The 72,089-nt window shown below is 46.1% G+C and overlaps 4 protein-coding genes and 1 long non-coding RNA gene across 9 annotated transcripts in view; 4 read left to right on the top strand and 1 right to left on the bottom strand.

Annotated features, from left to right (window-relative positions):
• Positions 1-3,222, bottom strand: part of LOC124657889 — a 3,651-nt gene extending 429 nt beyond the window's left edge. Inside the window, exons 1-6 of one of the 5 annotated variants that reach the window (XR_006988916.1) lie at positions 3,122-3,222; positions 2,826-2,922; positions 2,549-2,677; positions 2,006-2,470; positions 823-1,903; positions 1-102 (exon numbers count right to left, since the gene is read on the bottom strand). The exon at positions 1-102 is cut by the window's left edge and continues 429 nt beyond it. This is a non-coding gene — a long non-coding RNA (uncharacterized LOC124657889). Of the gene's footprint in view, positions 103-822; positions 2,471-2,548; positions 2,678-2,825; positions 2,923-3,121 lie in introns of all 5 variants that reach the window. The other 4 variants (XR_006988914.1, XR_006988917.1, XR_006988913.1 and 1 more) reach the window with 4 other exon arrangements.
• The window catches only part of LOC124657888 (peroxidase 2-like), a 13,424-nt gene extending 1,098 nt beyond the window's left edge, over positions 1-12,326 (top strand). Inside the window, exon 2 of the mRNA XM_047196363.1 lies at positions 11,577-12,326. Within this exon, the coding sequence (XP_047052319.1) occupies positions 11,577-12,326 (750 nt within the window). The remainder of the gene's footprint in view (positions 1-11,576) is intronic.
• Positions 12,327-19,346: 7,020 nt separating this feature from the next.
• LOC124656347 (peroxidase 2-like) lies at positions 19,347-43,646 on the top strand. The gene is made up of 3 exons (XM_047195108.1): positions 19,347-19,535; positions 42,484-42,771; positions 42,897-43,646. The coding sequence occupies exons 1-3, from the start codon at positions 19,347-19,349 to the stop codon at positions 43,644-43,646; spliced, it is 1,227 nt and encodes a 408-aa protein (XP_047051064.1).
• Positions 43,647-53,093: 9,447 nt separating this feature from the next.
• LOC124656345 (peroxidase 2-like) lies at positions 53,094-54,252 on the top strand. The gene is made up of 2 exons (XM_047195107.1): positions 53,094-53,366; positions 53,503-54,252. Exons 1-2 carry the CDS (start codon positions 53,094-53,096, stop codon positions 54,250-54,252), a joined length of 1,023 nt encoding a protein of 340 aa, XP_047051063.1.
• Positions 54,253-66,285: 12,033 nt separating this feature from the next.
• On the top strand, positions 66,286-66,882 carry LOC124654203 (peroxidase 2-like; the record flags this gene model as incomplete). The annotated part of the gene is made up of 1 exon (XM_047193223.1): positions 66,286-66,882. A coding segment is annotated over one exon (597 nt), but the record flags the coding sequence as incomplete, so codon positions are not given.
• Between the last annotated feature and the right edge of the window lie 5,207 nt (positions 66,883-72,089).

Below are 72,089 nucleotides of genomic sequence, written 5' to 3'. Positions count from 1 at the left end.
GATGGCTTCTTTGTCATTGTTGGGCACAGGAAGAGATAAGTGCACTGCTACACCTATTTGTTGAGGTAGAATTTTCAGGCATGTTGTTATCAAGATTCTTGACTGCAGGAGAAACCATTATTTCATATGAAATAATTAAGACCAAATGATGGCGTTAAGTAAAGCAAGAGACCAACATTACTGAATTAAAAATGAGCAAGATAAACAGGCGGCCAATTCAGTAGTTGACAATATATTATTGAACCAAACTGATGTGTTTAGGCTAGAACACTGTATTTGAAAGAGGGCAGCATCATTCATACAGGAAGAACATCATCGTTCATAGAGAACGCATGATCACAAAGACTTGAGGATAAACTGTCCACAATACGCTGTGGGGCAACACACTGAGTTTTGTACCCCCGCGGCAAGGAGACTGAGAACAGGAACTTAAATTGCGAGAAATGAATATTGGAGACTCACTTTTCTATGATACCTAGAAAAAACATCCATCATTTGGTCTGAGGGGGTTTTATAGACTTTGTTGGATCTAAATGGAGTAAATTAAATAGCGCTGATTAAAGGATTAAGAAGTAACGCGGTGTATACTTGTTTCGAAAGGTTGCATAGAATTTGCTAACTGAAGAAAGAAAAAATAAAGAAGTATATCTTTTATGAATGGTGTCCTAACTCAATTACTGTTGAATGCATCACCCTTCAGGTGCTGCTGTCTACAAACTGCTCTTGGATTAAAGGAATGAAGACACACACCATACTTGAGGATAGATTGACCTAGGCCAGGTTGATCTCTTAACGTACATTATATGTCTTCAGTGTTTTTACCTCTGAACTTCTTGTTGATCTCTCGAGCTCCAAAATATTCAGTTCCTGAGGTAAAACATACAACCTAAAATATTTAATTCTTGAGCTACAGCCAGAAAGAGCCCATTAGAAAATCTGGAACAGAAGAAACGTTGGATATTCCATGCAATCAAGGACATGAACCAACCACATCAAAAAAGAATATTGGTCAGTCTTAATCGGCTATGTAATTAAGTTGCCTAATCTAGACAAAGATGAACCATCCAACACACTTACCTTGCTCCATAAGAGCGAATATTTGAAGAAGATCTGCACCACCGTAAGTAGTGGTTTTATCTGAACATTCCAAGGGAAGAGCAATTCCTGGTTATTAATTTAACTAACTACCAATTTCTTGATTACCAACTCGAAACAGCAGAAGCATGTTTTTCCTATTTCTGGTTTTCTTCTCTCAAAACACGATCACAAAACATAGAGAATTAAAAATAGCATAAGCATTACCCCTTTGAATCTGTATACAAAAGCTATTAATTGATTAGCACTCCCCAGGTGATCATTTGTTAAGACCTCTCACGGCCACATAAATCCCTACCATTTGTTATACTGTGGATGGCTCGTAATGGTAGACAAACATATTTTTTTTGAAGCAACAAGGTTATAAAATTGTCAGCGAACATAAAAATAAACATGGAAGCCATAAAATAGGTTCTAAGAATGGCGCATTTTCAACAACCAAGAAAAGAATTCTGACATGTGGTCTGTAGTTCCCACATAAGTTTAAAACAGAGTGCGTCAAAATATATGCTTCTGCCTTGCACACACAAGAAAAATTCTTTCAAACAGAGAACCAAAACTAACTGCAAGTTGTGGAACTCTCGTACTTCACTAAAACAACCAGGAAAAAATACCAATATAAAGGGCCAACAACATGTTATCTTCAGCTTTAGAATGGGCGCAAGTAGAATCTTCTGATCATACAATTTTTATTTCCCCTATCATACATATTTTGAATGTTGAAGGTTACTCTAGCTCTTATAGCGACGATCCCATAGCGAATCCAGTCAACCAGAACAATTTTGTTTGCCGTTCATTCAGAACATTCCTGTGATGCATAACTACAAACATTAACCATTTCGACCAAAAAAAAAACTACATACATTAAAAGTACTAACACAAAACTTCCCAATTTGGATGCTTTACCAACCTGAAGACATTGTGAATAGTTCACGAAAGAGGAGTGGAAATAGACTTCAAACAATACTCCTGTAGCCACATAGTGCAATGGTGAGCACATATTATCCCGAAGAGAAAATTTCCGTAGTAAATCAACCATGATAATAGCATTCTGAAGATTGCACTTGTACGTACCTAAAGCTGTACAACATACTCCTGCCAGATAAGTTAGATAGTTATTCCCATGTATATCATAAACATAAGAACCCTGTATCTACAGGTTGATATTATAAGGTAATCATATTTATAGTTCACTACTGTGGTATAGAGTAATCAATATATAAGCTTTCAATTCCAAAAGAAGTGCTACACGATGAGAGAAATAAAAGATATAATGCCAGAGTGAAGAAGTCACAACCTCGGATTTCTCAATAACCAGTAGATGCAAAGCATTCCTCTGCCATGTAGATGTGAACGGTGCCAAAATGGCATGCACCTTAAACCGGAAGGATTGCACTTTTAGAACCAGTAACCGGTAAGAATCCAGTTAAGAAAAAGAAGATCATGTACATACTCTCTTCAGTTGAGTTGGACCGAGGAGACAGCGCCACACACTAAAATGTCTGATTGACATTTCTGACAGCCTATCTGCACGCTCATGTAAGCTCCCGGTACTCGTTAATTACTTCACTAATTTGCTTGCCTGTAAATTAAGTAAAGTTCCATACTTGTAAGTTTTGACTCAGTTGTTTGAGATATGCACTGATAAATCAGGACAGAACTATCAGATGCGAGAGAAATAATGTGGTAAAACTAAAAGGAATCAAACATATTAGAGTAGAGATTCTAACCTCTGCTTCTTCTTCCTGTTTATCCTCTTTAACTTCTTATTAACAGCGACATTCCAATCGCCTTCAAATTATTTGCGTAATTTTGTATTTTGTTGTTCTGTGAAAGTTCACATCAAAGATAGAAATTGTCAGCATTCTACAGGAGGTGTTAATATCAGGCAACCCAAAATAAACATCAAACCATCCTATCAACTGCAGATTGATATTACGAATCAGGCATACAGGCTAGCAAGCAGTTTTCTACTCTAGTTCCATAAAAGAAGCCGATGAATTGGGGTTAATGAGCAGCAGGAGACCTTATCGTGTGCAGAAACTTCGATAGCTCTGGGCTATTCTTCCGCAGCCGCTGCCTTCTCCGCGGCAGGCGAGGCAGCGGCCTCGAGCCAGCGGCGCCTTGGCGTATTCGAAAGTATGGCACGCGCGCTCGTACGCCTCGGCCTCATAGAGCTCGTGGAGGTGGCGGTCTTCCCCGTGGTCGGCGGCGAGCACCTCCGTTGTCACCTAGCGGGATAGCTGTGCGGCCTCCCCACGGGCGCCGACGGCACTGCTTTGTCCGCTCCATCCGCCTCGAAGGCGCTACACGCGCGCTGTACACCGTAGCCTCAGCCTCATAGAGCTCGCGGAGGCAGCGGCGCGCGCTCATACGCCGCAGCCTCGGCCTCATAGAGCTCGCGGAGGCGGCGGTCCTCCTCGGGGTCGGCGGCGAGCACCTCCGATGTCGCCCGGCCTGACAGCTGTGGCCTCTCCACGCCGAGCATGCGGAGATGACGAACGGGCCGCGGCCGTAGGAACCAGGCCGGCGGTGGTCGCAACCGCGAGAATCCAGGACCGAGAAAAATAAGATCGGCAAGCAGTCAACTACGGTGAGATGAAAATAGCAAGCTCTGCCGAGGGATTTGGCAAGGAGGAGCTCAAACGGGGACAGTGATGTGGCCTAAGGGCTAGGATGTGCCCAGATCCCACGAATTTGACCAAGTGAGTGGATGAATGAGGGGGAAGAGGATGAAGAACACAAGATCCAAATAAGAACACACACACACAACCCAACACAAACCAAATTTACTCCCTTGGTAGGTTAGACCAAGCCAATAGAACCACTTCTTAGAGAGACCCTTGGGTAGAATCTAACAAGTGGGAGATTGGTGAGGAGATCTCAACTAGAACTTGGATGAGAGAGGGTAGCCTTGAATCATCCATGAAGAGTAGAAATCACTCAAGAGTGCCTTGATACAAAGGGGATGAAACCCTAGGGAGACAAAGCTCAAATTTATGTTTAAGCCTAAATCTTGTCTAACCCTAATTTGGGGAGAGGGATGAGGTATATATAGGCCCAGATCCGTCCAGGGGTAAAAGGGGCATTACAATAAAGTAGTGGTGACCATAGATGATAAATAGACGGTTGGGATGAAGTTGACTTCGAGGGGCGGCGGTCTGCGGCGCGTTCGAGGCGACGATCGTCGATGGGGCGCCAGATGCTCGGGGAAGAGGGCCGGCGGTGCGGGAGTGCGCCCAGCCGGTCGTTGCGGCCAAGTGAGGGCGGCGGTCGCGGCCTTGTCGTGGGCGGCGGTCGGAGCCCTTCTCCTTCTTCTGCTTCTTCTTCTTTGGTCTTCCCTTCTTGTTCATGAGCAACGAGGCTTCTTCCCCTCCTTGGCTCCTTGAAGCTCCCTTCGGGTCCTTGACGAGATTGGTACCTAATTACATATAGACATAGGCATGAGGTAGCAAACCATTCAAGTGGGTGTTGAGGTCGACCATAGAGAGGAAGGAGTTCACCTTGACATATATGGCGGGGGTTTGTGTTGTTGGTCCACTTGGGGGACTCCTTGGCCATGGTGTAGCATCGACGATAGGCGGGGCTGCACTTGACGGTCTTGAGGTGGAGGTGTCCGAAGGCCACCCGCATCATCTCCCGCTTAGGGAAGAGTCGTCCTCGACTCTTGTTCCTCCTCATCTCCATGTTGTGGCGAGAGGTCCGAGATGGTAAACGTCTTGCTCACCAAGTACTTGGGAGTTTGTTTGTCGATGAAGCGGTCGAAGAAGAACTTGGGGAAAAACAACTTGCGAACGGAAAGCTTGTGGATGCCAATTTGGTGATCGACGAACAAGAGGCTCTCAATCAAATACGAAGCATCAAGTCGTTTCTCCAAGAGGCATTTGGCAAAAATGGGAACCAAAAGAGTGTCGATGTATCCAAAATTTGTTGGGGCAAAAGTTTGTGCATGTAAAAGTTTGGTTTGTAAAGTGTCAAAAATGTGATGTGTAGCATTGTCCCACACAAATGGAACAATCAAAAGGCAAGTATCGGCGGCAAAATTTTGGGCAAAATTGTTATGTGCAATGGCAAAGAGATGGAAACTTCTAGCTTGGGAAAGTATGGTTGGCGTGAGCCAAGTATGGGTATCCTCAAGTGTCAAAGCATCCATTTCAATTGCCAAAGATGAAATGAGAAATCCAAAGAAGAGCAACTTTATGAGTGACATGTGGCACAAGATGCATAAGGTGTCTCTCACATGTATGACATGGTCCTTGAGATTCTCGGAGTGTATGATGATAATATCAAGACATACAACAATCATTGTGCCAACAAGATGTTTCACGATATGTTGCAAAAGAAGCAAAAGAGGTGCCGAGGCATTGGACCAAACCGGAAGCTCGACAAGACAAGCGGAAACAAACGAGGGCGAAGGCGTTTGGGAACATACCCTTTGGCGTGAATCCCATGGGTTGGATCATGTATCTCGTCCGTGTTGGGGTAGCTCTCAATTGCGCGTTTCGTGAGTTCATGCTCCGTAGCGGTGGAAGTTGTCATTCGGGGACCTATACACACAAAAGAGAAAACAAAAAGCGTGTGTGCATGGTAGAGGAACACATCATCCATCATGATGTTCCATGTCTTGTGCACATCTCCATTAGTGTCAATCAAGATAGTATGAAATGCATGGCGATGGTGCATATGGCAAGAAGGTGCATTCATGGCATGTGGTAACTCATGATCATCAACAAGTGAGAAGGCTATGGGGGCCATCTCGTGGACAATGAAATAAGCATTCTTGCATACCAAGCATAAGAAAGAGCAATTGTTCACAATCTTGGATGCAAGGATCATGGAATGGTGTAAACATTTGGGGCAAAGCAAGTTCAACATGTTATCATTGTTGTCGACAACCCTATGTAAAGAGCAAGTGTTCATCAAGGGTGTCACAACACAAGCATGATCATTATCATTATCATTGCAAGTAAGCGAGGAAAAAGTGAAGCTCTCATAGCATGGCATGGTCCTCGTATCACACGCAATCAATTCCACATGATCAACCATGTTATCAAGCAAAGCATCGCATGGGAATATGAAAGTAGCATGTGAAGTAGCAAATGGATCATCGAGATCATGCATGCACTCAAAATTCATCATGTCCACTAGTGGGATCATGGCATCATCAACACCTATGTTGTTACCTTTGTAGGCCGACTCATTTGAGGTAGGTGTTGTGGAAGTAGGAGGATCCATATGGTCGACATGTCCGTCTTGGAGCAAGCATGGTGAGATATCATCATCGTCATGCACCATGTACATCGTCTCCATGAGCGGAAACTCATCCTCCGTGGAACCTAGTGCAACATAAGAAGACACAAACGAGGGAGAGGTTAATGTGTTAGCAAAAGCGATGTCCTCCATGGACCTATCATCTACCTCTCGCAACTCACTTTGTGTATCACTCATGTCCTCCAAACGGAAGCACTCAAACTCACATATGGGGTGGAAGTCACTCAACTCACTATCACTCTCACTCAAGTGGGCTAAGTGGCTCTCATGCTCACATGGGATTGGTACCAACTCATCAATGAAGCATAGGGGAGTAGGCTCGACTTTCTCATCTTCATGCGCCTCCTTGGTTGAAGGGAAATTCCCATGCTCAACCATCTCAACTCCATCGCCTCCCAAGTCGTCCTCCATCGGTGGCGCCGTAGTGTTGTGGAGAGCTAGGCTCGGATCCACATCATCCTTGCGATGGCCTTGGAGGTCTTCATCTTGAAGTGTGGGCGCCGTAGGCTTCTTGGTGGCTTGGGCTTGTAGCTCGTCGAAGTAGAGCGTCTTGGCGCTTGGCTTTGTGCATTGCCATGCCTCGTGACCCTTGGCCTTGCATACCTCACATAGGAGATTGGGACATTCCCGTGGGCGGTGGCCTTGTTGCTTGCACTTGTAGCATCGGAGTCCATAGGCATGTGATGAGCTAGGGGCCATTGTGGTGGTGGCGCAAGAGGTGGAAGTCGCCATATTAGGAAGGTATGCTCGATGTGCACTTGCCATCCTTGGAGTGGTAGGCACCCTATCATGGTGTTTGTCGCCTTCATGTCGAGGCTCTCGTCTTCGTGCATCATCACCATGGCTTGAGTGGTGTCGTCGAAGACTCGTGGAAGATGTTGGTCGATGGCGATCATGAAGTGGCTTGTGGCGGCGAAGCTCATGTGGTGACGTATGTCGATGTAGACCATGAGGTGGGAGTGGTCGACGACTATAATGAGATGGTGTGTGTCGATGACGATCCTCGACACGCCTAGATGATGGCTCATGCGACTTGGCATGTTGCTTGTGGCGCCTTGTGGAGCTTGGAGAAGAGTGTCGATGACGATCATGTTGGGGACGCTCTTGATGCTCCATATGATGTACTTGAGGTCGACGATCTTGTGCATAAGCGCTCTCATGGTGGCGCCTTGTGGAGCTCGGAGAAGTGTGTCGATGGCGATCATGTTGAGGACGCTCTTGATGCTCCATATGATGGTGCCATCTTGGAGGTCCTCTATCTTCATATGTAGCTCCATTGGCGACGTATGTGTACTTGGGAGCATCGTCTTTGCTCATCGTGGAGCGTAGGTGAGGCTCCGCCATGGTGTCGATGTCGTACTCGTGGCGTTGCTCCACCATGTCGTCCATGAGTGGTGAGCCATGTCGATGTAGAGCTCGTCGATGTCGTCCTCAATGTTGTGCTCCACCATGTCGTCCATGTCGATGATGCTTGGGGAGCCATGGTCGTTGTCGAGCTCCTCGATGTCGGAGATGTCGGTGATGCTTGCGGAGCCATAGTCGGAGTAGAGCTCCACATGTTCCTCCACATCCGCGGTGCTTGAAGAGGAATCCTCCTCGGAGTAGTCCATGTAGTCTTCCATCTCCTCTTCTTCACTATCCATGTTAGCACGACAAAAGCTAATGGTGGGTGTTAGTGAAAGGAACTACCGTCAAGTCTCACCTTGAAGTGATGGAATTGGGTCAACTAACTAAACCAAGAGATAATTCAATTTGTGTTGGGTACACACACAAAAACACATGCAAAAGCTAGCAAATATGGTGGTAGGTGAGGATGGTAGAAAGCCAAAAGTCAAAATCCGAAATCAAGTTTGTTGTTAAGAGTGAGTAAGCTCCAAAAATCAAATGTCCAAATGGTGATCACGGAAACACGAATGATGTGGAACTCACACACGAGATGAAAAGGGTTAGTGCGACCAAGGAATGAGCGGAAAAGTGTAAGAACCCAAAAGTAAGGGTGCTCGGTGTCACACTAACACAAGAAGAGATCAAAGCTTTGGTTGCAACTTGAGAGACAACAAGATTCACACGCGGCCTCTCTTCTCTTCTCTCCCTTTTGCTTAAAAGCTTTTTACTCTTTTGTATATGGTGGCACTTGCACTCTTTTGTATCTATGGTGGCACTTGCACTCTTTTGTATGTATGGTGCCACTTGCACTCTTTTGTGTTTTTTTTCGCTTTTTTTTTCGCACTATGTTAGCGTTAGACTCGCTTTTGCTATTTTGCCACACACGAGTCCTTGCTTAGAAGCTTGACTCCACACTACACACACACCTCACAATCGGGGCCACGTGCAATGTCTCGCAACACTTGATAAGCAATGCTCGATAGGATAGGTCGCAAAAGGAAGAGGGGCTACAAGGTGGGGAGCAAGTTATACCTAGATGAATATGTTAGGCGGTGTCGAAACACACAACTTGCAATGATGGCGACGATGGTGTCGTAGTTGCGCCGGAGTCCGGGGTGCCGAAGGTGTCGCCGCGGTGTCGATGTAGGCGCGGAAGCTCGAAAGACAATCCTTGCACTCCAAAACGGAAACCGAGCAAAATAAGTCAATGCCCGAAAATTTGGGTCATGACGAGCGATCGAGGGTGTTAAAATTTTGGAGTCGGAAAATTTTGGAAACGGTGTCTAAATTAGAGTCAATATGAAAAGGGATAACTGTGAAAGTTTGGGGTTAAACGGACGCTGGAAAGTTGTCAAAATGTGGGGCAAAAAGATGAGCCAGGACTGAACGAAACTGAAACAGCGTATGTACAGGGCCGGCAGTGCCGCTGTGGGATGGCCGGCAGTGCCGGACTGCGCTGGGCGGCAGTGCCGGAGGGAGTCGGCCGGCAGTGCCGGGCTCCGAAAAATCTTGCGCGCTGCGCGAGCAGGCCAAGCGGTGGCCAGGGGCGAGCGGGCCAAGGTGCGGACGCGGCGGCAGCTGGGCACGCTGGAGATTGGCGCGAGCGCGCGATGTGCTCGCTGGCGGCGTGTGGGAGCTCGGCAGGGAGCGGGCGGAAGCTGGTGGCGGCGGGAGCTTGGGGGCGGGCCTACGCGTGGCTTGGCGCGCGGCGAGGCGAGCGGGGCAGGGTGGTCGGCCGCTGGTTGTTGGCGTGCGGGCGGCCGAGGGAGCGGGGCGCGGCGGTTGCTGCTGCTCGAGGCGAGCGGAGATGGGCCAGGCGGCGGTGGGGTGGGCCAGGGGAGTTGAGGCGCGCGGCAGTGGAGGCTGGGGAGGGCGAGGCGCTGCTGGCGGTGGGGCCCTGTGGCGTGCGGGGCGGCAGGCGGCCGGCGATGCGTGGGGATAGGCGAGCGGAGGCGCGGCGTGGGGTAGGCGCAGCGGCAGTGCCGCCAAAGCCTGGCCGGCAGTGCCGGTCGGCCGGCAGTGCCGCTCTGGTCCGGCCGGCAGTTCCGGGACCGACGAACGCGATGAACAGCTCCACGAATCTGGCGGAAATTGGACTAGAAAAACGTCGATTGGCGGAGATATAGAAGGAATTTGGCAGCGAAATTTGGAGGGGATGTAGATCTACCATAGGAACACGAAATCCATGGATCAAAACCACTCAAAACGCAACAAAATCCAGATCTGACCAAAGGTAATTTAGGGCTATTTTTTGGGGATTTTTTGAAGAAAATTTTTGGGGGGAATTTGGGTGGATGGCGGTCAAATCCGGGCTAACCAAGAGCTTCTGATACCATTTGATGTGGCCTAAGGGCTAGGATGTGCCCAGATCCCACGAATTTGACCAAGTGAGTGGATGAATGAGGGGAAGAGGATGAAGAACACAAGATCCAAATAAGAACACACACACACAACCCAACACAAACCAAATTTACTCCCTTGGTAGGTTAGACCAAGCCAATAGAACCACTTCTTAGAGAGACCCTTGGGTAGAATCTAACAAGTGGGAGATTGGTGAGGAGATCTCAACTAGAACTTGGATGAGAGAGGGGTAGCCTTGAATCATCCATGAAGAGTAGAAATCACTCAAGAGTGCCTTGATACAAAGGGGATGAAACCCTAGGGAGACAAAGCTCAAATTTATGTTTAAGCCTAAATCTTGTCTAACCCTAATTTGGGGAGAGGGATGAGGTATATATAGGCCCAGATCCGTCCAGGGGTAAAAGGGGCATTACAATAAAGTAGTGGTGACCATAGATGATAAATAGACGGTTGGGATGAAGTTGACTTCGAGGGGGCCGGCAGTGCCGGCGCGTTCGGGGCGGCAGTGCCGATGGGGCCGGCAGTGCCGGGGAAGAGGGGCCGGCAGTGCCGGGGTGCGCCCACCGGCAGTCGCGGCCAAGTGGGCGGCGGTGCCGGCCTTGTCGTGGGCTGGCGGCTGGAGCCCTTCTCCTTCTTCTGCTTCTTCTTCTTTGGTCTTCCCTTCTTGTTCATGAGCAACGAGGCTTCTTCCCCTCCTTGGCTCCTTGAAGCTCCCTTCGGGTCCTTGACGAGATTGGTACCTAATTACATATAGACATAGGCATGAGGTAGCAAACCATTCAAGTGGGTGTTGAGGTCGACCATAGAGAGGAAGGAGTTCACCTTGACATATATGGCGGGGGTTTGTGTTGTTGGTCCACTTGGGGGACTCCTTGGCCATGGTGTAGCATCGACGATAGGCGGGGCTGCACTTGACGGTCTTGAGGTGGAGGTGTCCGAAGGCCACCCCGCATCAGACAGGGTAGGCCAGTGGCAGCAGAGATAGAGAGAACGTGGCAAGGTCAGAGAAAGACAAATAGACACTCGAGAACTCTCGATACGCTACGAACCCCACGTCAAAGCGGTTCTTGATAAGCACATACCCCACGTCCCCACCAGTCCACCACCGTTCAAGGCTCCCCATTGCTGCGGCCACACATATAACCCACCACCACCAAAGCGCATGAACAAACCATGAAATCTGTACGCACGTGGCAGCACTACAAGAAACCTGAGGTTACCTTCAAAATACTACAGAGCATCAAACTCTACACAGAAAAGAATCTGAAAGAACTAAACTAACAACGAAACACATGTTCAGTTATCCCAAAATTCTGGTAAAAATCGAAGTTGTTAAGGTTTAATATAGTACTTATATATAGCATGTGGATCAATCACTTGTAACCTAGGTAACATGCTTACTATACATGTGCCCTCAAATGAAACTAGTGTAGAAGGTAACAATTTGGCATGATTCTTTTCAGGGTTGTGATGCGTCGGTCCTCCTAGACAAGACCCCGGCCAATGAATCGACGGAGAAGTTTGGCCTCCCTAACATAGGCAGCCTCCGCGGATTTGAAGTGATTGATAAGATTAAGACCAAGCTCGAGGCTAAGTGCAAGGGTGTCGTCTCGTGCGCAGACATTGTCGCCTTTGCCGGACGCGACGCAACCTACTTCCTCAGTAACAAGAAGGTATACTTTGAAATGCCGGCTGGCCGCTATGATGGACGCGTCTCTTCTGCGAGCGAGACCCTCTTCAACCTGCCCCCTCCTTTCGGCAACATCACGGTGCTCGAGGATATGTTTGCAGCCAAGGGGCTCAGCCTTGACGAGATGGTCACCCTATCCGGCGCGCATACTGTCGGGATCTCCCACTGCTCCTCCTTCGGTGACCGTCTGCCGCGCAACGCCTCGGACCCAATGGCCATGAACTCTAGGTTTGCGAACTCGGTGACAAGAAAGTGCAAGAGCGGTAGCTCCACGGTGGATCAAGACTTCAAAACCCCTAACAAGCTGGACAACCAATACTACAAGAATGTCCTCAACCATGAAGTGTTGTTCACATCGGACGCCGCACTTGAGTCATCCAAGACAAAGAGATTGGTGAAGCAAAATCTGACCCCATATGTGTGGGAGAAGAAGTTCAAGCAAGCCATGAGGAAGATGGGTGCCATTGGGGTGAAAACCAGCGCTAATGGGGAGATCAGGAAGAACTGTCGGCTCATCAACTAGCGACTGTTCATTCAATGAAATCGGGACTACGTGCTTCAGTCATCATGGCTCTTGATCACACCGGAGAACGATCGGAATAACCTCTTTTTTTTGTTTGTGCTATTTTTGAAATTTGTGTGAATTTTACATTAAAGCTTTCATTCATTCTTGTGGTTCAGTTTGTTGGCAATCTGGGTAGAACGAGTACCTTTGCCTCGGCCTCGGTTGCGTGTTTATAGTATTGGAAAACGTACAGAGTTTGTTACAGGGAGATTACAAAGAGATTGTACCGGATACGGTACATACAATATAAAAACTGAAAACATATTCTAACACCCTCCCTTAATCTAAACCTTCTAAAAGGTTAAGATTACGTTTGAACTCATCGAGCTTCTTCATCGGCGAGCCTTTGTAAAACCATCGGCCACTTGATCTTTGCTTGAAATAAAGTGAATGCCCAATCTATTGCTAGCAACTCTTTCTACGACAAAATGAAAATCAATTTCAATGTGTTTAGTGCGAGCATGAAACATCGGATTTGCGAGACGGATAGGTAGCTCCTAGATTGTCACACCGGAGACTTGGTTTTTGTAACAATTTTACTCCAAGTTCATTAAGAAGAGCTTCAACCCAAATCAACTCAGTCGTAGCATTAGCTAGAGCCTTATATTCAGCTTCGATCTTGGAACGAGATATCGTGGCCTGTTTTCTTGCACTCCGGAGACCAAATTTGGTCCAACAAATATAGCAAAACCACCTGTAGACCTTCGTCATCCGGACAACCTGCCCAATCTGCATCCGAAAAAGCACTTAGAAGTGTAGATGACGATTTTGTAAAGGTAATCCCAAGTTTTAATGTATCTTTCACATATACTGAGAATCCGTTTGACGATCTGTCCAATGTTCACGTAGTTGGAGCATGAAGAAAGCTGACAAACTTTATTCACCGAAAAAGCTAAGTCGGGCCGTGTGAGGGTTAAATATTGCAAAGCTCCAACTATGCTTCGTATTGAGTACAGTCTTCGAGCCAAGAGGTGTACCATCCGTGAGAGATAAGCTGTTCGGATGATGACAAAGGTGTAGGGGCAGGTTTACGGCTATGCATACCAACTTTCTCAAGTAACTTCTGTGGCATATTTTTCCTGTGTCAAGAGTAGACCATTGTGCACCTTTTTTACTTCAATACCAAGGAAAAAGTGTAGGTCTCCTAGATCCTTGATAGCAAAATTCACATTCAAATCTCGAAGAAGGGCATCAATAGCACGATCCGAAGATCCGAGTAACTATGATGTCATCAACATAAATCAAGACAAACATAGATATACACGACTTCTTCAAGAGAAATAAAGAAGTGTCGGCCTTTGATGGTGTAAATCCAAGTTCACATAGTTTAGAACTCAATCTAGAATACCGGGCTCGAGGCGCTTGTTTCAAACCATATAGAGCTTTGTCAAGTTTGCAAACATGATGCGGAGCATGAGGGTTCTCAAAACACTGGAGGTTGTCTCATGTAGACCTCCTCTTCCGGAACACCATGAAGAAACGCGTTCTTGACATCTAGCTGCCTTAGACTCCATCCACAGGAAACGGATAGAGACGAGTACAATCACGATAGTTGCAATTTTTACCACGGGGCTAAAAGTATCCTCATAATCAATGCCATACCTTTGCTTGAACCCTTTTGCAACCGAGTCTTGCTTTATATCTGTCAATAGAACCATCAGCCTTCTTCTTAATTCTGTATACCCATTTGCAATCAATCAAGTTTTTGCTTCTGTTTGGAGGAACAAGATGCCAAGTCTTGTTCTCAAGGAGTGCATTGTATTCTTCCTTCATAGCTTTACACCAATTTTGATCATTCAAAGCTTACGTAAGTGTTAATGGTTCACTCGTAGAAGACAACATGCCATAACGAACCGTGCCATCGATATCTTGTTTTGGATTGCGTATACCTTTACGCGGTCGAGTACGAACTCCGGGTGGAGAAGGTGGAGGTGGCGAAGCGACAGCAGAGTGTCGAGAATCGGTGCCGGGATTTGCATCATTCGAATTTTCGTCGGAGCTTTCTCCCCCGACAGCCGAGCCCTCAACGGAGCCGGCCACGGAAGATCCAAGCCGGGCCGGCAGGGGATACTGCATGTGATGATGAGGCCGGGCTCTCCACGCTCGGCGAGGCAGAGACACGCGGCGACGCGGGAGGAGACGCAGGTGCACGCGGTCCCCCGGGCGTGTGGCCGTCACGCGCAGGCGGGACAGGCGAGGCCTGCCCACTGGCCGACGTGACAGATGGCGGATCTTCCTCGTACTGCTGCGCCTCGGGATCGACAGAGTCGGAGGAATGTTCGAGGCGTATCCACCTCGTGTTCTGTGCTTGGTTTCGTCGTTTTGCGTCCGATGGTCATCAGCAGATTCCGGCCCATTTCCTTCACTGTTTTGATTGCTTGTTTTCTTCAATATGTGTAGTTTCTGCAGCACATTAGTAGTAGACACAATAGGTACAATATGGGCAGTACAATTTTGAGCACTCTCATGAGAAGAGGAAGATGGAAGGAGAAGAATCTCCTTTTTAAGAAGGGCACCGGCATTTGGATGGAGGGATGCAAACGGAAAGACGTTTTCATCAAAGACAACATCGCGGGAGATGTATATGCGACCTGTAGAGATATCTAGACACTTTACACCTTTGTGAAGAGGACTATAGCCAAGGAAAACACATCGTTTGGAACGAAAAGCAAGCTTTCGTTTATTGTAAGGACGAAGATTAGGCCAACGAGGCACATCCAAAAGTTCTAAGGGCATCGTAGTTGGGTGTGATATGAAGAAGGCGTTCGGTGGGGGTTTCAAAGTTGAGCACTTTGCTAGGGAGCAAATTTATGAGAAAGGTGGCGGTTATAAAAGCTTCATCCCGGAATTTTAGTGGCATGGATGCATTTGCAAGTAAAGCAAGACCAACTTCAACTATATGACGATGTTTTCTTTCAGCTTGAACCATTTTGTTGATGTGCATGAGGGCAAGAGACATGATGTGTAATGCCAACCTTACGAAAGAAACCGTTCGGTTTCTCATATTCACCTCCCCAATCTGTTTGCATAGTAACAATTTTCCTATCAAACTTGCGCTCAACAAATTGCTGATAGTTAAGAAAAGCTTGATAAACATCAGAACGCTTCTTGAGCAAATAGATCCATGTGAATTTACTAAAATCATCGATAAAGCTTACATAGTATGCATGTTTTCCCACGAGAGAGGAGCGGGGCCCCATACATCGAGAAAACACTTGCTCCAAGGGAGCGAGTGGAAACACTAGAAGAAGTGGGATATGGTAACGATGGCTCTTGGCCAAGCGACAAGAGTCACAAACATATGGGGTACTCTGCGGGGTGTAAGCTATTTTATTTCTCCTAAGAACTTGTTGAACCACGAATGAAGATGGATGTCCTAAGCGGCGATGCCATGTGGATGATGATGGCTTTATTGTGATGAAGGCGTGCTTGGCGGTCTCATGAAACATGGGCACCAAGGGATAGAGACCACCCCAACAGGGGCCCCTAAACGAGTTCTTCGAGTTGCTTGGTCCTTGATTAAGAAAAAGAAAGGATGAAACTCAATAAAGACATGATTATCAAGGGTAAAGCGATGGACTGATAAAAGATTTTTAGATGCATTAGGAACATGAAGAATGTTGTTTAGATCAAAGGAACCATGAGGAGTGCGCAAAACTGAATTACCAATATGACTAATGTGCATACCTGTGCCTTCAGCAGTGCGGACTTGATCTTGGCCATGATACTTGTTGGCGATGAGAAGCTTGTTCAGTTCACTAGTAATATGATCAGTGGCTCCTGTATCAGTATACCAGTTTGTGTCAACACCATATGACGCAAGGTTTGCTCCTTTGTCACCATCATCTCTGTCCTTCTTGTCATCGGAATAACGCCACCAACAAGCATTTGCGGGATGGCCATGCTTTTTACAGATTTGGCACTCGGTGTCAACATATGGAGTAGGGACGCGGTACGAACGACGTCCATCTGTCCGACGGTAACCACCACCATCATCTCTGTTTCTGTCACGGCGATCATCTCTGCGATCACCTCGACGATCATCACGACGCCAGTTTCCACGACCATCATCTCTGCGCCAGGTTCTGTCGTCATCTCTGTATCCACGACCATTGTCTGCTCTTGGGAAACCAGTTGAAGATGATGAACTTCTCGGCTATCTGTTGCATGGACTAGACAAAGGAGAGTACAATGCCCTCATCACCACAGTCAATGGAAATCCGGGTACATCGCTAGAGGAGTTCTATGAGCAGCTGAGCTCTTATGACATGCGCAACGGGGTTGAAGAGAATGGCTCGTTTGTCTCTTCTGCAAATCTGGCTCGACGTGGTGATCAACGTCCTCGTGCCCGTACACCCCCGCCCCGCGGTCGCACTCCTCCACCACCTCGGACTCGCAGCCCAGACCACGGTATGGACCGCGGTCTGGGCTGCGAGTCCGAGGTGGTGGAGGAGTGCGACCGCGGGGCGGGGTGTGCGGAGCACGAGGACGTTGATCACCACGTCGAGCCAGATTTGCGAAGAGACAAACGAGCCATTCTCTTCAACCCCGTTGCGCATGTCATAAGAGCTCAGCTGCTCATAGAACTCCTCTAGCGATGTACCCGGATTTCCATTGACTGTGGTGATGAGGGCATTGTACTCTCCTTTGTCTAGTCCATGCAACAGATAGCCGAGAAGTTCATCATCTTCAACTGGTTTCCCAAGAGCAGACAATTCAGATGCAAAACCCCTCATCTTGGTGTAATATTGGTCCGCTGTCAGGGAGAGTTTCTTAGTGTCATTGAGTTCGCCTCGCAGGTGCTGTGCCTTAGTGCGGGAGGCAGTTTTGAACATAGCTCCAATGGCAGTCCAGGCCTCGGCAGTGGAGGTGACGTCAAGCAGATGGGAAAGGATCTCCGGCGACAAGGTGTTGAGGAGGAAACGGAGAACTTGTTGGTCTCTGGCCATCCACTCTATGTATGCAGGATTGGGAACTTTGGACTTGTTCTTCTCTGAATCCTCAACTTCAATGATTCTTGCAGGCGCTTGATCCGATCCATCGAGAAGAGCCATCACATTGGCACCACGGAAGGCCGGGAGGACAAGAGCTTTCCACAGCAAAAAATTGTTGCGCGTCAGTTGTTGGGCGGGAGGAGCCCCCAGGGCAGCGGCAAGAGCAGAGCTCGACATCCCCGACGAACTAGACGCACTCATGGCTGTTGATGAACAGGATGATCACAAAAACCGATCTAGGTTTAGGGTTGTAGTAGTCCGGCGGCGACAGCAGAGAGCTGATGTAGCGGCGGGTTGTCTGTGTGGCGGTAGCGGCGGCAGCTTGAGGAACAGCGGCGGCGGCAACGGCTTGTGTTGTATCTGGCGGTGGCGGCGGCGGCTGAGAAGCAGCGGCGGCGGCGACGGCTTGTGTTTGTCTGGATTGTTTGGTTTGATCGTGGAGGCGCGGTGACGGCAGCAGGGAACTGCGGTGACGGCGCGGATTTGTTTGGGTTGTGGCGGCACACGGCGGCGGCTGATTAGCGGCGGCGGCGGCGGCAGCTAGGTCTGGGAAGAGGGCGGCTCTGATACCATGTTGGCAATCTGGGTAGAACGAGTACCTTTGCCTCGGCCTCGGTTGCGTGTTTATAGTATTGGAAAACGTACAGAGTTTGTTACAGGGAGATTACAAAGAGATTGTACCGGATACGGTACATACAATATAAAAACTGAAAACATATTCTAACACAGTTGATTTTACTGAAATTTTGTTTGTGCACTTCTATTATTTATGAAATCTTCAGGTTTGTTTTAAACGACACTCGCCACTTCTCTCAGTAAACATTTTTGGTCATACTCATCACCCCACAACTTTTCATATGCGAGTTTTTGTAAGGATTTTTGTAGAACATGCCAAACCCTATTAAAGGAGCATATCACCACATTCACATATTTGAATCGGGATTCAGCTGCAGAATCAGTCGCCGCACGGTTGATTTTATGGAACTACATGGAACGGTATGATGATGTCTAGATGACTACACAATTGGAAAACCGATCAGAATGAGTTCGTGATTTTTGTGTGTTCTATTTACGCGTAATTTCCATTGTTGGAAGTTGCTCGCCCGTGCATGAACGCAATGACAACATGGCTGCCTGCCCTAAAACCCTTCACCATGCTCACCCCGTGTTAGAGCATCTACTAGCAGACACCGCATCCAGCTTCCATCCGCATAATAACTGTTTTTTTTGCGGTTTTGGAGAGGAAAAGGGGCCGGCTCAGACACCGCATTGAGCTCCCATCCGATTTTTTTTTTCCAGTCTATCCACATTCTCGTCGCGGAAACTTCAGATACCCAGTTTTGCGAGGCCTTCCGAGAGCGAACCCCATCCCGACTCCCGCGTTGGCGCGATGGAAATTTCAGCTCGTACTAGGGCCGGAGTCTACCAAAATTCGTTGGAGTCGCTGGAATCGGGCCAAAATTCGCCGTAATCCGTAGCGGGCGGCCGACCGGCGCGGGGCTGCTAGGCGTGCGGCTACTGGCGCGGCACGGCACGCGGGCGGCAGGCAGGGACGGGCGGCGGGCGGGGGCACGCGCTCGCGCCGGGCGAGGTGCGGCTGTGGGCCGGGGTGGCACGCATGACGGTGCTCGAGGCACCCATGCTAACCGTGGTTGGGGCCGATGTTGGGGAAAAAAGGGAAAAAATTTAAATGACTGACCGTGGGCCAGGGCAGGGAATATGCTCTTTTAGAGGCTCCTTTTGCAATGTCTGGACTGCGCGACATTTTTTCAGCCTGCAAAACACGTTTAGGGTGCCCTCCATCACAGCGTATTTGGGTTTGCGGTGTCTACTAGAGTTGCTCTTACTCCATAAAAAAACTCTCAGCAAGCTCCAGTTTCTAAATTTCAGCTGGTCAGATCCAAAGAACGCTCGACTAGGCGTGCGGGAGCTGCGCCGACTGCGGCCTTGCTTCACCCAGGAGGGAAATGCCACACGCCCCAGCATGCTGCTTGCGCGCTACTCCTACACCACCCATAGCTACTTCTACAAGATTATCTGGGCCAACAAGGATGCGACATGCAACTTCGGCAGCGCCACCATGCTCTTCGAGATCGATGCTGCCAGTGTCCTCGAGCTCCGGTGCGACGATGGCCATTCAAAGAGCCTCGTCCTCGTTCAGCTCGGGTGGCTGGTAGGGGAGCTTGTCCTCCTTCAAGGCCTCTAGCTTCTCACGCTCCCACGCGAGGAGGACTAGAGGTAGTTTGTGGTGTCGTCGCATGGCTCTTGGTTTGGGACATCTCCTCCTCCTCCTCGTCATCATCATCGTCATCGTGGTCCTCTTCCTCAACCAACATTCGATCCATAAAATGAGGTCTAGTGAATTCCATGTCAACTTATTTTGCCTTCCCAATCAAAGAGACAACACCAAAAGAGATAAATAATCGAACATCTCCTTATAACAACACACATGTACTCAACCCAAACTGGTGTGGGATAAAACTTGTCCACTTCAGCATCTGACCACTCCTCGAAGTGAAAGAACATACTTGTGCCAGGGATCATAACATTAATAAACTTTGTCATCCTCGCAAGGTCAGCCTTAGAGGGAAATATAACTTCGAAAGCGCCATCATCAGTAAGTCTAAGATCCCATTGGGATATGATCCACTCTAAATTTCTTGAGATGATAATACCCCATCAACAATCGAAATTTTACCAACCTTTCCACTGTCCTACCTAAAAGTAACATCAGATGAAGCAGGTATCTCATGGAAAATAAGCTCATTGCGAGAAACACCATAAGTAATTGCAATTGGTTTTGGCATAGAAAGCAGCGGGCAACTGATGGACTCATGAGAACTCTTCTAACAATATAGACATAAAATAGCAGTACAAGTCTCCACCAAGTGACCATTCTCACCACATCTCAGACAATACATTTTATCAAGTTTTTTCTAAGCACGTGTTGACAAACACGACAGAGGTCGTCTCCATATTCTGCAAGTTAAGAGGGGCATCAGATAAACCAGAGGTCGATGCAACCGTGTGAGTAGCAACCGCGTCCTGAGCCTGAGCCGAAGCAGTGACCACATAGTTTTCACTATTGTTGAATGTTTGTTGATATCGATTATTGTTTCCATTAAACCTCCCAGAACCTCCCCGGTAGTTGTTATTGTGATTTCGGTTCCCATAATAGAATTGATGATAAAGGTCCTATCTATAATTACATCGGTTCATTGATGCATATCCATTCCCATAGCCATTTTTGCCTTTTCCTTCCTCATAGGCACCAAAACCTTGGCCATTAAACCCTTCATCTCTTAACTATTGGGACCACCATGGCTGAAGTTCGAGCCCTTCTCAAAATTAGTAGCCGACTGCACATGCCGAGCCTCCCGATTACCTTGCGGTGTCTTAGCCACCCAGTTGCCTAATGTGTCCCCCGTGAAAGACGACTCGAAGCTTCTTGACATCTCACACCTATCCCCGCACGTACGCGATGCAATCGTGATCCTCGCTTATGTGCGCCATCTCCACCGGTAATAGTGGGACGTGAAGGTGAAGGAGCCGAATCACATTGGTTTCTCCCGAACCGTCGAATAGAAAATCTTGAGATTGGGAGAATAAGAAGCTATGACTCCAGCGCACATGTATCCCACAGATGGCGCCAATTGACACCACACAACAATACCTTTAAGTTATGGACTTGGATTTTAGGGAAGATGATGCCCTGGTGGATTCATCGGAATACAAACAAAAAACACATACAGGACATGATTTTAACCACCTTCAGGCCTCCGGAGGGAAAACACTACATGTTGCTTGTCTGTTTCTTAATTGATAGAGATTGGGTTACAAAATGTCGGCGTGATGGTTTTGTATGATCTAGTCTAGGTCGCGTGTACCTTGTCATTCTCCTCACCGATAAAACCTCTTTGTCCTTATAGAAGTCCAGGTCTCAGGGTTCATGGTCGGTTGCAGGTTGTACATTCCAAGCTTGGGCTTGATTTGCCTTGCACGGTTCCTGGGCTTCAATAGCTTGTTGCGACGCGGCCTTCATTGGCATTCGATTGGACCGCGCCCAATATAGCAATAGTGGGTACCTGATACGGTATGCCCGCGTCACTTCCTCCCTTTCATATTAGTTGTCGCTGATTTTATTATCCTAAATCAGCAACAACCAATATAGAACGGAGAAAGTAGAGTTTGTTTTCTTTTATTTCACATCACATCAAATATTATTCCACCAAGAAACTCCAAACAAGCGATCGAGAGCCAACGACATATGGAAGCAGATCACCCACACGTCCGTGGTGTCCAATGTGGCCGCCAAAGAAAGCACAATCAAAATAGTTCTGAACGAGCGTGCAACAACAATTTAGCGGACCTAAGAGCATCTCCAGCCGCGTCCCTAAAGAGGCCGCCAAAGATATTTGGGGCGTGTTAGACAAATTTTCGTTCCCAGCCGCGCGTCCAAAGCCTCCTTTCATCCGGCGTCCTGAGACCGTCTCCGATCCACAGGGGACGTTCCGGGCACGCCGAACACAACGAAAAGCGAGGCGGGGAGACGCGGGACCGACACGTCAGCGACACATTCAAGTTTAATCTAACCGTCGCCTACCTCACGACGAAATTTATTGGTGTGCAGCGACGGTGCAGTTTCCGCAGAGGCGTAGGGATGCGTCTCGTCGCCCCAAGCTCTCCGTGCCGGCGTTAATGAGTGCCACTGCTCTCTGCCTCCCTCCGGCCTATAAAAATGGTCGCTTTCGCATCGTCCCTCACACACAAACCCTAGCGCATCTCTCCCCAATCCTAGCCGCCACCATCTCAAGAGTCGAGGGCCATGGCTGGTAGAGGCAGAGGCCGAGGTCGCGGCCATGGTCGTGGCCGCGGCCGTGCCGGGGCACCAAGAGCTGCACGGTCGCCGTCGCCTGCGACGTCATCGTCTTCATCGTCGTATCTGCAGGAGGAGCACCAAGTGCTATTCGAGTTCATCGTCGTCCTCAATGACGATCCACTCGGCATCCAGAGGCTACCGGACAAGTTCGCCGAGTTCGTCGCCGGCAACAAGCCGTCCGCGCTGCATCTGCGGGAGGCTGGCTCCTACTGCTGCCAGTGGCTGGTGGACATGCTCTTCGACGGGCGCGACAAGATGTACCTCCACACCGGCTGGGAGAAGTCGCGCGCTACAACGACCTCCAAGCCGACCGCGTGCTCACATTCTCCTACCTAGGCGAGGCAGATATGAGCGTAAAGGTGTTCGATGACACGTCCTACCGCCGGCACTACCACGATGACAACGAAGAGGAGGACGATTGAACACGCCGTCGCAACGAAAATGGTAATAGAGGTTTCTGTATGTTCTCCTTGCAAAGGACCAATCGGACTATCATTACTGATACGTCTCAAACGTATCTATAATTTCTTATGTTCCATGCTACTTTTATGATGATACTCACATGTTTTATACATATTTTATGTCATTATTATGCATTTTCGGTACTAACCTATTGACGAGATGCCGAAGAGCCATTTGTTATTTTCTTCTGTTTTTGGTTTCAGAAATCCTACAAAGGAAATATTCTCGGAATTGGACGAAATCAACGCCCAGGGTCTTATTTTTCCACGAAGGTTCCAGATGACCGAGGGAGAAACGAAGTGGGGCCACGGGGCGCCGACACCATAAGGCCGCGCGGCCAGGGTGGGCCCCGTGCCGCCCTGTGGTGTGGGGCCCCCGTGCCTCTTCCGACTCCGCCCTTCCGCCTACTTAAAGCCTTCGTCGCGAAAACCCCAGTACCGAGAGCCACGATACGAAAAACCTTCCAGAGACGCCGCCGCCGCCAATCCCATCTCGGGGGATTCAGGAGATCGCCTTCGGCACCCTGCCGGAGAGGGGAATCATCTCCCGGAGGTCTCTTCATCACCATGATCGCCTCCGGATCGATGTGTGAGTAGTTCACCCTGGACTATGGGTCCATAGCAGTAGCTAGATGGTTGTCTTCTCCTCATTGTGCTATCATGTTAGATCTTCTGAGCTACCTATCATGATCAAGATCATCTATTTGTAATGCTACATGTTGTGTTTGTTGGGATCCGATGAATATGGAATACTATGTCAAGTTGATTATCAATCTATCATATATGTTGTTTATGTTCTTGCATGCTCTCCGTTGCTAGTAGAGGCTCGGCCAAGTTGATACTTGTGACTCCAAGAGGGAGTATTTATGCTCGATCGTGGGTTCATGCCTCCATTGAATATGGGACGATGTGACGAAAGTTCTAAGGTTGTGGATGTCTTGTTGCCACTAGGGATAAAACATCGATGCTTTGTCTAAGGATATTTGTGTTGATTACATTACGCACCATACTTAATGCAATTGTCCGTTGTTTGCAACTTAATACCGGAAGGGGTTCGGATGATAACCTCGAAGGTGGACTTTTTAGGCATAGATGCATGCTGGATAGCGGTCTATGTACTTTGTCGTAATGCACTGATTAAATCTCATAGTACTCATCGTGATATATGTATGTGCATTGTTATGCCTTCTTTATTTGTCAATTGCCCAACTGTAATTTGTTCACCCAACATGCTATTTCTTATCGGAGAGACACCACTAGTGAACTGTGGACCCCGGTCCATTCTTTACATCGGAAATACAATCTACTGCAAATTACTGTTCTTTACTTGTTCTTCGCAAACAAACATCATCTTCCACACTATACATCTAATCCTTTGTTTACAGACAAGCCGGTGAGATTGACAACCTCACTCGTTACGTTGGGGCAAAGTACTTTGATTGTGTTGTGCAGGTTCCACGTTGGCGCCGGAATCCCTGGTGTTGCGCCGCACTACACTCCGCCACCAACAACCTTCACGTGTTCCTTGACTCCTACTGGTTCGATAACCTTGGTTTCTTACGGAGGGAAAACTTGTCGCTGTACACATCACACCTTCCTCCTGGGGTTCCCAATGGACGTGTGTCTTACACGCCATCAATTACCAACTCGGTTTTCTAGTTTAGGTAACTGAGAGTGCCTGCAAGTGTTCTTTCTTGGCAACGAACATACGAAATCTGCGATGCCAACACTAGTTAGGTTTCCTCATTTTGCAATGTTTTACTATCTATTAGTTTGTGAAAACCATGTTCCAAACTATGTATTGTATTAGTTTGTGTAAAACCATGTTCCAAATTATGTTTTAGTTTGTGTAATGTTCCACCTCTCTATTGAAATAAAAATGCAAAAAAATATTTTAATAAAAAAAAGTTTGGGGGCCGTGTTTAAGGAACGCGGCTAGGGAGCGACTAACAACATATGTCCATGTACCGCTTCGTTGAGTGCACCATGCAATACCTATGATCCTCCAGGCTCCACTAGTAGGAAAACCCTTAGAGGTAGAATTACCATTTGTGGCCCACTAAAACGTGCATGTTCCACAAAATTATTTCTGTGGCACATGCAAATTAATGCTTCACAGAATTTCTGGGAATTCTGTGGTGCATTTGCAGCTGGTGCGCCACAGAAATTAGCCATTCTATGGCGCATGTGCACATGTGCGTCACAGAAAGTTTGTGAGGCCCACGCGGGGTCCACCACTGCACATGGGCGAAGGGAATTCTGTGGCGCATCCGCCACATGCGCCACATAAAGTCAAAATTCCATGGCGCATATGTCAACATGCGTCACAGAAAGTAAAAATTCTGTGGCACAGATAGTTGAAGGATTTTTTCTTCCCACGCAACTCCACCCCACATGGATCGCCTTTTTTAATGTAAAATATAAAAGAAATAGATAGAAAATTCAAAAAATAAAATCTTTCGAGGTGCCCATGTATTATGTCATCTAGCACCACTGAAAATTAACAAACATGAATTTCGATTTTTTTTTTGCAAAATTGCATTGCAAAATCATGAAACTGGATTCCTGGTTGCATACGAACTCAAAAAAACACGCAAAATATATCAAAATGTTCCGACAAAATTATACATCCGAATTCACCTGGGCTTGTCTGGTTGGACTATTTTTAGAATCGCCAAATTCGAAAAGAGTGAAAATATACGGCAAGTCAAAGATTTTTTGTGTAAGAATAAAAAAAATCAAAAAAAAATTATGTGGCGCACCAACTGCCCGTGCGCCACAGAAGTTTTGGCCCGAAATTTAAATTTCGGAGGCGCCAATCTCCTCCTCCACTTCTCCTCTCATTTCTCCATCTCACTTCTCCTCTTTCTCCTCAACTTCTCCTCCCACCACCACCACCTCCTTCCTTCTTCTCCAGCACTACCACCATCTCCTCCCTTCTCTCCCTCCTCCTCCTACGGCTTCCTCCTCCGGCGACCACCATCACCACCTTCTCCTCCTCCTCCGGCGACCACCACCACCTCCTTCGGCAACCATCACCACCTCCTCCTCCTCCTCCTCCTCCTCCGGCCACCACCACCACCTCCTCCTCCTCCTCCTCCTCCACCACCACCACCACCTCCTCCGGCCGGCCTCCTCCTCTACCCACCCACCCCACCCCACCCCACCCAACCCAACCCACACAACCACTCACCTTTCGGTGAAATTCCCAAAAAAACCGGCGAAATTCCAGCGGCCCCAGATCTAGATCTAGATCTAGATCTGGCCGCCACTTTTTTATATAATTCAAAAAAAAATCTGTGGCGCACATTAGCATGGTGCGCCACAGAAGTTTTCAAGAAAATTATGTGGCGCATATTGACCTAGTGCGCCACGGAAGTTTCAAAAATTCTGTGGTGCATGTACATATGCGCCACAAAATTCAAATACTAGTCGCGTGGCAACTATAGCGATCTGGATATGCGCCACAGAATTGAAATTTGGTGCGCCACAATTAGCCTATTTTCCACTAGTGCTCCACCGGCACGAATTATCGGAGGAGATGTGCACAGGCGCATATGATGTTAACCTTTGGTCACGAAGATTTCTTAAACAGTTTTGTGTTTTCAAGAAAAACAATCTCACTTACCTAAATTGCCAATGTATGTATTCTTTATACAACAGATTTTAGGGTGTAGTATTAAATTGATCCAACGGTTATTCTATATAGTTCATTTCTGAATTTGGGTAGAGGATGATTTGGTAATTTCTGTTGTACTCATATAAATAGGCTTAGGACGTCTCCAAAGGGGAGACATAAACGGATGCGGAGTGATCGTCTCCGACCGCGTTGTCAAAAAATATGTCCGCATCCAGGGCTAGCGGCCCGATGCATAGTGACAGGCTGTCTGCGGAGACGCAAATGCGGCCCAAATATGCGCCTCAGTTGCGTCTCTACGGACGATGCGCAGTCGTGCCGCGTGACCGCTTGTTCTAACCTAGGCCCGTAGGTCAAGGACAGTGAAATGAACCACGTGGATTTGCTTCATGTTCCCCTTATTTGCTGCCCTAGTGCAACGTCGCCACCCCAACCCCACCCCACCGCACTGCCATAGTACATGTCATCTGTTCGGGCCTCACCGCGTCGGAGAACAAGATAGGAGTCGGGGTAGGTTCGTGGCCGCATCTGTCACGTCTTTGGGGGCCAAGCAACTACCGGTTGTGCCGGCCGGCCTCGCCGCCCAGGACCTGTTCGGTTGCGCCGTTAGGTTTTAATTCATTTTTTGGCGCTATTATAGGTGACCATTGATCCGCAGTTTCTACCTACGCAGATGGACATGTGGAAGTTGCTCAAAAAGTTCCGTAGTGAGGTCATTGACTCCTATTCCGACTACGAGTCCGAGCAGACGACACAGAACATGGATTCTACTGCGGCCTCCATTCTCCACGAGCACAATGCCAACCAGGCGCCAGTGCATCGGGGCTCTGTGAAAGACCGCTAAAAAATCCTACCGCACAACAGAGTGGAAGGGCACCTCCAACTCCACAAGGACTACTTCGACCGCACTATGTTACCGGAAAAATTGTTCCAGCGCCAGTACATGATGTCAAGGGACATGCTCATGATCATTCTACGGGACGTCTGAGACTACGACCCGTACTTCCAATGTAGGCCCGATGCCATAGTGCGCTAGGCTTCACCTCCTACCAAAAATATTTCGCAGCTATTTGCATGCTATCGTATGGAATGGCTGCTGATATATTTGATGAGTATCTTCGAATGGTTGAGAGCACCTGCCTTGAGGCCATGTACCGGTTTTGCCGAGCCGTGATTGCCATGTTCGAAGAATATTACTTGACCGAGCTAACAGTTGAGGACACAAGGCAGTTGTCTATTAACGAGTCTAGAGGGTTCCCATGCATGATTGACATCACAGATTGCATGCACTGGAAGTGGAAGAACTATCCATTTGGATGGCTGATACGTCTCAAACGTATCTATAATTTCTTATGTTCCATGCTACTTTTATGATGATACTCACATGTTTTAGACACACTTTATGTCATTATTATGCATTTTCCGGCACTAACCTATTGACGAGATGCCGAAGAGCCGATTCTTGTTTCTGCTGTTTTTGGTTTCAGAAATCCTACAAAGGAAATATTCTCGGAATTGGACGAAATCAACGCCCAGGGTCTTATTTTTCCACGAAGCTTCCAGAAGACCGAAAGAGAAACAAAGTGGGGCGACGGGGCACCGACACCACAGGGCCGCGCGGCCAGGGTGGGCCCCGCGCCGCCCTATGGTGTGGGGCCCCCGTCAGCCCTCCGACTCCGCCCTTCCGCCTACTTAAAGCCTTCGTCGCGAAAACCCCAGTACCGAGAGCCACGATACGGAAAACCTTCCAGAGACGCCGCCGCCACCAATCCCATCTTGGGGGATTCAGGAGATCGCCTTCGGCACCCTGCCGGAGAGGGGAATCATCTCCCGGAGGTCTCTTCATCACCATGATCGCCTCCGGATCGATGTGTGAGTAGTTCACCCCTGGACTATGGGTCCATAGCAGTAGCTAGATGGTTGTCTTTTCCTCATTGTGCTATCATGTTAGATCTTGTGAGCTGCCTATCATGATCAAGATCATCTATTTGTAATGCTACATGTTGTGTTTGTCGGGATCCGATGAATATGGAATACTATGTCAAGTTGATACTCAATCTATCATATATATGTTGTTTATGTTCTTGCATGCTCTCCATTGCTAGTAGAGGCTCTGGCCAAGTTGATACTTGTGACTCCAAGAGGGAGTATTTATGCTCGATAGTGGGTTCATGCCTCCATTGAATGCGGGACGATGACAGAAAGTTCTAAGGTTGTGGATGTGCTTGTTGCCACTAGGGATAAAACATCAATGCTTTGTCTAAGGATATTTGTGTTGATTACATTACGCACCATACTTAATGCAATTGTCTGTTGTTTGCAACTTAATACTGGAAGGGGTTCGGATGATAACATGAAGGTGGACTTTTTAGGCATAGATGCATGCTGGATAGCGGTCTATGTACTTTGTCGTAATGCCCTGATTAAATCTCATAGTAATCATCGTGATATATGTATGTGCATTGTTATGCCTTCTTTATTTGTCAATTGCCCAACTGTAATTTGTTCACCCAACATGCTATTTCTTATCGGAGAGACACCACTAGTGAACTGTGGACCCCGGTCCATTCTTTACATCTGAAATACAATCTACTGCAAACTCTGTTCTTTATTGTTCTTCGCAAACAAACATCATCTTCCACACTATACATTTAATCCTTTGTTTACTGCAAGCCGGTGAAATTGACAACCTCACTGTTACGTTGGGGCAAAGTACTTTGATTGTGTTGTGCAGGTTCCACGTTGGCGCCGGAATCCCTGGTGTTGCGCCGCACTACACTCCGTCACCAACGACCTTCACGTGATCCTTGACTCCTACTGGTTCTATAAACCTTGGTTTCGTACTGAGAGAAACTTGCTGCTATACGCATCACACCTTCCACCTGGGGTTCCCAACGGGCGTGTGCTTTACGCGTATCAAGCTAAATTTCTGGCGCCGTTGCCGGGGAGAGCAAGACACGCTGCAAGGGGAGTCTCCCACATCCAATCTCTTTACTTTGTTTTTGTCTTGCTTTACTTTATTTTATTTACTGCTTTCTTTGCTCTTTATATCAAAAATACAAAAAAATTAGTTACTAGCTTTACTTTATTTACTGTCTTGTTTGCGTTCTCCATATTAAAAACACAAAAAAATTAGTTACTCGCATTTACTTTATTATCATGACTAGTCATGTAGTTGTTACTCTGTCACCTGAGGAATTGATCTTTACTTTTAAACAAGGGGGTGAGGAGAGTTTTAAAGAAGCTTGGTCCATAATTTTTGACTCTTATAGTAAAACTGAACCTAAAATGACTCTAAGTTTGCTTCTTAGTAACTTTTATTTTGGGCTCATTCTTCGCTATAGATATGCCTTAGATGCTGTAGTGGGAGGAGATTTCCTTCACTGTGATGGGGATCAAGCTTATAATGCCATAAAAAAATTGGTTGCATCATCTAGCTCCGCTAATAATTTTGATTCATCTCTTGCTAGCATTCATAATAGATTAAACACTCTCGAAACGAATATATCTTGTTTAAAAGAAGGGTGCAACCAGATTCGTGAGTATTATGATTATGTTCTAGTAAGCTTTGAACCTTCAATGTGGGTGCGTACTATTAAAGTTGCTATTTGTTGTGAAACTTTTCATGCCCGTTGTGATATTATGTCTGAGTTTTGTCTTATGCCTAAAATAATTTATGAATCTTTGACACTTTGGGAACTTACTGAAGGAGGAGAAGGAATAACTCTTACTGATAACTCTGTTATAATTCCTAAGGGTATAGCTGAAGGTGTCTTCACAACCTTTCTTGGAAGAACGGTATCCACTGATTATATCGTTGTTGAATGTGTAGGGACAGGACAAATCACACTTGGAAGGTCCCTGCTGAAACTCGTGGGAGCAATCATAGATGTGGGGAAAGGCACTCTAAATTTTACCTCTACGCCCGGATGTGGCCACATATTCCCTAAACCAAAGAGTAAGAATAAGAGTAAGAAGGGTAGGCGCAAGGCCCCTGGTAAGAATGATAATGCTTCGTCTCTCGATAATACTTGATTCACACTTTCTGCGTCTAGCTGAAAGGCGTTAAAGAAAAACGCTTATGGGAGACAACCCATTATTTTACTTCTGCACTTTTATTTTATATTTGAGTCTTGGAAGTTGTTACTACTGTAGCAACCTCTCCTTATCTTTATTTTATTGCATTGTTGTGCCAAGTAAAGTCTTTGATAGTAAAGTCAATACTAGATTTGGATTACTGCGCAGAAACAGATTTCTTACTGTCACGAAATTGAGCAGCCCCTTCTGTAGGAAATTTAGAAAAATCTGCCAATTTACGTGCGTGATCCTCAGATACGTACGCAACATTTATTCAATTTTAGCATTTTCATCTGAGCAAGTTAAGTGCCCCAGAAAAATTCGTCTTTACGGACTGTTCTGTTTTGACAGATTCTGCCTTTTATTTCGCATTGCTTTGTTTTGCTATGTTTGATGGATTTCTTTGTTCCATTAACTTTCAGTAGCTTTGTGCAATGTCCAGAAGTGTTAAGAATGATTATGTCACCTCTGAATATATGAATTTTCAATTATGCACAAACCCTCTAATGAGTTTGTTTTGAGTTTGGTGTGGAGGAAGTTTTCAAGGGTCAAGAGAGGAGGATGATACAATATGATCAAGAAGAGTGAAAAGTCTAAGCTTGGGGATGCCCCCGTGGTTCATCCCTGCATATTTGAAGAAGACTCAAGCATCTAAGCTTGGGGATGCCCAAGGCATCCCTTCTTCATCGACAACTTATCAAGTCACCTCTAGTGAAACTATATTTTTATTCCGTCACATGTTATGTGCTTTACTTGGAGCGTCTGTATGTTTTTTTTGTTTGAATAAAATCGGATCCTAGCATTCCTTGTTTGGGAGAGAGACACGCTCCGCTGTTTCGTATGAACACATATGTTCTTAGCTTTATTCTTAATGTTCATGGCGAAGGTTGAAACTGCTTCGTACATTGTTATATGGTTGGAAACAGAAAATGCTGCATGTGGTAAATGGTATAATGTTTTGAATAATTTGATACTTGGCAATTTTTGTGCTCATATAGATCATGTTTAAGCTCTTGCATCATGTCCTTTGTACCTATTAATGAAGAACTACATAGAGCTTGTTAAAATTTGGTTTGCATGATTAGTTTCTCTAGAGTCTAGATATTTTCTGGTTAAGGTGTTTGAACAACAAGGAGACGATGTAAAGTCTTATAATGCTTGTAATATGTTCATATGTAAGTTTTGCTGAACCGTTTTATACTTGAGTTTGCTTCAAACAACCTTGCTAGCCTAGCCTTGTATTGAGAGGAATTCTTCTCGTGCATCCAAATCCTTGAGCCAAAAACCATGCCATTTGTGTCCACCATACCTACCTACTACATGGTATTTCTACTGCCATTCCAAAGTAAATTACTTGAGTGCTACCTTTAAAACTTCATTCCTTTGTCTTTGCAATATATAGCTCATGGGAAAATAGCCTTAAAAACTATTGTGGTGAAGAATATGTAGCTATGTATCTTATTTCTTATAAGTTGCTTATTGAGCAGTAACCATGTTTCTGGGAACGCTATCAACTATTACACCTTTGTTGAATATCATGTGAGTTGCTTCGTCTTGTCTGAAGTAAGGGCGATTTTCATGATCAAATGGTTTGAGTATGCATATTGTTAGAGAAGAACATTGGGCCGCTAACTAAAGCCATGAGTCATGGTGGAAGTTTCAGTTTGGACAATTAATACTCAATCTCTTATGAGAATATTATCTGTTGTTGAATTCTTATGCATTAAAGAGGATTCCATTATCTGTTGTCTATGTTGTCCCGATATGGATGTCTAAGTTGAGAATAATCAAACACGAGAAATCAAATGCGATCTTTCTCCTTAGACCTTTGTACAGGCGGCATAGAGGTACCCCTTTGTGACACTTGGTTGAAACATATGTTATGCAATGATAATCCATGTTAATCCAAGCTAATTAGGACAAGGTGCGAGCACTATTGGTAATCTATGCATGAGCCTTGCAACTTATAGGATATCTTATACATAACACATATGATTTATTACTACCGTTGACAAAATTGTTTCTATGTTTTCAAAATGAAAACTCTAGCACAAAAATAGTAATCCATACTTCCCTTTGCGAAGGGCCATTCTTTTACTTTATTGTTGAGTCAGTTTACCTACTTCTTTCTATCTTAGAAGCAAACACTTGTATGAATTGTGTGCATTGATTCTTACATGTTTACCTATTGCACTTGTTATATTACTTTGTGTTGACAATTATCCATGAGATAAATATGTTGTAGTTGAAAGCAACTGTTGAAACTTATATCTTCCTTTGTGTTGCTTCAAAGCTTTCTACTAAGAATTTATTGCTTTATGAGTTAACTCTTATGCAAGTCTTATTGATGCTTGTCTTGAAAGTACTATTCATGAAAAGTCTTTGTTATATGATTCAGCTGTTTACTCATTGTCTTTACCATTGCTTCGAATCGCTGCATTCATCTCATATGCTTTACAATAGTATTGATCAAGATTATGATAGCATGTCACTTCAGAAATTATCCTTGTTATCGTTTACTGATGTCTACGGGTGCTTCTATTCTTGTAGACAGTGTTGGGCCTCCAAGAGCAGAGGTTTGTAGAACAGCAGCAAGTTTCCCTTAAGTGGTTCAACCAAGGTTTATCGAACTCAGGGAGGAAGAGGTCAAAGATATTCCTCTCAAGCAACCCTGCAATCATGATACAAGAAGTCTCTTGTGTCCCCAACACACCTAATACACTTGTCAGATGTATAGGTGCACTAGTTTGGCGAAGAGATAGTGAAATACAAGTGGTATGAATGAATATGAGCAGTAGTAACGGCGGCAGAAAATAGCTTAGTGGCGTGCAGTTGATGATAGTAATATTGCAGGAAGTAAACATGCAGCGGAACAGTAAATAAACGATGATTGCAGTATTTGGAAACAAGGCCTAGGGATCATACTTTCACTAGTGAACACTCTCAACTTTGATCACATAATAAAACCACTCTACACTCTCTTGTTGGATGATGAACACCACTAATTGCGTAGGGCTACAAGAGAAACTCAATGCCGGAGTTAACAAGCTCCACAACATTCGATGTTCATATTTAAATGACCTTAGAGTGCATGATAGATCATTGCAATTACACCAAGTACTAACATAGAATGCACACTGTCACCATCACACTATGAAGGAGGAATAAATCACATCAATACTATCATAGCAATAATTAACTTCATAATCTACAAGAGATTACAATCATAACCTACGCCAAGTACTACATGATGCACACACTGTCACCTTTACACCATGGAGGAGGAATAGACTACTTTAATAACATCACCAGAGTAACACATAGATGAATAGTGATACAAAGCTCATATGAATCTCAATCATGTAAGGCAGCTCATGAGATCATTGTATTGAAGTACATAGAGAGAGAGATTAACCACATAGCTACCGGTACAGCCCTTAGCCTCGATGGAGAACTACTCCCTCCTCATGGGAGACATCAGCGTTGATGAAGATGGCGGTGGTGTCGATGGAGATGCCTTCCGGGGACACTTCCCCGTCCGGCGGCGTGCTGGAACGGAGACTCCTGTCCCCCGGATCTTGGCTTCGCGATGGCGGCGGCTGCGGAAGGTTTCTCGTGCCGTAGCTTTTCGTATAGGGTTTTCGCGACGGAGGCTTTAAGTAGGCGGAAGGGCAAGGTCGGTGGAGTCCTGGTGGGACCACACACTAGGGGCGCGCCCTACCCACGGCCGCGCCGCCCACACGTGTGGGCCCCCAGGGCTCCCCTCTGGTGGCTCTCGGGTGTTCTGGAAGCTTCGTGGAATTCTAAGATGCTGGGCGTTGATTTCGTCCGATTCCGAGAATATTTCCTTACTAGGATTTCTGAAACCAAAAACAGCAGAAAACAGGAACTGGCACTTCGGCATCTCGTCAATAGGTTAGTTCCGGAAAATGCATCAAAATGATGTAAAGTGTGTATAAAACATGTAAGTATCATCATAAAAGTAGCATGGAACATAAGAAATTATAGATACGTTTGGGACGTATCAAGCATCCCCAAGCTTAGTTCCTACTCGCCCTCGAGTAGGTAAACGATAACAAAGATAATTTCTTAGGTGCCATGCTATCATAATCTTGATCATATTATTGCAAAGCATATGAGATGAATGAAGTGATTCAAAGCAATGGTAAAGACAATGAGCAAACAACTGAACCATATAACAAAGACTTTTCATGAATAGTACTTTCAAGACAAGCATCAATAAGTCTTGCATAAGAGTTAACTCATAAAGCGATAGATTCAAAGTAAAGGCATTGGAGCAACACAAAGGAAGATTAAGTTTCAGCGGTTGCTTTCAACTTTCAACATGCATATCTCATGGATAATTGTCAACATAAAGTAATATGATGAATGCAAATATGCAAGTATGTAAGAATCAATACACACAGTTCACACAAGTGTTTGCTTCTAAGATAGAAAGAAGTAGGTAAACTGACTCAACAATAAAGTAGAAGATTGGCCCTTCGCAGAGGGAAGCATGGATTACTGTTTTTGTGCTAGAGCTTTTATTTTGAAAACATAGAGAGAGCATAAAAGTAAAGTTTTGAGAGGTGTTTGTTGTTGTCAACGAATGGTAATGGGCACTCTAACCCCCTTTCCAGACAAACCTTCGAAGAGCGGCTCCCATGAAACGTTTTTATTTTTTGGGTGGCACTCCTTCCAACCTTGCTTTCACAAACCATGGCTAACCGAATCCTCGGGTGCCTGCCAACAATCTCATACCATGAAGGAGTGCCTTTTTATTTTAGTTTTATTTAGATGACACTCCTCCCCACCTTTGCTTTCTCAAGCCATGGCTAACCGAATCCTCGGGTGCCATCCAACAATCACATAGCATGGAGGAGTGTCTATTTTTGTAAAATTATGAAGGGTAATTAATTTGGGACTGGGAATCCCATTGCCAGCTCTTTTTGCAAAATTATTGGATAAGCGGATGAAGCCACTAGTCCATTGGTGAAAGTTGCCCAACAAGATTGAAAGATAAACACCACATACTTCCTCATGAGCTATAAAACATTGACACAAATAAGAGGTAATAACTTTTGAAGTGTTTAAAGATAGCACTCAAGCAATTTACTTTGGAATGGCGGAGAAATACCATGTAGTGGGTAGGTATGGTGGACACAAGTGACATAGTGTTTGGCTCAAGGATTTAGATGCATGAGAAGTAATCCCTCTCAATACAAGGCTTAGGCTAGCAAGGTTATTTGAAACAAACAAAAGTATGAACCAATACAACAAAACTCACATAAAAGACATATTGCAAGCATTATAAGACTCTACACCGTCTTCCTTGTTGTTCAATCCTTACTAGAAAATATCTAGACCTTAGAGAGACCAATCATGCAAACCAAATTTTAGCAAGCTCTATGTATTTCTTCACTAATGGGTGCAAAGTATATGATGCAAGAGCTTAAACATGAGCACAACAATTGCCAAGTATCACATTATTCAAGATATTATACCAATTACCACATGTAGCATTTCCCGTTTCCAACCATATAACAATTAACAAAGCAGTTCAACCTTCGCCATGAACATTATGAGCTAAGAACACATGTGTTCATATGAACCAGCGGAGCGTGTCTCTCTCCCACACAAGCATGAATTTATTTAGAGAATGAAAATAACAAAATAAAAATTAAAGCACACAGACGCTTCAAGTAAAGTACATAAGATGTGACGGAATAAAAATATAGTTTCACTAGAGGTGACCTGATAAGTTGTCGATGAAGAAGGGGATGCCTTGGGCATCCCCAAGCTTAGATGCTTGAGTCTTCTTGAAATATGCAGGGATGAACCACGGGGCATCCCCAAGCTTAGACTTTTCACTCTTCTTGATCATATTGTATCATCCTCCTCTCTTGACCCTTGAAAACTTCCTCCACACCAAACTCAAAACAATCTCATTAGAGGGTTAGTGCATAATCAAAAATCCACACATTCAGAGGTGACACAATCATTCTTAACACTTCTGGACATTGCACAAAGCTACTGGAAGTTAATGGAACAAATAAGTCCATCCAACACAGCAAAAGAGGCAATGCGAAATAAAAGGCAGAATCTGTCAAAACAGAACAGTCCGTAAAGACGAATTTTTTAGAGGCACCAGACTTGCTCAGATGAAAATGCTCAAATTGAATGAAAGTTGCGTACATATCTGGGGATCACTCATGTAAATTGGCAGATTTTTCTGAGTTACCTACAGAGAACACTGCCCAAATTCGTGACAGGACGAAATCTGTTTCGCAGCGAGTAATCCAAATCTAGTATCAACCCTACTATCAAAGACTTTACTTGGCACAACAATGCAATAAAATAAAGATAAGGAGAGGTTGCTACAGTAGTAAACAACTTCCAAGACTCAAATATAAAACAAAATTGCTGTAGTAAAATAAACACATGGGTTATCTCCTAAGAAGTGCTTTCTTTATAGCCATTAAGATGGGCTCGGCAGTTTTAATGCTCCCAAGAAATAAGAGTTGAAGCAAAAGAGAGCATCAAGAAGAAAATTCAAAAAAATTTAAGCCTAACCCACTTCCTATGAAAAGGAATCTTGTAAATAAACAAGTTCATGAAGAGCAAAGTTACAAGCATAGCAAGATAAAACAAGTGTAACTTCAAAAATTTCAGCATATAGAGAGGTGTTTTAGTAACATGAAAATTTCTACAACCATATTTTCCTCTCTCATAATAATATCCAGTAGCATCATGAGCAAACTCAACAATATAACTATCAAATGAAACATTCTTATCACGAGTCTCATGCATAAAATTATTACTACTCCCAACATAAGCATAGTCATTCTTATTAATTGTAGTGGGAGCAAATTCAACAAAGTAGCTATCATCAAATATAGGAGGCATATTGTAATCATAATAAACTTTATCCTCCATAGTAGGGGGCACCAGAAGACCACTATCATTATAATCATCATAAATAGGAGGCAAAGTATCATCAAAGAAAATTTTCTCCTCAATGCTTGGGGGACTGAAAATATCAAGCTCATCAAAACCAGCTTCCCCAAGCTTAGAACTTTCTATATCATTATCAACAATGGTGTTCAAAGCGTTCATACTAATATTACTACTAGCATGCAAATAAGGTTCCATAGGTTTTTTAATTTTCGCATCAAACAATCCATGTCTTAACTCGGGAAATAGAACAAAAAGCTCATTGTTGTCCATTATGCCTTACTAGTGTAAACAAGAAACAAAAAGATGCAATTGCAGGATCTAAAGGAAATAGCTTCGAGCACTCACACACCGGCAACAAGACTAGGAGATAGCTTAGTAGTCGGAGGATGTGAATACCTTTTACCTTACCTCCCCGGCAACGGCGTCGGAAAAGTGCTTGATGTCTACGGGTGCTTCTATTCTTGTAGACAGTGTTGGGCCTCCAAAAGCAGAGGTTTGTAGAACTGCAGCAAGTTTCCCTTAAGTGGATCACCCAAGGTTTATCGAACTCAGGGAGGAAGAGGTCAAAGATATTCCTCTCAAGCAACCCGGCAATCACGATACAAGAAGTCTCTTGTGTCCCCAACACACCTAATACACTTGTCGATGTTCATATTTAAATAACCTTAGAGTGCATGATAGATCATTGCAATTACACCAAGTACTAACATAGCATGCACACTGTCACCATCACACTATGAAGGAGGAATAGATCACATCAATACTATCATAGCAATAATTAACTTCATAATCTACAAGAGATTACAATCATAACCTACGCCAAGTACTACATGATGCACACACTCGTCACCTTTACACCATGGAGGAGGAATAGACTACTTTAATAACATCACCGGAGTAACACATAGATGAATAGTGATACAAAGCTCATATGAATCTCAATCATGTAAGGCAGCTCATGAGATCATTGTATTGAAGTACATAGGAGAGAGATTAACCACATAGCTACCGGTACAGCCCTTAGCCTCGATGGAGAACTACTCCCTCCTCATGGGAGACAACAGCGTTGATGAAGATGGCGGTGGTGTCGATGGAGATGCCTTCCGGGGGCACTTCCCGTCCCGGCGGCGTGCCGGAACAGAGACTCCTGTCCCCCAGATCTTGGCTTCGCGATGGCGGCGGCTCTGGAAGGTTTCTCGTACCGTACCTTTTTCTTATAGGGTTTTCACGACGGAGGCTTTAAGTAGGCGGAAGGGCAAGGTCGGTGGAGTCCTGGTGGGACCACACACTAGGGGGGCGCGCCCTACCCCCTGGCCGCGCCGGCCACACGTGTGGGCCCCCCAGGGCTCCCCTCTGGTGGCTCTCGGGTGTTCTGGAAGCTTCGTGGAATTCTAAGATGCTTGGCGTTGATTTCGTCCGATTCCGAGAATATTTCCTTACTAGGATTTCTGAAACCAAAAACAGCAGAAAACAGGAACTGGCACTTCGGCATCTCGTCAATAGGTTAGTTCCGGAAAATGCATCAAAACGATGTAAAGTGTGTATAAAATATGTAAGTATCATCATAAAAGTAGCATGGAACATAAGAAATTATAGATACGTTTGGGACGTATCATTTACCTACTCGAGGGCGAGTAGGAACTAAGCTTGGGGATGATTGATACGTCTCAAACGTATCTATAATTTCTTATGTTCCATGCTACTTTTATGATGATACTCACATGTTTTATACACACTTTATGTCATTATTATGCATTTTCCAGGCACTAACCTATTGACGAGATGCCGAAGAACTCGGTTGTTGTTTTCTGCTATTTTTGGTTTCAGAAATCCTACAAAGAAATATTCTCGGGATTGGACGAAATCAACGCCCAGGGTCTTATTTTTCCACGAAGCTTCCAGAAGACCGAAAGAGAAACGAAGTGGGGCGACGGGGCGCCGACACCACAGGGCCGCGCGGCCAGGGTGGGCCCCGCGCCGCCCTATCGTGTGGTGCCCCCATCAGCCCTCCGACTCCGCCCTTCCGCCTACTTAAAGCCTTCGTCGCGAAAACCCCAGTACCGAGAGCCACGATACGGAAAACCTTCCAGAGACGCCGCCGCCGCCAATCCCATCTCGGGGGATTCAGGAGATCGCCTCCGGCACCCTGCCGGAGAGGGGAATCATCTCCCGGAGGTCTCTTCATCACCATGATCGCCTCCAGATCGATGTGTGAGTAGTTCACCCCTGGACTATGGGTCCATAGCAGTAGCTAGATGGTTGTCTTCTCCTCATTGTGCTATCATGTTAGATCTTGTGAGCTTCCTATCATGATCAAGATCATCTATTTGTAATGCTACATGTTGTGTTTGTCGGGATACGATGAATATGGAATACTATGTCAAGTTGATTATCAATCTATCATATATATGTTGTTTATGTTCTTGCATGCTCTCCGTTGCTAGTAGAGGCTCTGGCCAAGTTGATACTTGTGACTCCAAGAGGGAGTATTTATGCTCGATAGTGGGTTCATGCCTCCATTGAATGCGGAACAGTGATAGAAAGTTCTAAGGTTGTGGATGTCTTGTTGCCACTAGGGATAAAACATCAATGCTTTGTCTAAGGATATTTGTGTTGATTACATTACGCACCATACTTAATGCAATTGTCTGTTGTTTGCAACTTAATACTTGGAAGGGGTTCGGATGATAACTCTGAAGGTGGACTTTTTAGGCATAGATGCATGCTGGATAGCGGTCTATGTACTTTGTCGTAATGCCCTGATTAAATCTCATAGTAATCATCGTGATATATGTATGTGCATTGTTATGCCTTCTTTATTTGTCAATTGCCCAACTGTAATTTGTTCACCCAACATGCTATTTCTTATTGGAGAGACACCACTAGTGAACTGTGGACCCCGGTCAATTCTTTACATCTGAAATACAATCTACTGCAAAATCTGTTCTTTACTGTTCTTCGCAAACAAACATCATCTTCCACACTATATATTTAATCCTTTGTTTACAGCAAGCCGGTGAGATTGACAACCTCACTGTTACGTTGGGGCAAAGTACTTTGATTGTGTTGTGCAGGTTCCACGTTGGCGCCGGAATCCCTGGTGTTGCGCCGCACTACACTCCGTCACCAACGACCTTCACGTGATCCTTGACTCCTACTGGTTCGATAAACCTTGGTTTCGTACTGAGGGAAACTTGCTGCTATACGCATCACACCTTCCACTTGGGGTTCACAACGGGCGTGTGCTTTACGCGTATCAATGGCCGGGTCAGTACAAAGGCCATGCGGATGGGATGCACTATCATTTTTTTCTTGAAGCAGAGATATCTCAAAATTTATGGATTTGGCGTTATATTCTTTAGCATGTCCGGTTCCAACAATGACATTAATGTGTTGCACCAATCTCTGGTTTTCAACGGGCTTATGCAAGGCAAAACTCCTCAGATGAGCTACGAGATCAATGGAAATGAATATAATAAGCCATATTATCTTGCTGATGGCATCTATCCTAACTGGGCCACACTGATGACGACTGTTCGTAATCCAAACACGGAAAAAATGTAGAGGTTTGCCACGATGCAAGAAGCTACCAGGAAAGATGTGGAGGGGGATTTGGTGTGTTCCAAGTTCGCTGGACAATTGTCCGTTACTCGGCAAGAACATGGTCGTTGAAGACCATACATGAGGTGATAACATGTTGCGTGATCATGCATAATATGATAGTTGAGGACGAGCGTCCCGATGGCCGCAATGAGCACCTATAGGATTTGTTAGGGTGAGCTGGTTGTGCCAATCTCTGGGGCATCATCCTGGCAGCAGTATCTGAATATAAATGTTGAAGTCACTGATGACGAGAACATGTCCAAACGCCTACAGAAGGATCTGATTGAGCATCAGTAGGCATTGGCTGGTCATGAAGATATTGTGTAGCCATTAATATCACCTCGTTTTCATGCAGATTTTCAAATATTTAGATGTAATAATTGAGTACTTTAAACCTGTTTATTTTGCTGTTTAAACATCCAAATTTATGTCCGCGGGCCAAATGCGTCGGCCTGCTAGAGGCGCCCAGGCGCGAACGGACGGTCAAAAATGACCATTTTCGTATCCACGAGCCGACACAAACGAACACGCTTGACCACTCAACTACTACATCATCTCTACTACAACGATGAGGGCTTGGATGTTGTTCTTGCCGCTGGTGCCGGGAGGAAGGACGACAACATGTCTTGCAGGAGTCTTGCGCCATGAAGTGTTGCATTTGGAGCGATCCTGGAAACGAGGCCGCCGCCGTGGCCGTGAGCACCGGTAGTAACTCCTGGTGATCCAGGTTGCCACTTTGAGTGATCTTTAAGATGTAAACTTTAATACATTTAGATCTTGCAATAATAATAATAAAAAGCTGTGGCCGTGACCATTCTTACTGGTTTACCTCACACTTCTCCTAATCTCTCCCTCTAACGCAAACGCGGTGCAGATTTTGGAGCAAATCTAGTGCCAGAGTTTTAAATATTAACTACCTAATATGTCTCTGATGCCTAAATATAATACACGAATTTTGGTGTAGTATTCCCGACCTGGCCGTTGGATCACAAGATACTAACTATCCAAAATAATCAAATGTATCATAAAAATGACCCGTACTATTCTAAGTGGTCTTGAAGTGCTTGTGTACGTCCTATTATTGCTCTATTGAGCTAATATATAATCCAGGATTCTGTTATTTGACTGTGCGTGGTGTTCCCAATATTCTCCTCCTGCCTTGCACTCTTTCACGATGCAATATTAACGCTTATTAGAAAATTTTCATCGACAACAAGCACGCACATTACTGAGCTAATGACAAAGCCAGTGTCAACCATTTGAGCTGTGTGTGAGATTGTGCTCTCCATGTTCTAGTTTGACTTATCTTTTTTATATTTATTTCAACATTGTGTTCCAACTTAAACAGAAAACACAGAATATATCACCTACCATCAAAGGAAAAAATATTGTACGGATAGATCATGCACGGATGTTCTCAAGGTCCGCCTCGACCTATAAGTAGACATGCAACACACCAAGTTTTCTTCATCCATATCTACAATCTAATCCCTACTCCACTGTCTAGCGGGCTATCAATACCATGGCTAGAAAGCTTGCCGCTTTGGCTCTGCTGGTAGCATTGCTTGGCTGCGTGGCCCACACGTGCCAAGCGGGCTACGGGTTTCCTTACCCATTATCGTCACCCAAAAAGAGCTCTTCACTTGTTGCCTCGACACTCAACTACGCTCACTACTACAAGACTTGCAAGGGAGCGGAGAAGATCATCAGGGACGTTGTGCAGGAGGAGATTAAACGCAACCGCGGCATCGGCGCGGGCCTCATTCGTCTCTTCTTTCACGACTGCTTTGTCCAGGTATATATAATTATATGTAGCATGTGGATAACCTAGGTAACATTCTTACTATATATATGTGCCCTCAAATGAAACTAACGTAGAAGTTAACAATTTGGCATGACGATTATATATCTACTTTTCAGGGTTGTGATGCATCGGTCCTCCTTGACAAGACTCCCGCCAATGAATCGACAGAGAAGTTTGGCCTCCCTAACATAGGCAGTCTCCGCGGCTTTGAAGTGATTGATAAGATCAAGACCAAGCTCGAGGCAAAATGCAAGGGTGTCGTCTCGTGCGCAGACATTGTTGCCTTTGCTGGACGTGACGCCACCTACTTCCTTAGTAACAAGAAGGTATACTTTGAAATGCCGGGTGGCCGCTATGATGGACGCATCTCTTCTGCGAGTGAGACCCTCTTCAACCTTCCCCCTCCTTTCGCCAACATCACGGTGCTTGAGGCTATGTTTGCAGCCAAGGGGCTCAACCTCGATGAGATGGTCACCCTATCCGGCGCGCACACTATTGGGATCTCCCACTGCTCGTCCTTCGGTGACCGTCTCCCGCGCAATGCCTTCGACCCAATGGCCATGAACCCTAGGTTTGCCAACTCGGTGACAAGGAAGTGCAAGAGCGCTAGCTCTACGGTGGATCAAGATTTCAAGACCCCTAATAAGTTGGACAACCAATACTACAAGAATGTGCTTAACCATGAAGTTTTGTTCACGTCGGACGCCGCGCTTGAGTCATCCAAGACAAAGAGATTGGTGAAGCAGAATCTTGTCCCCAATGTGTGGGAAACAAAGTTCAAACAAGCCATGAGAAAGATGGGCGGCATCGGGGTGAAGACCAGAGCAAATGGGGAGATCAGAAAGAACTGCCGGCTCATCAACTAGAGACTGTTCATTCAATGATATCGAAACTACGTGCTTCAATCACCATGGCTCTTGATTGAAACTATCGGAATAACCTCATATATTTGTTTGTGCTATTTTGAAACTTCTGTATATTTTCCATTAAAGCTTTCATTCATTCCTGTGCTTCAGATGATTTTATTCAAATTTTGTCGGTGTACTGCTATTATCTATGAGATCTTCGAGGGTTCTTTTTAAGGGCACTGTCCACCTTTTTCACTAAACATTATTGGTCATAGTCATCATCACCCCACAACTTATCCTCTGCGAGCTTTTGGAAGAAAGTTTGTAGCACATGTCAAATTCTAATTAAAGGTGCACATGATCACATTCACGTAGTCTAATAAGGATTCAGCTAAAGAATCATTTGCGGTCCGGTTGATATTATCGAATTGTACGGAATGGTATATATGATGATGTCTTGCTAGCTAATGCTGACTCCTCAGCCAGAAAGCGGAAAACCAATCAGAATTGTACGAAACAGTTGATATTATCGAATTGTATGGGACGATCCAATTTTTGTATTATGTTCTTTAAGAGTAACTAGAAAAAACTCCCATTCGTTGCTATGGTTTTTGTTGAACATTTTTACGCTAAAAAATGATTTTACCTATTTCAAGTGTTAAAACTTCATGAGCCAACCTCATAAAAAGAAGTCGGTAATTACTAATAGGGACAGGTTGGCAAAACAGCTTTGTACAAGTATGATAACAGAAGTACACATTTTTAGAATGGTGAGGTATCGTATTGAATACTTAAAAATATATACACTTTGATAGAAAAATTGTAAAAAAATTCTTGTAATCATACAACATGGCTCTAAATCAATTATGATTTTAAGATCTAGAAAAGAAAGATGCATTAAGAGTGTAAAATTACCTCAAGTAATGATCCAGAATATTACTACCTCGGGACAGATTTAATTGACGCGCACTTGCATCCAGCTCTCACCGTCGTTGCATGTACAACCTCTGTGTCGATTAAATCTGACCGGAGGGAGCAACGACACAATAATTTTTAGGGGAGTGATGTCTTGGCACATGGGAATATATGCTACCTTTCTTTTCAAATGCATCTTAGATATATTTTGATATGTTAAAAAATTTGAAACGAAAAATTCGTACGTGCCTCACAAAGTTGTTTCATGAAAAATCAACTTGTCTTGTGGCGCGTGTAAAAAGAAAAAATTCGATGCGAAAAATAAGTCTTTTCACAAGATAACGTTTCTCTTTTTTATATAGACCACATAAAGTATCTTTTTCGCGAAATTTGACGAAAGCACATATATTGTGGAGATGTACATGTAGATCTTTTTGTCCAATTTTTTTAACACTTTGAAACAGTATGTTTTTTGGTATAGGGAGCATACGCACCCGGGATCCGAATTGAGTTTTCGAATTTTTAGAACCTACAAAAATATGGTGGCGTCAATCAATAGTTTCATAACATCAATATGTTATTAGACACATGAGGTCTCGATTTGTTTCAGGAAAATTCTGCACTTCTGTACATAGTAAGACATGCATGAAAAAGGATTTACCTGCAACAGTTTCAGATGTTGGATCAGGACTTCTACTTTTCCTAAATAGAGAGGACATGTTGACGGGAGGTGGCAATTTGGCTCATAGGAGCAAATGCTCTCATTATATAAAATAATTAAAAAACAATTTTAAAAATGTTAAAAAATTCTGATATAAATTTGTTGGTGTGCATCTTGACATTCTATGTTAATGCACAAATTTTCGAGGAGAAACAATATTTTATATGGTGTGTACAAAAAAGACAAAAAAATATCCTGTACGTAGTCGTATTATAGCATCAAAACTTGTCTTTTTTACAGGAGCCACAATTATTTTTAGTTTTTTCTGAAAACTTGTGTACCAACATAAAATGTCTAGATGTACATGTAAAAATTTAGTTTAGAATTTTTTGACACTTTGAAATGTGAATTCACATAATGGGAGCCTATGCTCCTATGAGCCAAAGTGCATTTCCCCATGTTGACGAGACTTGTATAGCAATTACTTCCACATGCAGTAACTGATGGCTTCCAAGAAACCTAAGATGAGATGTTGACCTCGAGGATTGTCACGCATACGGCATACTCTTCATCACTCGCTCCAGGAACGCTACCGATTCCTAATCTATCTTCCTGAAAATCTCCGCCCTCGGCTTACTTGATACACAATTTCTTATGGTGCCGTGTCCCTGGCCATCACATGCATGCTATTGCTAGCCATTTGGTGGCGAGAAGAAAGAGGCCTCCTGCAGCGTTGCTAACCAATGAATCGTTGGGTAGAACTCGGATCCTTCAAAACTGCAATTCTTCGCCGGGTTGCTGACCAAGGTCCAGGTCCAGTCGAGGGCGGCGCTGTTGCGGAAGAACATCCTGTCTGCCACGGATGCGGGTTGCCCCATCTGCCAGGCTCCCCTAGAGACGGCCAACCAGATTTTCTTCGGCTGTTCTTTTGCGCGTCGCTTCTTGGATGCAGTTGGTTTCATTTTCCCGACGCCGATGTTCGTCTCCTGCATGAGTACGGCGCTCCCGCTGAGGTTCACGCTGGCTCGGCTGTTACCTTCACCCTCCTCTGCCTCTGGAATCTGTGGAAGCATCAAAATGTGGTGGCCTTTACGGAGCAGCAGGCCTGCCTGCCTCTCCTGCTACGGATATGCCGCGAGGTGGCCAGGGCCTTGCGGAGGTGGCCTGGCGCCTCTGGTGCCCTTGCGCCGTTTTGGGTCCATCAATTTATACAAAATTCATTTGGGGATTTCACGCAGTCACGAACGCCAGACGAAACAAAACGCTCGCGTACCAAAACGGACTAAACAACGGAAATACTTCCTACTACGGCCAACTTACGAACCAAAAAATGCGTAGATCAAATTTGGATCGCATGGCGCCTGCCGGCCGCATATCCGCGGCGCGGCAGATTTAGTGCTCTACAACAGGCGGCATGCTCCTCGGCCCGATCTCACCCAAGAGAAAGTGGAGAGCAGCTCTAGAAGCAACACGGCATGCATCTCGGCCCGGTCTCACCCAAGGCAGTCGAGCACCCTCACGGGACAATCATGGCGGCCATCGAAGAGTACCGAGCCATGGTATTTAAGAAGAAGCATGATTCCTCTGTCGAAGTGCGCCAGACGAAACCTTGGTGCGTCTGTCGGCCAGACGCGCATGAGAAGTGGCGCTCCAGACACTACATGTACGGAACGACGTCGACATCGCCCCGCTGCTCGCTGGCGCATAGTGCCACAACCGTAACAAGCTAGTTGTGCATTTCTTCCGCCGCAAACAGCTACTTTCATAGGACCAACCGGGCAACGATTACGCCACCTGTGACTTTGGCGATGCCGCCACCGCTCTCCTGGATCTAAGAGCATCTCCACTCGGGGAGGGGGGGCTGAAGCCCTCCTAAAGGTCTATGGGGGTGCGGGTGCAAAAAAATCGCCCCTAGCCGCCCCTGATGACCCACAAGTATAGGGGATTGCAATAGTCTTCGGGGGAAGTAAAATCCAAATTTATTGATTCGACACAAGGGGAGGTAAAGAATACTTATAAGCCTTAACAACGGAGTTGTCAATTCAGATGCACCTGAAAAAGCACTAGTAACATGGGTTATGTGAAAACAACAGTAATATGAGAGCAGTGACAATAGTAAACAGCAGCAGTGACACACAGGAGATGGCACCGGAAAGTATGCCAGTGCGGAGTTGACAGTAGAGCAATGATGATCACAGAAGGACCGGGGTTCCCAGCTATCTACACTAGTGGTAACTCTCCAAATAATATGTGTTGGGTGAACAATTTACAGTTGGGCAATTGATAATTGTGAGGGCATAACAATGAATGCTATGATAAGATAAAGGTTACAGTAGTATTTAATTGAGCATTACAACATAATACATAGACCGTAATCCAACTGCGTCTATGACTAATAATCCACCTTCAGGTTATCATCCGAACCCCTTCCGGTATTAATTTGCAAGCAACATATTATCGCATTAAGCAATGCGTGTAAAGTAAACAATAAAATTATCCTTAGACAAAACATTGTTGTTTTCTCCCTAGTAGCAACAACACATCTATAATCTTAGAAGTTATTGTCACTCTTCCAGAAACTAGAGGCATGAACCCACTATCGAGAATAAATACTCCCTCTTGGAGATACAATCAACTACTTGATCAAGGTAACTACAAGTACCGGAGAGCATGCAAGATCTTAAATAACAGTAGTATGATAATATGATGAACAATCTGATCACAATTCCACAATTTATCGGATCCCAACAAACACAACACCGATTACATCGTATGGATCTCAATCATGTAAGGCAGCTCATGAGACCATTGTATTGAAGTACATGGGAGAGAGAGTACCAACTAGCTACAGCCGAGAATCCTCAGTCGAAGTGGAGGCGATGGAGTCGATGGAGTCGAAGTGGAGGCGATGGAGGCGATGGAGATGGCTCCGGGGGTCAATCCCTGTCCCGGCAGGGTGCCGGAACAGAAACTTCTGACCCTCGAAACTCATCTGGACGATGGCGGCGGCGATGGAACTTTTCGTGGACGGAGGTTGTATGATTTAGGGTTTTTTCGTCGAAGGTTTTATATAGGCGGAAGGACGAGGTCGGTGGGCGCCAGGTGGCCCCAGTCCATCCCTAGGTGCGGGCCAGGGCTAGGCCACGCCTAGGCATGGTCTGGCCGGCACCTACCCCCCTCCGTCTCCCCTCTGGACTTCGTCTTCTTTTCGGTAAAATAGCAACTTTGGCTTTTGTTTCATCCAATTCCGAGAATATTTCCTGTACAACTTTTCTGAAATACAAAACAGCAGAAAACAGGAACATGCACGATGGCATCTTGTCAATAGGTTAGTTCCGGAAAATGCATAAAACTGCCACGAAGTGTAAACAGAACATATCGGAATTAGTGTAAAACAAGCATGGAGCATCAAAACTCATAGATGCGTTGCAACATATCACCCCCCCCCCCAATTTCATTTTGGCGCCAACGTGGCCTAACAACTAATCCGGTGCCCCCAAGCTGAACCCAACCTACGGGGAGGCCAACAGGGCCGCCGGATGGAAGAGAGTTGGCGGGAAGGAGGGCGGGAAAAGAGAGCGCGCGAACCGGCTGGTCATCATGGTCCAGTAGAATCAGCGGTTGTGGACTAGTCGTGTTCCTCCTCGCCTTCCGCACCACGTAAATGTGCTTCGCGTCTGCCCTTCAGCGCCCCAGGTAGCCTTAGCAGCCACAGCAGGCATTCAGATGTCATGTCGACGGGGCACGCGTCGGCGTTAATGGCCGGTAGCGCCTCCCCTTCCCATGCTATAAAAACCTCCCCCGTCACTGTTGTTTCTTGGCCGTCCAAGCACTCCACCTCTACCAAGCAGAACGCCGAGAGAAACCTGCCGAGCAACCACCCCCACCCCCACCCTTAGCGCATGGAGCGCTACGTAGGCGACGATGCCACTGCGTTCTGTGGCTGGCGCAGTAACTCATTCTGACGGACATGTGTTGTCCGTCAGGATGGGTCCTCAACATCGGTGGGCTGCCGGTGTCACCCGTTCCTATCGGATCGGCGCAACGGACATCCCCACCTACAACCATTTCTGGTCGACCCTCATAATGTTAGAGCGTAACAACCCACGATGGGACACCAACAACAAAAACGCGTCGTCGGCGTTCTTCACCCGGAAGAGTGAGGATAGGATCGTCGCGTACGACGGAAATAGGCCGCGACCGGACAACTTCACCTCTGATTGGCGGCGGTGGTAGTGGAGTGCCCCTGGGAGGACCTCAACCACATCGCCCACGGGAACAACCCGCCGCTCACGATGCTACCGCCATAGACACGCCCAGGAGCGTGCACGCCAAATGGGCTTGTTCATCGACCAGGAGGATGACGGCGACGCCGGCCCGTCGAGCAGGCAGCGTGGACACGGCGACGCTGGCTAGGGCTGCTGAGGCAGCTACTATGCAACGCCGAAGTAGGAGCCCGGCGAGGAGGAGGAGGAGGAGGACTCTGTGGCGGCGATGTACCTGCGCCTAGGCCTTGGCCGTGACCGCCATTAGATTTAGGCTTTTTTTTAGTTAGCCAAACTATGTATGCAATCGCCAAACTATCTACAAAATCGTTTCGTTTTATCATATTCAAATTTTGATTTTTTTTTATGGAGGACACGGCTGAAAGTTAACCAGCCTCCATTATCACGGCAGCCCCATACGATTCAAAATACGGCTAGGGTGAACGCCGTGCCGTACGGGAGGCAACAAGTGGAGATGCTCTAAATCTTGTTGTGCCGCGGCAAGGGATTCAGAGCATGTTAATTTTATGGATGTCATCTCCACGCCGAATTCTGCTTCATAAAGTTGCACGTACCCGCCAATTGAACCGGCGTTAACTATGGACAAAGACACTGCAACAAGCCCGCCGGCGGCAAGCAAAGCGCGCGGCGCCATGTTGTGTGTGCAAGCCGGGCTTGTCCGACGCGTCTGGAGGGCAGTGCAACGATCCAGACTCGATGCTCTCTCACTGCTCATACGCCGCCAATATCTACTTCCCATCTACGTAAGAAGGACGCCACCTGCGAGTTCGCCGGCACCGCATCCTCCACGGATCCAACTACGTATTCTTATCTTCGCCCTCTCGATCCAACAACTCTAGGTCCTCGATCTCATGTAAGGTGTGCATGTAACTGTTGTGACATTTGTTGGACAACACAAAATGTAGAACACTCAGGTGAAGCTCGAGGAACTCGCGGGTAATCATGTTCGTTATGAATAGAATAAAGCATGATCATCATGTCAATGGTGGCACATATGAAAAGTGTAATCATAAATTCGATAAAAGTTTGACTTTTTATTTATCCCAATGCAATGTATGGGCATTTTTTACTAGTCCTACCTAAAGAATGATTACCTTGCTAAATTGCCAAAGATATTTTATGGTTCTTTGTACTGCAGAGTTTATGGGTGTAGTATTGAATTAATCCAACGGTTAATATGGTTCATCTGTGAATTTGGCTCCGCCTGGGATGGCGGCCCTCCCAGGCGGAGCCAAGCTCACTAGCACGGCTCCGTCCCAGGTGGAGCAAAACTCAGTAGCACGGCTCCATTTCAGGTGGAGCCAAGGTCCTTAGTCGTTTTCTAACAACAATTGAGAGTGATTCATGCACCTAGTAAGGACCAAGTTTATTGAGCCCAACAATGAGATTTGCATCATCTTGGACCACCACCAAGGGATACTTAAGACTGTTATTTTCTATTTTGTGCTTATTTCCATTTGAATGCTTATGTGTGCAAAATTGTCACCGGCGGGCGCTAAAACCCCTGCTGCGACAGAAAGTCTCCCTACAACCTAACCTTGTCAGAAAAGACTTTGAGTCACTGATGCGCGCGAAACTCGTCAAAAGTAAGGCGCTCTGCTGGTAGTACTTATTAGAGGCATGTGAGAAATTTTCTGGTACCTTCAGATACTCTCCAAGTTATTATACTGCCGGTTGGTTAATAAGCGTCTCCCTCGGTTCGTTCTGATTTTCTAGAGAGTCTGGACGTCTTTCGGTTCGAGGTTGTAATGTACAACCTGATGCTTGTTGGTACTAGATCGCACCCAGAAACCCAAACTATTGAAGAAGCACAATACAAAGAGAAGTAGACTAATATAGCAAGGATAGATGATAAAATCTATGAAAAGTTATACTTCATGATAAAAAAACATATCAAGCTACCGAGGAAGCACATTGCAAAGATAAATAGAATAGTATAGCAAGGATAGTTGACAAAATCTATGACAAGTTATACTTCATGATAAAAAGCATCTCAAGCTGCCGAGGAAGCACATTGCAAAGATAAATAGAATATATAGCAAGAATGGATGACAAAATCTATGACAAATTATATTTCATGATAAAAAACATCTGAAGTTGTCGAGGAAGCACATTGTAATGATAAATAGAATATATATCAAGGGTAGATGACAAAATCTATGACAAGTTATATTTTATTATAAAAAGTAGTTTATATGTTAACAAACTGATAAAAACCTATAAAATACATATACTATGTCTTCCATCACCCTACTTTATCACCATAATAGTGATAGAGAGGACATGTATGAAGATGAGGCCAGATGTACGAACCACACCGAGATCGCACTCTATGTTGACGTGTCACCCAGGTTCAAAAGAGTAATGTTAAGGAACAATTAATAACAAATTGAGAATAATAGAGACTTGCTATGGTACATCATCTAATTTTGCACACATAACCACCTAAATGAAAATAAACATAAAATATAAAATAATTGCGTTGAGTATCTTTTGGTGGCGGTCAGAGATGATGCAAACCTCTCCGTTAGGCTCAACAACCTTGGTCCTCGTTAGTTGCATGAACCATGTACTCCCAATTATTGTTGGAAAACGGCTAAGGATTTTGGCTACACCTTGGATGGAGCGGTGCTACTAAGTTTGGCTCCGCCTGAAACGGAGCCGTGCTACTGAGCTTGCCTCCGCGTTGTGCTTTTGACCTTGCTCCACCCGGAACGGAGACATGCTACTAAGTTTGGCTCCACCTAAAACGGAGCCGTGCTATTGACTTTGGCTCCATCTAGTGCGAAGCCAAGCAAAAGGTTATTTTGTGAAATCTTTTCAGAACCAGGTTATTTTGTGAGATCTTTTCAGATTTAAGTTAATTTTATCAAAATCGACGCGGAGCACAGAGATTTGGTTGTGTGTTCTTTGGCCCGTACATGATACTGTAACGACCTACTTCTTCGCCAGCACTTCTTAATGGATTTTGAACGACTCTGGTGCCGGAGTTTTAAATACGAACTACCTAATATGTCTCGCATGCCAAAATGTACTACACAAAGTTTGATCGAGTATGCCCGTCCTGGGCCGTTGGATCACAATATATTGACTTCAAAATAATCAGATGTACCATTAAATGACCCAAATTATTCTAAGTGGTCTTGAAGTGCCATTGTAGAACTATTATTCTCCATTAAGCTAATATAATCCAGGATTCTATTATTTGGCTGTGTGTGTCGTTCTCAATGTTCTTTTCCTACCGTGCACTCTTTCACGATGCGATATGAACACTTACTAGAAAATTTTAATTGACGACAAGCGCGCACATTGCCGAGCAAATGACAAAGCCAGTGTCAACCATTTGAGCTGTGTGTGAGATTATGCTCTCCATGTTCTAGTTTGATTCCTCTTTTTATATTTATTTTTACACTATATTCCAACTTGAACTGAAAACACAGAATATGTCACCTACCATCAAAGAAAAAAATATTATATGGATAGATCATGCACGGATGTTCTGAAGGTCCGCCTCGTCCTATAAGTAGACTTCCAACACACCAAGTTTTCTTCATCCATCTACAATCTAATCCCTGCTCCACTCTGTAGCGGGCTATCACTACCATGGCTAGCAAGCTTGCCGCTTTGGCTCTGCTAGTAGCATTGCTTGGTTGCGTGGCCCACACGTGCCAAGCGGGCTACGGGTTTCCTTACCCGTCATCGGCACCCAAAAAGAGTTCTTCACCTGCTGCCCCGACGCTCAACTATGCTCACTACTACAGGACTTGCAAAGGAGCGGAGAAGATCGTCAGGGACGTTGTGCAGGAGGAGATCAAACGCAACCGCGACATCGGTGCGGGCCTCATCCGTCTCTTCTTTCACGACTGCTTCGTCCAGGTATATACTCTAATTATATATAGCATGACGGTCTAACACTTGTAACCTGGGTAACATTATTACTGTATATGTGTCCTCAAATGAAACTGGGGTAGAAGTTAATAATTTGGCATGACGATATATATCTACTTTTCAGGGCTGTGATGCATCGGTCCTCCTTGACAAGACTCCGGCCAATGAATCGACAGAGAAGTTCGGCCTCCCTAACATAGGCAGTCTCCGCGGCTTTGAAGTGATTGATAAGATCAAGACAAAGCTCGAGGCAAAGTGCAAGGGTGTCGTCTCGTGCGCAGACATTGTCGCATTTGTTGGACGTGACGCCACCTACTTCCTCAGTAACAAGAAGGTATACTTTGAAATGCCGGCTGGCCGCTACGATGGACGTGTCTCTTCTGCGAGCGAGACCCTCTTCAACCTTCCCCCTCCTTTCGCCAACATCACGGTGCTCGAGGCTATGTTTGCAGCCAAGGGGCTCAACCTCGATGAGATGGTCACCCTATCCGGCGCGCACACCGTCGGTATCTCCCATCGCTCGTCCTTCGGTGACCGTCTCCCGCGCAATGCCTCGGACCCAATGGCCATGAACCCTAGGTTTGCCAGCTCGGTGACAAGGAAGTGCAAGAGCGCTAGCTCTACGGTGGATCAAGACTTCAAGACCCCTAATAAGTTGGACAACCAATACTACAAGAATGTGCTTAACCATGAAGTGTTGTTCACGTCGGACGCTGCACTTGAGTCATCCAAGACAAAGAGATTGGTGAAGCAGAATTTGATCCCGAATGTGTGGGAAATAAAGTTCAAGCAAGCCATGAGGAAGATGGGCAGCATCGCGGTGAAGACCAAAGCTAATGGGGAGATCAGAAAGAACTGCCGGCTCATCAACTAGCAATTGTTCGTTCAATGAGGAAATCGAGACTTCGTGCTTCAATCACCGTGGCTCCTGATCACACCGGAAAACGATCAGAATTACCACATGTTTTTGTTTGTCCTATTTTGAAATTTCTGTAAATTTATCATTAAAGCTTTCATTCATTCTTGTGCATCAGATGATTTTACTGAAATTTTGTTGGTGTACTGCTATTATTTATGAGATCTTCAGGGTTTTTTTTTTGAAGCCTGTACAGTGAGTTTCATCACTATGTATATTTTTATTGTATTTTTTGGTATAAGTTACAAAGCTAAAAACTAAAAGAAAACAGAGTGCTTGAGAACAGCACTTAAGAAAACTAAACTAGGCTAAGCTAAGCTCTACTAGAGATTACAGAAAATTTGTTACCCAGGCCCGGAGGCCAATGTATGATTTCTTCTTAGCTTTATGCACCAGTAAGGCCAACTCTTCCTTGAACTTATGTCTGCAGCGATAAAGACTTGGAGAGATCCCTTTGAAGATAACATCATTTCGGATAGTCCAGATTGACCATGAAGTAAGCATGAAGAGCTCCATGAAGAAAGGCTGCTGGATTTTGGCTTTGAAACTCTGGACTACATCCTGTAACACTATAGCTCCATCAGTCAGAGTTGAATCCCATCCAGGACATAAATATTTCCAACAACTTTCAGCAAAAGGACAGGAGAAGAACAGATGATCTCTTGTTTCCAAAGCAGAGCCATTACACATAATACATGTATAATCCGGCAAGAAGAACCTCTTTCTTTGCAACATGGCTCTGGTATTCAGTCTGTTGTGGAAGAGAAGTCAAAAGAAAACCTTATGCTTGTCCTGACAGCAGGTCTTCCAAAGCCAAGAAATGATGGGTAGTACAGGCCCTTGCTTCATCAGATCCTTATACATAGATGATACTTTATATCCTGGGGCTGCCACAGTCACTGCCCACTTACCCTTTTCCAAGGAGACCTGTGTTGCATGGATAAGGGTAACAAACTGCTGATATTCACCCATAGCTTGTACAGACAGGGGCAAATGAAAGAGAGATGGAAGCTCTTCAGTGGCAATGACATTCTTGACAGGAACTGATATATCTTTGGCAAAAGTGAAAAGATAAGGCCACTTGGTAGATAGCATTTCAGAAGACCATAAGTCAGTCCAGAACAACACAGTTAGCCCACTGTTCATTGTACATGAAGCTTTGGCTTTGTATAGATCAAGGTTTTTAAGACAATCCCTCCACCAAAAGGAGATATCTCTGTGTCTAAGTGGAGGCAGACATTCTGATAATAAGACTCCCACACTAAGTTTATCCAAGGAATATTCTCTTTATTATAAAACTTATGAATATGTTTCAGTAGGAGACAATTATTTTGAACTGACAGCTTGAGAACACCCAACCCACCTTGATCTTTTGGTCGACAGACCATATCCCATGAGGCTAAAGGAGGAGTCTTACTGTCAAGATCCTTGTTTCTCCATAGACAATGTCTTCTATATTTGTCACACTCATCAAAAACCCACTGGTATAATTTCAGAGTACTCATGGAGAAAATTGGTAGAGAAGAGAGAACTGAATTAACCAGTCTCAGCTTACTACCATAATTAACGAACATGGCACATGAAGACAATCTTCTCTGGATACACATTATCAGAGGCATAAAATAGTCCTTTGGCAGCTTGGAGATACTGAGGGGTAATCCAAGATATATAAATGGGAGATTACCCAACTGGTAGTTTAGAGCAGCAGTGTATATGCTCACTCTGTTCTCAGGAATATTGATAGGAATCAGATTTGATTTCTCATAGTTTACTCTTAGTCCAGTAGCTTCCCCAAATCTCTGTAGCAAACTCTTTAGAACCAGTAATTGGGGCACATCTGCTTGCATGATAACCAGTGTATCATCAGCATATTGAACTATTGGGAAAGAAGAAGAACTCTGGAGATCCAAAGGTCTATGAAGCAAATTGTCCCTCATTGCCTTGTTGACCATAGATTGTAAAGTGACTGCAGCAAGGACAAACAGCAAAGGAGAAAGGGGATCCCCCTGTCTAACCCCTCTCCTACATTTGAAGATGGAACCAGGAACACCATTCAGCAGCACTGAAGAGGTTGCAGATTCAAGAATTTTTTTAATCCAGGAACACCACTTCTGTCCAAACCCTTTTTCTGAAGAACTTCAAGAATAAAAGAGTGATCTAGCTTATCAAAGGCTTTCTCAAAGTCGAGTTTGAGAAGAACAGTCTCCTTTTTGCTCTTATGACAAAGGTGTATGTACTCATAGGACCATGCCAAACAGTCCTGGATAGTCCTACTTTTAATGAATCCATATTGGTTTTCATGAATGAGCTCCATAATCACATTTTGCAATCTATTAGCAAGAAGCTTTGTAATAAGTTTGAGAGTACAATTGAGCAGTGAGATAGGCCTGTAGTCATGCACAGTACTGGCATCATCTTTTTTTGGTACCAGAGTAATATAGCAGTTATTAATACTCTCCAAACACAAAGTGCCCTGGTGAAATTTGTTACATAAATCATGGAAGTCCTTTCTGATGATAGGCCAACATTTTTGCAAGAATTCAGCATTAAAACCATCTGGTCCAGGTGACTTATTATGTGGAAAATCAGCTACCACATCATCAATTTCTTTGGGTGTGAAGGGAACCTCCAAGAAAGCTAGATTTGTGGCATTATTCAACAAGGCTGAAATGTGATGTACACCAGAAATATTGTCAGTCTGTCCCAGCCTTTCCTTGTATGCCTGCAGCAATATATCAGCCTTAGCCTTATGATCTGATACTGAGACATCCGTGATAGATGCAATAGAATGGATATGGTTCTTCCTCTTTTGGGTTGTTGCCATGGAATGGAAAAATCTAGAATTTTCATCACCAAGAGTAACCCATTTGATTTTCCCTCTTTGCTTCCAATAAGCCAGTTGTTGCTTCAACAAAGCAGCTAAATGAAATTTCATTGCCACTCTAAACTGTCTTTCCATAGGGCACAGATCCCTAAAATTTTCAATGGTATCAATAAGAGAGATGAGAGCATTTAAGTCCTCAATATCCTTATTTATAGAGGAGATGGAGTTTTTCCATTTTTTTTTAGCTCTTTTCTAAGTATTTTAAACTTGGCAGTGATCCTTTTTGCAGCATCAGCATAATGAATTGATTGTGTCCAAGAACTCTCCACAGTAGCTAAAAATTCAGGCATATCAAGCCAACTATTTTCAAATCTGAAGACTGTGGACTTTGGAATAGATGTTTGTATTGAGATAATACAAGACACATGATCAGAAGTTGTCATAGCTAGAGGTGTTGACATAGTATTGGGAAAAGAGGTAGTCCAAGCAACTGAAGAAAAGAACCAATCAAGCCTCTGAAGTAGAGGGGAGTTTTGCATGTTACTCCATGTAAATTTTCGACCTTTAAGAGGAATGTCAACCAAACCTAGATTACTGATAGCTTCATTGAATAGTAGCATTTCATTTATATTTCCTCCTGCCTTGTTTCTATCTTGGGGAGATCTGATGAGATTAAAATCTCCCATTAACAGCCAATTCTCATCATCTGGAATCACTAAACTGTTAAGCCAATGCAAAAACACAAGTTGTTCATTATCTTGACAGGGAGCATAGACATTAGTAAGAGTCCAGAATGTGTCAGTTTTAGTAGATTGCAATTCCACTGATACAGCATATCTGTTCTGGAATACACATTGCCCTGAGAAAACATTACTGTCCCAAATCGTAACCACCCCTCCTGATCTGCCAACAGATGGGGAAAAAGCAAATGAATCAAAGTTTCTTGGACAGAAATTTCTCAGAATTTGCAAATCAATATGTTCCCTTTTAGTTTCTTGGAAACAGATGACATGACAGCCACTTTCCTTTATTTTGCTCATAATAATAGGCCATTTTTCAGGGTCATTAGTTCCCCTGATGTTCCAATTAAGAACCTTCCAAAACAGCTTATCCATTAAATAAAAGGAGATTCAGACCAACCATCACAGATTGAAACTGGAGCCATATGACCCAGTATTCATAGCAACATATCCAAAATACTGAGCAGCAATAACACAAATAGTTTAAGCTATTACAGTCCATAGAAAAAAAGGAATCCAACTGGTAATTTAAACTATTAAGCAGCCATAAGCCCCAAAAAACTACCAAAAGCACATCTGTTGGCAGTGAAAACCTAAACTGCCAGCTATTTCTTCTTGGACTTCTTATCAGCATCAGAAACTTGCTTCTTGGGTGTCACAGCAGTCTTCTTGGCAGGCTTAGCCTGCCTAGAGGTGGGGCTGGTTGGTGGCATTGGCTCATCGTCCTCATGCAGAGAGATACTGAATTTGTTGCAAAGGTTTTTAACCACAGATTTCTTGATAGGGGGAGCTACAGAAGCACATGCAAGACAGTTTTTATCAAAACATGTTTTAGCTCTGTATCCTTTGTTAGCAGCTCAGATTCTAGGGCTCCTTCTAACATCTGAGGCACAAAGGGGAGCAGAGCTGACTTTTCTCTTGACTCTAACCACTGAAGTAGAGGCTGGTGGAGCAAGAGGCTGCCTGGCTCTCATGGCATGTGGAGTGGAAAACCCTTGGGTAGCATCCAGGCAAGCTTGACTAAGCAGACATAGTGGAGGAGCAGATGTTGGACATTGCTTAGGCAGCACAAAGTCCCTAGAAGAAGTATAACTATCCAGGTCACTCAAAATCTGCCAGACCTTGGACTGCATCAAATTCTTGGCCCAATCAAAATCCTCAGGAGTAAGCAGTTTGGCAGTGAAGAAATCAGCCCACTGGGCTGGAACAGTAACAGAAGAAGCCAAGGGTGAAGTGGGCTTGAAAAAAGAAGCCCAAGCCAGAGTTCCTTCTTTAGAAAAAAGGAAAGTGTCATGCACAGGAAGTTGGCTGTTTCCCTCCAAATTTGCTAGAGGAAGATCATGCACTTGCTCTTGGATAAGCTCCATACCAATGTGAAGATTTTGCTGAATAATTCCTTGATTCACCACTCCAATAGCTGCATCTGAAGCAGTGGATGCATCTGAACTAATAGTAAGAGTCAGATCACTCTGGTTATCTTCACCTTGCTGTAAAGCTGCCCCATTGATTGGTCCATTCATGATAACTGGATTAATCATAGCCTCAAAATCTGCCATGGGGACATCTAGCCCTTGATGAGCATTGGGTTGCACAGGATTGAGAAGGTCATTGAGCTCTAAGAACTCTTCCTCATTCAGCTGATTCGGTGGGATATTCAGATCAGGCATAGGGTGCAGGGGAGGCTGGTTCAGATCAACAATAGGACCATTATGTCCAAAGATAACATCCAAGGGTTGACCAATGTGGTTGTGCTGTCCATGAAAACCATGTTGTTGCTGCTGCTGAAACTGCTGCTGTTGCTGGTGTTGAGGAGCTGGCTGCCACTGTCCCCAAGCATTCCCCTGGTGATGCTGCTGCTGTTGAGGCTGAGGAGGTGGGACTACAGGCAAGGGATGGGGTGTAGAACCATCAGCTGGAGGCATATCTTCATCTGCAGGTGCAGCTCCCAAAAGCCTCTGACTGAGAATAAAAACAGGTACTGTCCAAGATTCAGCAAACATGCCGGTGCCATGAGATACAACACAACTGTGCGGAATGTGGTGGAGTTCCCCAACACGAACCTTAACAATTAACGCAGCATAAGAACTGAGCTCTTTATCCCAATCCACTAAGACACCAAAGTCCCTAACAACACCTCTGATGTGCTCATCAGACCACAGATCAGCAGGGTAGGCCAGAAGCATAAGCCAGCATTCACGATTATATGAGAAAGCTCTATGGTTAAGCCCCTTATTGTGTTCTACAAAAGAAATCTGCCTCCCCTGGTAATGATGCGGGCTACGCTCAACAAGCCAGTCTCTATCAGCAACTGAACTGACACGAACATAAGCTGAACCCAATGGGCAGCGCTGCGAAATCTGGAGCGTGCAGTGTGTTTCTTCCTCCATAAACTGACGGAGAAAATGCCTAGTAGTGGCGAAGGGATGGTCACCTGGGAAGTCCGGCTGGATTGTAGCAATGGCGAGGTCCTCATGGCGCGCCCGAATAACCCCGGCGACATGGCTGCGGCATTGTTGCGGCCGTCCATCGACATGCAGCACCTGATAATCCCCAGGGATGAACGGCGCAGGGTCGACGGCGAAGTTGGCCATAGTCGCGTCACAATCGGCCGCCGATGGAGGCGGTGCCGGCGAGGTGCTACAGTGCCTGTCAGGGTTTGGTGCGGGGGATTTACTGGGAGCTGAAGAGGCAACGGCCAAGTTGGGGTTGGGAGAAGAAAGAAAGGCAGAAGATGCCAAATTTGTGCTGTCCTTATTTGGAAAAAAAGACATCCCCAGGGTCAAGTCCAAAGGAGGGTCTGTCATCGGCACCCTTGGCTCGCAGATCGGACAGTCAGCAGGAGCCTCCTGGGATTGCAATCCCGACTTGCCAAGATTATTAGCTGGTATTTCCTTTCGTACCCAACGTGTATTAAGACCAAAATCAGGATAAAAATGGCAGTCAACTTTCACATGACCTTCCTTATTACAACATACGGGACAGGGCTTGCGGTTCTAATGTACTCCCTCCGTTCCTTTCTATTGTGCCTATAGATTTTTGGCATTTGTTTCAGAATATAAGGTTGTAGCTTAGCTTTTTTTCAATTAACCTCTCCCCGTTCAGCTCCCAAATCATTCAGCTCCTAAAATTGTTATGGTAAGTTAGGAAGATATGGATTTCCCAAATTTTACGTTGATCTCAAATCGTTCAGCTAGGGGTCTTGTGTAAAAAATACTCTTGCGCTAATTTCCGTGCCAAAAAACAATAGGCACTATAGAATGGAACAGAGGGAGTATATGCAACTGGAGATGGGATCTGAGCGGAGCCTCCTCCAGTGACGGCGGCCTGGCCGGGGATTTTCCTTCTTGGTGCGTCTGCCGGCCGGCCGTGTCCGAGGAGGCGCTGCAGAGCGGTTCTAATCCCAGGGGTGGGTTTTTTAACGGCACTTCCCCTTTTTTCACTAAACATTCTTGGTCATACTCATCACCCCACAACTCACCCCACAACTGGAGTTTCTGGAAGCGAGTTTGTAGCACATGTCAAACCCTAATTAAAGGTGCACGTGACCACATTCACGTATATTAGAAAAAGGATTCAGCTAAAGAATCGTTTGCAGTATGGTTGATATTATCGAATTGTATGGAACGGTACGATGATGTCTTGCTAGCTAATGCTGATTCCTCAACCGGGAACCGATCAGACTATGCTCGTGATTTTTGTATGTTCTTTGAGACCAATTTTCATGTCTATTGTCCACGGTCAAAGGAGCAGAGGCCGCCCGCCGGGGATTTTCCTTCTTGGTGCGTCTGCCGGCCGGCCGTGTCCGAGGAGGCGCTGCAGAGCACGCTCGACTACGCGCGCCGACTGCGCCCCGATGCACGCCGGCGCGCATTACCATAGCCCCGACACACTAGTCACGCACTGCTCCCGCAACAAGCACACGGGCGGGAAGCAAAGCGGCGCCATGGTGCGTGTGCAAGCCAGGCTTGTCTGACGCGTGCGCCATGGAGGGCAGTGCCACGATCCAGACTCGCTGCTCGCGCACTGCTCGTCGCCTTCAATATCTACTTCCAATCCAAAAATGACGCCGCCTGCGACTTCAACGGCACCGCTGCCCTATCCTCCGCGGATCCAAGTACATATTCTTGCCGCCGTGCTCTCGATCCTACAATTCTAGGTCCCCGATCTCACATACCGTGTACATGCAATTGTTGTAACTTTTGCAGGCTCCAAAACATGCAAATACCCTGTAACGGACACCGCCCTAAATTGGGCAGTAGGGAAGATGCCGCTATGGTTTTTGGCAAGGGGACTGCTGAGCGTCCCCCGAACGATAAGACCACCAGATCCCCCGCCTCGGTAGCCGTCAGATGGGGCCGCTCAGCCGTTGATCGTGCTTGTTTCATCAAAGTCAAACCGGTCTCATCCCAATGCACCAGAAGAAAAATTCCCCACACCATCTCTCCCATGCGCACGAAAAGTCTGACCGCGGGCGTTGCTCCGCCAGGAGAACTCCAGGCGTTCGCGTAGCTCAACCATGAGCAATAGCCGGGCAACGCTTGTCACCGGAGAAGAGATTCGTCGCAGCACCCATCCTCCAGTGAAAAAGGCAGGCGCGATCCCATCCCATCCCGGCGTCCTCGCTCGACACCATCTCCTTGCAGCAGTCCACAACACGCCCCATTGATCCTCAATGAGGCCCGCCGGTCGCCGGAGAAGACGTTGTCGGAGCGACGATGCCCGCTCGCAGCATGGGCGGAGGCGGCTCGCAGCAACGGCGGTTGCGCTCGCCATGTTCTCCTTATAGTACAAGAAGCAATTTTTGAGATCGTCTGAAAACTCCTCCCGTCTCCCCTAACCCCTCCCGTGGCGCTCCCCAGGGCGCCGCCGGGGGGGGGGGGTGATCTCGCTCCTTCCGCCGCCCCTCCATCCATTTCTCTCCCCCCGCCGCTGTCGTCGGCGCTAGCCACGGTGGTGGCGGGCCCCGGCGCCAAAGTGCCCGGGGGGTTGTTGGAGGCGGCGACCGCAGGTGGCGGCTGGGGCGGCGACCTACGGCTTCGGCGTGCTCCGCGTCTAGGGTGGCATCCTTGGATGTGCGGCGGCGGCTCCTCCTCCACGGCCTCCGACGACGGATGGTGGTGGCGGCGGCTGTTGGATCTTGTGCCCGCCGAGATCCATCGTCGGCTTCTGCTGGCGGCGCGAGGAAGGGGACGGCGATGTGCGAGGTGAGGATGGTGTGGTTGCGGCTTCCGCCGTCCACCAAATTCTCCTTCGTCATCGTTGGTCAGCGGATGGCGGCGTGGGGGCATGTTCGTCTGCTTCGGATTTGAAGGTGGTGGTCCTAGGGTTCTTCTTCTGCGAAGATGAAGACCTACCGGATGCTGATCCTTTTCATCTAGCCGGAGTGTTGAGTTCCGGAAGGCTCCGCCGGCGAATGCATCAGCGCATTTTTTGCATGTAGTTTGCTAGATCGGGTGGTATTCGGTCGCGCGCATTCATGTTTTTATTCCGACCGTTTGGTTCTGGAGGGAGCGGCATGAAGCTCTTTTTTGTGTTGACATCAAGTGACTATGGATCCATGATGAAAGTTGGAAGAAGAGAATTTCATGAAGGCCGGATGGTAGGACTAGCTAAGGGAGGTTCAAGTCTCCGCGCTGTTGAGGGACTTGCTTGGTGTTCCGGGATTCACAGCAGCGGTATGAAAGTGGGGGCGACAACACAGGTGAAGTTCAGAGTCCTACCTTTCAGGGTGAAAACCCAAGGTCTGGCCTTAACAGCGGGGACTATCTTCAGGGTGAAAACCTAAGATCTTTGATCGGGCGACAACGATGTTAGATCATTGTTCCCTTCTTGAAGGCGTCATTTTTGGAGAATCTGTATTTCAGGCGTTGCCTTGGTGGTGGATGTATTGCTGTTGTTAGGCCTGAGATACTGTAGCAGGACTTTTGTTTCTTAGTTCTCTTTTCTATTTTTGGCTGCCGTAGTGCCATTAGGGTGGTGCGTTGTTGCAGAGGCTGGGTGTAATTGGTATCTTTTGATATTAATATATTCCGTTTATCGAAAAAAATCTTCTCCTTGCAGCAGTGCAACACCATCCCCGTCACTCCTCCGTTAGCCCCGCCCGTCGATGGAGAAAACTCGTCGGAGCTTCGGCACGCGCTTGCAGCACTGTCGGTGGCGGAGCTGCTACCAACCATGGCCAGCTTATCTCCCAACGGCACTGGCGTTGCTCTCGGTGGTCGGAGGCGTTGCTGCCAGCGGAGGATGGAGTTGCTTCCAGCGTCCGACGGCGATGCTATAACCGGGTGGCGGCGATGCTCCTAGCGGCCGGCGGCGCTGCTACAACGGCCGTCGGCGATGCTCCCAGCGGCCGGCGGCGATGCTCCCAGAGGCCGGCGGTGCTGCTACAACCGGGCGGCGGCGATGCTCCTAGCGGCCGGCGGCGATGCTACAACCGGGTGGTGGCGCTGCTACAAACGGCCGGCGGTGATGCTCCCAGCGGCCGACGGAGCTGCTACAACCGGCCGGCGGGGATGCTTCCGGTGGCCTACGGCGGTGCAGCAAACGGCTAGCCTCGACGACGTCGACAGTGCTGCGTATGAGGTGCTTCCAAGTGGAGGGGTGCTGCTAGGCGGGGTAGAGGTGCTGCAAAGGGAGCACAATTGGAGGACCTCGTCGGAGTTTTTTTGCAGGGGCGGCGTGTCTCTCGACGAGGCAGGTGGTCGGTAGGAGAAGAGAAATCCCGGTGACGTTGAGAGGGGGATCGGCAAGGCAGGCCGGAGGTGGAGGGGCGCGCGGCAAGGAGAGGAGAGAGCTGAGGCGAGCGGAGCGAAGAGATCAGGTGACATGCAAACGGCATGTCACCATGTACCACGCGGCCTCTAATCCACCGTCCAACCACCATTTAGCGTACAACAGTAGTCCAAGGCAAAAAAGAACATCTAGACTTCACAGTGTTCAGCCCAGACACTCTGAAACTTCACAGTTTTGAACTTTATATGATATAAAAAAATCTTTTAGTTATTCAACAGTACAAACAACAGTTGTGAACAAAACACAATACAAACATCAACCTTTTAGAGCATCTCCAGTCGCGTCTCCTAAAGGGATTTAGAGCGCGTCGGATAAAAAAACGTGTCCAACCGTGTTCCCCAAGCCTCTTTTTGTCCGGCGCGGACCGACACGGGACCATCCACCCGAGCCCGTCCCCACCCCACAGGGGATGCTCCAGACACGCCGGACACAACAAAAAGAGAGACAAAGCGTGGCGGGACCGACGCGTCAGCTGCACATTCAAGTTTGGACCTAACCGTCGCCTACCTCGCGACGGAAGTTATTGGTGCGCAGTGACACACGACCGAAGCGTCGCAGCTTTGCCTTAATGACGACGGAGGGGCATGCGAGACGTCTCGTCGGTGTTGCGCAGCCTCCATGCGTCGCCGGCTCCGCTCGGCCGCCTCCTTAGCCGTTGTTTCCCACCAAATATTCCGGAACCATTGATTTTCCTCAATTCCCGCCACCCGCGGGTCAAGGGCCACACCGAGCTGTCATGCCATCTTCCCTCGACGAAGTGTCGCCGCCCTGAGTCCTTCCGCGACGGAGGACTCTCCTTTGCAGCCTAGGTCCACCAGCTGCTCCTTCCGCTAATAATCCTTTAGGAGCTCGATGTACTTGAGTCGACATTGCACTACACTCGATGGGATGCTTGCTATGGTCAATATTGCCACTAGCCACATCGCCTCTCTCTTCTGCCCCCTCCCCGTTCTTGATTGGAAAGAGGACATCAGTGACATCCGGTGGACACAGCCAAATAACCTCGGGCACCACAAGCTGGTCTCACCGTCCATGCTCCAAGTAAGAATATGAAGATTCTATGGCTCAACATCCAGGAGACCCAAAACAATTATAGGTGTCGTAACAAGAACGAGGTGATAACTTTATTTCTTTCTGTCTACATGTTCCACTTTAGGGTAGTCGTTTCGTGCCCACGAGGTGTTCGGCTTATTGCATGAGTCGACTAGAGCGGTCTTGGTTAGCATGGATAGAGTGACGACATCGGTATGAGGTAAGAGATGCTAAGCTCTTGACGTGTCTCCTCTTCTCGCAGAGTTGGGTTATTATAGATATTCATTATTGAGTGCGTATTTGCTAATAGGCAAACTCTGCCACAACATGGGAGTGAGAATGTAAGATCATACCCTAAATATATTGTTCATGTCATCGCACGGCAATAGATAAGTGATAGAAAACATTGAGACCGAGCATTTCTAGCAACGCGAACTGCGATGCGGCTTGTGATGGTGGCAGGGCGAAGTGATGTGGCGGCTAGAGATGAAGACGAGGCGGTGAAGCGATGAAATGTCATTAGGAGGGGTGAATAGGTATTTTAAAAACTATTACGGATTTGGCTTGTACTAATGCGGAATTAAACTAACATTGTCATCGTGCGCAGACATTGTCGCCTTTGCTGGACGTGACGCCACCTACTTCCTTAGTAACAAGAAGGTATACTTTGAAATGTTGGCTGGCCGCTATGATGGACGTGTCTCTTCTGCGAGTGAGACCCTCTTCAACCTTCCCCCTCCTTTCGCCAACATTACGGTGCTTGAGGCTATGTTTGCAGCCAAGGGGCTCAACCTCGATGAGATGGTCACCCTATCCGGCGCACACACTATTGGGATCTCCCACTGCTCGTCCTTCGGTGACCGTCTCCCGCGCAATTCCTCCGACCCAATGGCCATGAACCCTAGGTTTGCTAGCTCGGTGACAAGGATGTGCAAGAGCGCTAGCTCTACGGTGGATCAAGACTTCAAGACCCCTAATAAGTTGGACAACCAATACTACAAGAATGTGCTTAACCATGAAGTTTTATTCACGTCGGACGCCGCGCTTGAGTCATCCAAGACAAAGAGATTGGTGAAGCAGAATCGTGTCCCGAATGTGTGGGAAACAAAGTTCAAACAAGCCATGAGAAAGATGGGCGGCATCGGGGTGAAGACCAGAGCAAATGGGGAGATTAGAAAGAACTCCCGGCTCATCAACTAGAGACTGTTCATTCAATGATATCGAAACTACGTGCTTCAATCACCATGGCTCTTGATCAAAACTATCGGAATAACCTCATATATTTGTGTGTGCTATTTTGAAACTTCTGTAAATTTTCCATTAAAGCTTTCATTCATTCCTGTGCTTCAGATGATTTTACTCAAATTTTGTCGGTGTACTCCTATTATCTATGAGATCTTCGAGGGTTCTTTTTAAGGGCACTGTCCACCTTTTTCACTAAACATTATTGGTCATAGTCATCATCACCCTACAACTTATCCTCTGCGAGCTTTTGGAAGAAAGTTTGTAGCACATGTCAAACCCTAATTAAAGGTGCACATGATCACATTCACATAGTCTAATAAGGATTCAGCTAAAGAATCATTTGCGGTCCGGTTGATATTATCGAATTGTACGGAACCGTATGATGATGTCTTGCTAGCTAATGCTGACTCCTCAGACAGAAAGAGGAAAACCAATCAGAATTGTACGAAACGGTTGATATTATCGAATTGTATATGGGACGATCCAATTTTTGTATTATGTTCTTTAAGAGTAACTAGCAAAAACTCCCATTCGTTGCTATGGTTTTTGTTGAACATTTTTACGCTAAAAAATGATTTTACCTATTTCAAGTGTTAAAACTTCATGAGCCAACCTCATAAAAAGAAGTCGGTAATTACTAATAGGGACAGGTTGGCAAAACAGCTTTGTACGAGTATGATAACAGAAGTACATATTTTTAGAATGGTGAAATTTCGTATTGAATACTTAAAAATCTATACACTTTGATAGAAAAGTTGTAAAAAACAATTCTTGTAATCATACAACATGGCTCTAAATCAATTATGATTTTAAGATCTAGAAAAGAAAGAGGCATTAAGAGTGTAAAATTACATCAAGTAATGATCCAGAATATTACTACCTCGGGACGGATTTAATTGACGCGCACTTGCATCCATGCTCTCAGCGTCGCATGTACAAACTCTGTGTTGATTAAATTCGACCGGAGGGAGCAACGGCACCATAATTTTTAGGGGAGTGATGTCTTTGCACATGAGAGTATATGCTACCTTTCTTTTCAAATGCATCTTAGATATATTTTGATATGTTAAAAAGTTTGAAACGAAAAATTCGTACGTGCTACGCGTTCACAAACTTGTTTCATGAAAAATCAACTTGTCTTGTGACGCGTGTAAAAAGACAAAATTCGGTGCGAAAATAAATCTTTTCACAAGATAACGTTTCTCTTTTTTATATAGACCACATAAAGTATCTTTTTAGTGAAATTTGACGAAGGCACATATATTGTGGAGATGTACATGTAGATCTTTTTGTCCAATTTTTTTAACACTTTGAAATAGTGTGTTTTTTGGTATAGGAAGCATATGTACCCGGGATCCGGATTGAGTTTTCAAATTTTTAGAACCTACAAAAATATGGTGGCATCAATCATTAGTTTCATAACGCCAATATGTTATTAGACACATGAGGTCTCGATTTGTTTGAGGAAAATTCTGCACTTCTGTACATAGTAAGACATGCAGGAAAAAGGATTAACCTGCAACAGTTTCAGATGTTGGATCAGGACTTCTACTTTTCCTAAATAGAGAGGACATGTTGATGAGACTTGTATAGCAATTACTTCCACATGCAGTATCTGATGGCTTCCAAGAAGGAAACTGCTGGGCGTCCCCCGGGGGATCTGATTCCCCAGCCCCGGGTCCCCAGCCGTCGGATCAACCATTTTGACGGTTAGATTTGCATGTAGCAAAAAAACATCTCCGGCAGCAAAAAATCACCCCCGGCGGCAAATGACTGAAGCAAAAAACGGTTCGTTCAGAAAAGAAAAATAAAAAGGCTGGGCTCGCCGGAGACCTCGCCGGAGACCACGTAGCAAACATATTACGCAGATGTAGCAAAACCGCAAAATAAATTGTAGCAAATTTTTTTATTCATATGTTGCAGATCCTCTAAAACATCAACGGAGACATCGCCTGCAGCCGGCAGCAACGCTGTCCGAGGTTGTAGCAACTCCGTCCTTTAAGGACAGCAACGCCACAAGCTGCTAGTAGCAACACCCTATGTCTATGGTAGCAAAAATCCACCCTCCGCCGAAAAATCATAGCAAAACCAACCTCGTCGGAAAATCGTAGCATAATTTTGTACCAAAAGTAGCAAAATAGTTTTAATAATTGTAGCAAAAAAATATACTATTGTAGCATCGTGGCTTCGTAGCACTCTGAGGTAGCAAAAAATAGCAAAAGTATATATCTATGTAGCTGGGGGAGCAAAGTCCCAAATAAGGACACCACGCGACGATGGCGAGGGCGACGGCGGCTTGACCTCCCGCGCGCTGCCGAAGCCAAAGGAGCCGGCGGCGGCCACAGGCAGCATCCGCCAGGCGGAGTAGGCGATGTTGAGGCAGGCGTCGGGGCCCGAGAGTGCGATCCCGGTGGACGGGAGTAGCCGGAGATCCGCGTAAGCGATGAAAGTGGTCGCGACGACCTCGCGCGAGAGGGAGGGGCGAGCTCGACGGCGCCTGGACGGAGCCGCTCCTTGCTGCCGCTTCCCGCCTCAACGGCCATCCCCTGGAGGATTCCTAGCGCGGCGGCCGACCAGCGTCGTCGGCAGTGCGAGCAGCGGCGGCGCCATGGGTCGCGGCGCGCGGCGGCCGACCAGCGTCGTCGGCAGTGCGAGCAGTGGCGGCGCCATGGGTTCCCCCCGCAGCGGCGGCCGGCCAGCCTCGCCGAATCTTCCCGTCCGGGAGGAGGCTCCCTTGCCGGCCTCCTCCGTCGGCTTCCTCCACCTAGGCTCGGTCTGCAGAAAACGTGAACGCGAGAGGATAACGAAACGGAACGAGTGGCCAGCAAAGGAAGGAGGACCACTGGTGGAAAAAGGGGCTTTGGTCGCGGTTGGCAACTGCCATTAGTCGCGGTGGCGCAACCGCGACCAAAGTAGCGCGACTAAAGGCCCCCCCTTTAGTCGCGGTTCCTTACGAACCGCGACTAAAGGCCCGTCCACGTGGGCCGCGAGGCGAGCGCCAGGGCGGAGGACCTTTAGTCGCGGTTCTTCCGGCCAACCGCGACTAAAGGCCTCCGCAGGGTTTAGGGTTTAGCCCCCCTCCCCCTAAATCTGGTTTCTTTTTAATTTGTATTATTTTATTTCTTTTGGGTTTTAATTTTGAAGGAGTTTCACATATTCTACGGTACTCGTATACATACATGCATATGAATGTACAATTTCAAACAAATTTGAAATTAGAACCAAAAAGAATTCAAGAGGAATATACAATATATATTCAATATCGGATGACCATATACAATATATATTCAATATCGGATGACCATATACAATTTTGAACAAGTTAGTTACAAATTCTGGTGCATATAAAGTTCTACGTCATCGTAATAGTGTTCTCCTCTAGGATCGATGACTTCCCTCGCCAACCATCCAGCTAGTTCCTCTTGAAGTGGTCGGAAGCGAGCTTCGGACTAAGCGTCTTCCGGAGGTTATTCCTCGGGATGTTGTTCTCACACTTCGGGTCCCGCTCATTGCAGTATCTCCGGATCCTCTCACAAACATAGTATCCACATAGATTGGTCCCCGGTGGCTGAGTATCCCCGTCGTCCGCACCTGCCATTTTAAAATGTAGCTCTTTTTTGAATTCACCGACCTTGGTATCTACGAACCGTCTCCAAACCCTACGAGGCAAAGAAAATTAAATAAACAAGAGAGTTATTAATTAGTTACTTGATATTAGGAAATTATGAACGAAATAGGCCGATCGATATAGAGCGCAAATGAATGAAAATAATTACTTTTGCATCATTTTTCTCATGTCGCCCCAAAGCGCCGGATCCATATTCAGAGAGTCGTGGACGAGAACCGAGGAGGTCTGAACTTTAATTACCATAAGAATCCAGTGGAACCTGCGGACACGATACATGCACGATCATGCATAACTCATCGATTAGCCACATACCATGCATGGAGTAAACAAAAGAGAATGTGCTCAAGACGAAACACTCACCCAAAATGGTAAGGAAATAGAATATCACTTTTCTCGTTGCTGTTTTCTAATAAGCCGCCACAGGTCATCCTCCACGTCGGCGGGGTGGTGTTCTAACACATATGAATTAACGATGTGTGGGTCAATGAACCCAACATCATGGATGTTCCTTATTCGCATTTCCCGCTTCTTCATTCTAACTAACTTCCGCATAGATATAGTCTTTGGCGTCTTTATGTTTTATGTAACCCTTGTACCAATTTAGCAGACCTTTCATTTGTCGAGGTAGATCCTCTTCCTGCGCAGGCTCGATGAGAGGGCCATTCTTCACATATGTAAATACTACGTCCTTCATTGGTGCCTCATCAAGGCCTAACAGTGCACGAAGAGTGATACCTAAGTCGGCCGCTTGTTCTCTGGCACTCGTTACAGTCAATCCATGTGCTGCCGCAGCTGCTATGATATCGGGGGCATCCGGACCGGCGGCTTGCACTATGAGCGGGGCGATCGATTGTTTACTTTGTTCCCCGAGCTGGGCAACTTCTTTCCCCCTTTCTAATTTTGTCTCGGCCTCGTCCTCCAAGGCTTTCTTCTCCGCCAACTCTTGGTTCCTCTTGAACGCGAGTGCTTGCCTACGAAGTTCACGTAAATAGTCGTCATGCAGATTCTTCGCGGCTTGGGACGGTGTGTTCAAAAATGACTTAGCCCATCGCTTTTGCTTGTCGAATATACCGGCTTGGGCTCGCCCTCTCTTTTCTTCTTGCACTCCTCCTTCCATTTCTCATGCCGAGCAGCCACGGCCGCCGCATTTTCCTCGACACTAAGTTCCCAAGGCCTCGGGATGAGAGGCTTCGGTGATGGCTCCGGTATCTTTGTGGTTCTAGGTACATAAGGGTCCGGGTTAATAACCCGGGACCGCTTCGCTTCTTCGCCGGAGGTGGATTGGGGGCGGTACCGGTGTCCGATCACCCGCCGGACGAGGATCGGGGGCGGCGTCGGCCGACGTGAATGAGGTGTATTAGGTGAAGCACCACCGCCACCGCCACCGCCACCGTCACCGCCACCGCCACCGCCACCGTCACCGCCACCGCCACCACCACCACCGTACGGGGTGGACTTGTTGGCGCCTCGCCCGGAAACTTGATAAATTTCTTCCGCCATAGAATGAACTGGCGCTTGACATCTCCAAGTCTTT

Source organism: Lolium rigidum, chromosome 5, assembly GCF_022539505.1.
Source record: "Lolium rigidum isolate FL_2022 chromosome 5, APGP_CSIRO_Lrig_0.1, whole genome shotgun sequence".
NCBI lineage: Eukaryota > Viridiplantae > Streptophyta > Magnoliopsida > Poales > Poaceae > Lolium > Lolium rigidum.
Note: the sequence above shows the minus strand (reverse complement) of the source record. Positions and strands in the feature narration are given on the sequence as shown.

Excerpts from the sequence above, each read along its gene's own strand:
- LOC124656347 (XM_047195108.1), top strand. The coding sequence starts at position 19,347 with ATGCTGCTTGCGCGCTACTCCTACACCACCCATAGCTACTTCTACAAG. Across the intron at positions 19,536-42,483 it reads TCGTTCAGCTCGGGTGGCTG|CGGGCTATCAATACCATGGC; the intron begins GTAGGGGAGCTT and ends TCCACTGTCTAG. Across the intron at positions 42,772-42,896 it reads TTCACGACTGCTTTGTCCAG|GGTTGTGATGCATCGGTCCT; the intron begins GTATATATAATT and ends TCTACTTTTCAG.
- LOC124656345 (XM_047195107.1), top strand. The coding sequence starts at position 53,094 with ATGGCTAGCAAGCTTGCCGCTTTGGCTCTGCTAGTAGCATTGCTTGGT. Across the intron at positions 53,367-53,502 it reads TTCACGACTGCTTCGTCCAG|GGCTGTGATGCATCGGTCCT; the intron begins GTATATACTCTA and ends TCTACTTTTCAG.